Source organism: Episyrphus balteatus, chromosome 3 (genome assembly GCF_945859705.1).
Source record: "Episyrphus balteatus chromosome 3, idEpiBalt1.1, whole genome shotgun sequence".
Classification (NCBI taxonomy): Eukaryota; Metazoa; Arthropoda; class Insecta; order Diptera; family Syrphidae; genus Episyrphus; species Episyrphus balteatus.
The window spans coordinates 6,882,029-6,942,976 of record NC_079136.1 but is presented as its reverse complement, the minus strand read 5'-3'; the positions used below and the strand labels follow the sequence as shown (position 1 = coordinate 6,942,976).

Below are 60,948 nucleotides of genomic sequence, written 5' to 3'. Positions count from 1 at the left end.
TTATTTGTTTTATTTCAAACTTTCTTAAAAAAATATAAAGTTCATCGTAATTTTTCTCTACATCTCCGAGAAAAAAGTGAATGGATTGCTTTCCCCGGGTTGTTGCGTCGGTGTCCATATCCTCCACGTGCCCCAATCATCTTAGCCGCTGTGTTTTAGGCCATTTCCTTATTCTTTGTAAAATTTTCTCTCATATCCTCCACTGGGAGAAATATGGATGAATACTTGTTTTTATCATACTACCTCCTACTATTATCCTATTGTACTCTCGTATAGGAATGACGGTTTTCGTTTTTAATACTCACTCTTTCAAAAATTTTAACAAGAAGTTTTTGTTTAAAAAATAATATTCGATTCTTGTACTCGTTTTTGTTATTTGCTTTACAAACCAACTTTTTTGCGAAATGAACAAATATTCGAAGACACCAAAACCGCTCCGAAATGCTTTCATTGAGCTAAATTGATATAGTTTTCTATTGGATGCCCACAGGGGCATTTGTGGGCAGCCGGAGCAGTGCCCCGGGGCAACCAATGGATGGCAGAGCCCCACGTTATGTGAGGAAGAAATTAGTTAACATGAACAAAATAATTAAACAAAAGATCTAAGATCCTTTTTTTTAACTACTTCTGATACTTATCTAAAGGACATGAATATCAAGGAACCCAAGAAATAGAATTTTGCGTACTGCATTGTTGGCTTACCACCCAATGGTTGGGGCCCTTACCTTAATGGAGTACTGAAGAAATAAATGTTTTGGCCCCAAAAAAAACTTAAATACCAATTAATACTTCCATTTCAAAACCTCTACAAGATTGAACTGCGCCAGGTAACCTTTTCTAAACAGGTGATCCAAAAATTAAAAAAAAAAATGCGCAATTAATATTGTAGGTACCTCCTTTGAATTATTTTTTACTCCAATTAAAAAGTTCCACTTCCGACTTGCTTAAGTAAATGGAGAAATTTTGAAACAAACGTCCTTTTTCGATTTTAATTTTTGTCAGCAGATAGTTGTAGCTTTTCAAATCATAATTTTTGGCTTAAGTCCTTATTTTATAGCTTGAACGCTTTTTTAAATATGCAATGTTTTATTTAAACAAATAATTCAAAGCTACAACCACTGGCAAAAAAAAGGTTAAAGAAAGTCATTTAAACTTTTCAAAATGGACACAAGGAACCGTACAGTGGCGGTGTAGCGTTGTTTTTTGCGCCCCGGGCAGAACCAATTTTTGCTGCCCTTAATAATTTTTTTTTTCTGGTGCATTTAGATTTTTCACCACATTAAACAAAATAATAATATGAACAGCAGGCGCAAAATAAACCTTTTTATGAAATAATTATAACTAATAGATTAATGCTTTATTCATACATTCATTGACTAATCTGAATCTGAAAAAAAATCTGAATCTGAATCCTATGCTGATGGATCGAAAAATACACCTCTTTTCCAAAAACTAACCCGCAATGGCCGTATTCAATATTATCGATCATTTCCAGAAAGTCAAAGACACAATGCTAGTTAATGTTTATTTTTAACGATTTATTTTTTAAGATACTTTAAAAACAGGATTAAATTTCGTTTTGTAATTCAGTTTTTTTCTGGGCCGTATGATTTTTTAAATTCATTTTTTTGAATTTTGCCGCCCCCTTACAAAGTTCCGCCCGAGGTTTATGCCCCCCTTGCCCCCCCCCCCCACGCTACGCCACTGGAACCGGAAATGCACATATTAACCCTCTGTAGACACACGACACACCTCTTTTTTGTGACGTGATAGGCACACGGGTGAGAACTTTTTTCGGTCACAATATTTTAAAGAGAATCAAGTATGAAATTGATGTAGAATATTCCGAGGAATTCGAATATTAAATTCACAATTCCGAAAAAAAATATTTTCGCCCTTATAAAGAGACTTTTTTGTGACCATTTTTTTTTTGAAAAATCGTAATTTTTTTATTTTTGTCCTGCCAAATTCGCACCCGTGTGCTGACAGAGGGTTAAACTATACATTGAAATAAAAACGGACCGATAGGAGCTACAAAATGTTGAACACCGTAAACAAAAATAAAAACAATCTTACATTTTCTTAAATGAAAAATCGTCACAGCAGCTGAACGAGGCCCCTGGATGCCAAACAAAAGCCCAAATGCTTCGCAAACATCTAGAAAGCTTCTGAAACGGTTTAAAAAATAGCGAGACTCCCACAAGACAAAAACATTAGGCAACTGAGAACTGAGTTTTTTACTCAGAGTAAACCCCATTTCAATACAGCGTCCAAAATTTTTGACCCCCTTAATTTTAACTACTCATTGACTTAACTATTAGAACTTTTTGGCTTTAAGTTCCGACATTCTTTAAAAATTGATTAATTGCATAAAATTCCGTTAAATATTCCATCCGGTCAAAGTCGAACTAATGAAATTTCACTAGTTAGATATTTGTCGTGATCGTAAGTGCGTGCCCTCAAGACATGTACTCATCAATGTACGTCATAAGCCATAATTGGGTACTTTGCTTTCCAATTTTTCGTACATATATACGACACATACTTTAAGCGTTGCTAACTACGCAATGATTTGAACAATTTTTTTTTTCTAACTTATTTAATACCGGCCGGCTGTTAGCATTAGTTAAAGTTAATGATTACATGTTTTGCATAATAATAAAAATAATATTTCAAAACAAAACTACATTTAAGTATTTTTTTTTCTTAACAAAAAAAAAAAAAATATATTAAAGATCACGTTTACATATCATGCATTCTGCTAATGAATACAAATTAACGATGAAGCTTTGGAATAAACAAAAATGAAACGAAACGACTGAGTTGAGTATATTGTCTATTGGATTTTAGGATCTGGCACTGGCAGCTGTATGAGTACTTACCTCTTAAATAAATTTAGAACTAAAGATAGAACGTCATAAATGAGACAGAAACAATTAAGAAATGTCTAGGGCTTAATTGTTAGAACTTTGGATAGAGGAAGTTACTTTGTTAAGTAGATTTCCTTGCCTTATCTTGAAACCTACAACTTTGATGGCTTAATTAATTAACACCAAAGATAGCTTGTTTTTTTTTTTTTAAATATTATTTTTTTTATTTAGCAAACAGCATTTAGATATTAGTACATCCAGCCTTGTACCAATAAATTAATATTTATATAAAAAAAATCAATATATTCATCATTTTTTTTTTGTGTAACAAAACAAAACCATAAAATTGTAAATTTATTTTATCATGATAAAAAATATTTATCCTTCTGCTCAGTGTTTTTATCTTTGGTAAAGGTGCGTGCTTTTTTCTATAGATTTTTAGTTAGTAAGTTTATTTTGTGTATTTAGTTTGTGTATCTTGTTTAACTTTTAATCGAGGGTCATTTTGGTTGATAATTATTTTCGACTCATTTCAAATCCAAATATTCCATGTCCAGATTGATGATAGGATAGTTTTCAAGTTGATTATCTTCATTTGTACTGTCCATTGACTCAGCTTTAGGTTTCTGGTGTCGTTTTGGTTTTTGGGATTCTTCGGTATTTTTTTGAATATTTTTTTCTTCAGATTCTGATGGGGAATAGTGAAAAACTATACCTTTTCGAAAGGCATCTCGTAGCTTTCTTTTAAGTCTTTGCTCTGATTCATCGAATGTTTGTGAATTTTCTTGGGCATTTCTTCTTTTGAAGTCGTGTGAGTTTGAGGTTTCATCTAAGTTCATTCTTACGTTCTAAAAATACAAAAAAAATTGTATATTAAATTAGGTAAATTATTATAAATAAAAAAAGGAACTACGTAAATTTTTAACACAACCATTTTGAATTAAAACAAAATTTGATATTAATTCAAGTTTTTTATTTGAGATAAATTCAAGTTACAATAATTAATATCAAAGAAAAAAAAAAGGGATTATCTGAAAAATTAGTTTACGAACTATAATTTTACGTGATAGCGTCATATTTAGCTTTAAAAAAAACAAACTTTTTTCTTCCATTTCAATTTGGTCCATTTTTTTTATTTGATAACTTATAATAAATTGTATATCATTGAAAAGCTTATTATTTCACCTTTAAAAATATGCTTCAATCATATCTGTGCGACACCTACAAAAAAAGTTAAAATTTTTTTTTTAAATAACCATGTCAAAACTAAAACTGAGATTACGGTTCTTTCTGGTCCTGGTTCTTGATACCATAAGCTGTAAAGTAACTGGGTAAAACTCATTTGGTGTTGAGCTTGAGGTGGCTTGAACTTGATTTATTAGGTGACAGCAAGTTTCTTTTCGAGATTATATTTCTCAATCATCCTCTAATTTATTTTGTAAAGCGTTCAAATGAGTGTAAAGTGTAACTTGTCCACTTATATGAAGACACATTCATTAAAGTCTTTTTTGAATGTCATAATAATGCATAGAAATATGTTTTAATGCCAAGGAACCTCTCTATTTTGCATAAATCTAAAAATACAACCCAAAATTGCTTCAAGCTACCGATGCGGATACGTCATTTAAATAAACAAAAGAGTTAAGAAATTTGAAATTACTTTGAAATTGGAAACAAAATTTTCAACTATGAAAAGTTTTCGGTTAAAAAAAATGCTTAAAATCGATTTTTTTTTCGTTCGAAGAACATAATGCTACAGTTCAATAACCAAAATATAGGATTTAACGCCTCAAGGCCCTTGAAACAACTTCTATGTTCCATTTATTGAATATGGAGAAAGATAGATTTTATACCAAGAAGTATTTTATATATATAGGTTTCCGGTAAAAAATGGATAAGCCTGAAATGTCTGATAGCTACACTGTTCTAAAACCAAATAGAAAACGTTTCTATCGCAACAAGTTTAGTAAATATAAGCTTTTTTTCGTTCAGTGTATTTACATTTCATCATATAAATATGGGTAATTCCATAAAAAAGTGGACACAAATTTTGAACAAATTATGCAGTCTTTTTTACTTTTTAAAATAACAAATTACTACCTATACTTTAGGCAAGTTGCAAGAAAAGATTCTTTGTTGTATTCCCTTATGGAAAGAAATTAAATTCTTAAAGCATTTTTAAAGCATAAGCTTGCCAATTACAGAAGAATTTCACGTGAACATGAAGGAAAAACAAGTCCACAGAAAACAAGATGAATCTAATAGTGACGATGACAATATCCCATCGTGATTGCTAAAATAAATTAACATTTAAGCAAGCTTCGTTACACAATAGATATTCGATTAAAAAAAAAACTTGAGTGAAAATGCATCTTTTCTTTACTTTTGCAACCACAAAAAATCGCAGAAAATATGAGTTACCAAAATAATGTAACGTGAGTCACCTACCTAAATATTTTCAAATTTTGCCTCGAAATATTGAACAAATTGTTTGGTTTTGTCACTAATTTTAAAAGCTTGTAATTTTTATATATGGAATCTTCATTAAAAACAAATTACGATTCTAAATTTCACAGAAAAACTTCATAGTCTTATAATGTCCGATTAATGTAACGTGCAGAGATCAGAAATAAATCTCAACCTTTTGAAAGGTTCTTTAATAACCCTTATTTGTCGCCTTTTTCAATAAAGGTCATAAAAAAACCTTTATTTTTAAAAAAGAAAAATTTCGGTCAAGGTCTGAGAGAAACCTTTATTTTGTATTTTTTCTGTTTCGGTCAACCACTGAGATTTATCGCTGAGAGAAAAAAATAAATCTCATCTGCAAATGTATCAATTCCCATAGAGACATGGGAGTGGTGCCATATGAAAGCTTATATTCTCAGCTACCCGATAGTGGTATAATCCGGTTTCCCGATTTTTTTCAAAATTCCGAGAAAATCGCGTTTGAAAGTTGGGGTAAATTTTTTTTTCGAAAAATCCCCGAATCTTTGAACGCTCCTGGAAGCTAAACCGCTTGAGAGCAATTTTTTGGAGTGATGCCAAATGATAGCTTGTGTCATGGGCCTACGCTCTGCACATTGTCAGATTTTTAAAAAATCATCTTCCATGTTAAACCGCCACATCATGCCTATTTTTTCAGAATCGGATTTAACTTTTTTTTTACCTTAAAGTTCTCCCGGTTTGAGAACGCGTGCGCCTACAGGGATGGGAGTTGTACCCAAATGTAGGTTAGAGTCCCCGCTACCTTTTGGCATTAAAAATTTCATTTTTTTCAAAATTCCGAGGCGAAAACGCTTCTGGAACTTGAACGCTTTGGATTAGATAATAGAACATCGGTCTCCTGAAATATTCGAAATTGCATTGATTGTGCTTGTCGGCGACTCAAATAATAGTGGAAAACACATTTTCGTCTTTAGATTTTACTTTAAACAAAAAGAGATATAATTTTTGGTCCAAAGAACTTTGAAAGTCTATTTAGTTCATACATTATTTAATACATAAACTTAGAAAAACCATCCTTTTCATACTTATTTTTGCAATATAAAGACATTCTTGACATATTCGACATTTTATTTTGAATTGACCATTTTTGATTTATTTTCAGCGAAAACGGTTAAAGGTTGACCTTTTCCATTTATTTTTTTGTAAAAATCTCAACCATTGAGAGATATTTAAAAAAATAAATCTCAACCGATAACCATTATTTTTGATTTTTTAAAATAAATCTCAAACCTTAACCGAAACTATTTAAAGTAATTTAAAGTAATGTGGTAACTCTCAGAGAGAAACCTATTGAAAATAAAGGTTGACTGTTATTTCTGGTCTCTGGTAACGTGAGTTACCCACAAAGTTTTATTTTTTCATAGATTTGCTAAAATAAAAAAATAATTTTTCACATAATAATGAAAGGGGAACGGGTCGTTATTCTGCATTCCAAAATTCTGTATGACCAAAATTCTGTATTTGAATAAAAAATTCTGTATGAATATTATTCTGTATTCTATATTCCATTATTCTGCTTTTATATTATTCTGTATTTCAAAATTCTGTAAATCCAAAATTCTGTTTTCAAAATTCTGCACATCCATTATTCTGCTTTTTGGAATTCTGTATATTCCAAACATATACATTTTTATCTTGCTTGTTGAACAATTTATATTCAATTAACAAATTTAGTATAACAGTGTATAAGAGCCGTTTGCTATGTGACCTTATGTGACAGTCTACGCAGAGGAAAAATTAGGGAATATGAGTTTATGTTCTACTTAAATATTTCAGTTTTGTGTCAGCAAATGGCAATAAAAGACCTTACAAAAAAAGAGAAATAAACCCTTATACTCCAGTCAAAGCGTCGGAAAAAAGGGCCTCACCTTGCGATGAGAGGCACTGTCAGTTTTTATTTCATGGATCGATAGGGGTATATTTAAAAGGCTTAAACCCAATTTCTCACCACCTGATCATTCTTTTTAGCGGAGTTATTCACAAAAATGCATTTTTTGGGATATTTTACTTCTAAGCTAATATCTTTGCTCCAGATCATCGTAGACCAAAAAATAAACATACATTCTCTTTCTTATAATATTTTCTATCGTTGTATGTAATTTCATTGTATTTGAGTGAGTAACTATAAAATGGCAGCCATTTAAAGTCAAATTCCTGTTGTTAAAAAACACATTTTTGTCATTATTTCGAAAAAAGCTTATATCATGATTGACATTTTTCTAACTTATTTTGTAGCCCTGTTCATGTCCTGCATTTTACAGAAAAAATGAGCTCTTTATCACCAAAGATGGCCGAGCTATTGATAAATGAACGCATGCAAAACCGGTGCGAAAACACCCAAAAATATCGTTTTTTGGGAATAACTCGACTTCAGAATGTCCTACGGCAAAAAATAAAGCAATGAATTGTTCGTTACAACATTTTCTATCAATTTAGTGCACAATCTTTTTGTTGAAACAAATAAAAAATAAGTAATATTAAGTCAAAGTCGTTTTTTTGTTTAGCAAACTCTTGCCTTATTATTTTGCAAACGGTGCGAGTATTGGCTAAGAAAATAAAATATTATTGTAGTCCTTTAAATTATCTACAATTCAAAAAAAAATTTAGCTTTCTACGACCCACGGGAGCCGAGCTATTATAATTTTAAGAAAGCATTAATCCGTACGAAAATTCAAAAAAATTTCCCTTGTTTATGATTCGTATACTAGTTCTCAGTGAGAGGGGTTGTTTTCATTGTTTCTTGTTATAAGAGAATTTGTCTTATGTTTTTTCGTTGGTCATTTGGACCTTTTTTAAAAAATTAATTACTCGGCTCTCGTGGGTCGTAGAGAGCTAATTTTTTTTTTGAATTGTAGATAATTTAAAGGACTACAATAATATTTTATTTTCTTAGCCAATACTCGCACCGTTTGCAAAATAATAAGGCAAGAATTTGCTAAACAAAAAAACGACTTTGACTTAATATTACTTATTTTTTATTTGTTTCAACAAAAAGATTGTGCACTAAATTGATAGAAAATGTTGTAACGAACAATTCATTGCTTTATTTTTTGCCGTAGGACATTCTGAAGTCGAGTTATTCCCAAAAAACGATATTTTTGGGTGTTTTCGCACCGGTTTTGCATGCGTTCATTTATCAATAGCTCGGCCATCTTTGGTGATAAAGAGCTTATTTTTTCTGTAAAATGCAGGACATGAACAGGGCTACAAAATAAGTTAGAAAAATGTCAATCATGATATAAGCTTTTTTCGAAATAATGACAAAAATGTGTTTTTTAACAACAGGAATTTGACTTTAAATGGCTGCCATTTTATAGTTACTCACTCAAATACAATGAAATTACATACAACGATAGAAAATATTATAAGAAAGAGAATGTATGTTTATTTTTTGGTCTACGATAATCTGGAGCAAAGATATTAGCTTAGAAGTAAAATATCCCAAAAAATGCATTTTTGTGAATAACTCCGCTAAAAAGAATGATCAGGTGGTGAGAAATTGGGTTTAAGCCTTTTAAATATACCCCTATCGATCCATGAAATAAAAACAGACAGTGCCTCTCATCGCAAGGTCAAATGACGCTTTGACTGGAGTATTACCTTACAAAAAAAAAAAAAAAACAAATACAAAATAACAAAAAACAATTTGATGAAATATGTACATAATAGCCCCGTTCCACTGGAGGTGGTAGTTTACTCATGAGTAGATCTAGTACTAGAATTAACACATGATCTTCTACTCGAGGAGATAGGAATGTGTAGTTGTTGTACTAGATTTCTACTTATGAGTAAACTAACACCTCCAATGGAACAGGGATAATGAAGATTCTTGGCTAAATATTACTCGTATTTTGGTATTCAAGGTATGTCATTGCCATATGAAAATTAATTGGGGAGATACTTTACTTCAAAGTTTTTTCTGCAAAGAAAATACTAAAGATCTGTATTCCAAAATTCTGTAAATGATAAAAGAAAAAAAGCGCGCACTTTTTTCATTATCAAAACAATTTTTCTTTTATCATTTAAAGAATTTTGAAATCCAGAATTTTGTGTTTACAGAATTTTAGAATACAGAATTTTGAATTTACAGAATTTTAAAATACAGAATTTTGAATTTACAGAATTTTAAAATACAGAATTTTGGAATACAGAATTTTGAAATCCTAATTTTGGCATATACAGAATTTCGACCACAACCCTTATGAAAGTAATAGTTTTGCGACATCCATTTACAGTATTTTCGTATCAATTTATATTAAAATTGGAAATTTTTGGAAATTGGAAATTGCCCGTAGGTAAAAATCTACCAAAATGTTGAGTGTCGCTTGAACTTGATTAATTGATTTATATTAATTATATTCGGTTAACAATAAGACTTCAATGAAACACCATTGATTACACCGGCATCTGGCATACAAAAATGAAAAAAAGTTCTTTACTGGTTTGTGCGTTCTAGCTCTTATGGTAAATGTTGCTTACTACGTTTTTACAACATTCATAAAACCAAAGTTTTGATCTACTCGTAATTGTATTATAAATTTTATAAGAAATGTATACAAAAGTATTAAAACTTGTTTTTAAGATAAAGAAAACATTTCTATGTATTTAAATGGTTTTATTCTTCAAACGAAGAATGCATTAAGAAACTTTTGGATTTTGTTTAAACATTTTTTCGAGCCATTTCAATTCGTTAGGGTTAATTTTGAGAAAAATTTCTCCTCTGGGTAAACCCCAAAAACAAGAAAATCGCTTCGGTGTAGTTTGAAAAAACTCATAAATTTGAATTTTGGTCGTTTTGGAAATTTTATTTGCTATTTTGTAGTTTTTTAACGGTTCATAAAGATTTTTGCTATCAGATCGTATTTCCTTTTCAGAGACGTAGATTGAAAAATATGTACTAGACTTATTTGGCAAGGCTCATTTTAAATTTTTTCGGAATGTATGTGTGTTAAGAGTCCAAAGTTTTCTAAAAATCGACGCATATCCTTATAGATGGTATTAGATTCTCAAAATAGATTAGTCAGAAATTATAATTTAATTGACAGCTACGCTACCTGTGTGCTAAAATCGCATTCTACTGATCTGGATGTGTTTTTGGTTGAATTTGTTAAATACCAATTAAGTTCTACTTCAGAGTTCAGATTGGTCTTCAAATCTAGTAATTCTGATTTACAGCGAAGTTGTTTAAAGTTATGGACCAATTAACATGCATTTCTAGACTATAAATGTGAAAAATGTTCTCCAAGAGTATTTTTGACAAAAGTATTTTTGACAAAAGGATGTATTTGAATTAAACATCCCATTTTTAATCGTAATTGTTTCAAAATGTTGCCTTTTCAAAATGCATATCAAAATGCAGGGGCGTACCAAAGCCCAAAAAAGCAAAACAACAACTTCAGGCCAGGGGCCCCAAAAGCCTTTACTTCAGGGCGTCAAAAAAAAATTAAATTAAAAAAAAAAATGTGTTTTAAATTAAATTACTGTTGATGGATTACTAAATATTACTTTAGGAGCCCCAAAAAATATGACTTCGGGGCTCCAAAAATATTATATGAATAGTCCCAAAAAATGATTTTTCAGGAACCCCGTTAGTTGAGAGGCAATCAAATATTAATTTGGGGGTCCCAAAATCTATTACTAAGGAGCCCAAAATATTCATCAAATTTTCTGATGGCATGACAAATATTATTAGAGGATCCTCAAAAGCTATTACTTCAGTGGTTCAAAACAATCAAATGGAAAATTAAATATCAATTCAGGGGCCCCAACATTAATACATCAGTGCCCAAAATAATAACATTACGTTATTGGTGGCGTTCCGAAATCCGAATACTACTTCAGAAAAGAGGCCCCTATACCTATTAATTCTTGGCACCAAAAAAATTATATTATATTTTAGGGGCCTCCAAATTATATTTTATATTTTAGGCTCCAAAAATAGTTTTTCAGGGGCCCCAACAGAAATAAACTATGTTTCATGATGGAAAATCAAATGTGTACATATTACTTCAAAACAGAGGTCCCAACAACTATCAATTCTAAGCTAAAAAAAAAATTATTTTAGGGGTCTTTAAATATTTAATTTTGGGGGCCCCTAGTACAAGTATTTACTACTAGAAATTTTAAGTAAGTATATCAAAGTGCATTACGAACATATTATAACATTAAAATAAACCTAAAAATAAATAAGCCATACAAACAAAAAGTACGGCGTATACGTACTTTTTTTTATCTAAGGGGCCCCAAAATTTAGTCTTGCCCCGGGGCAACGGTGACTCAACGTACGCCACTGTCTCCGGGGCAAGACTACATTTTGGGACTCCTTTGATATTTAGGGGGCCCCTTTTATATAGAAAAGAGCAAATAAAAAAGTACGTATACGACCTACTTTTTTTTGGGCCCCTAATGTATCATTTGTTGGTCGTAAAGATTATTCAAGATTATTATTCAAGTAACATTTTTTGGGGCCCTAAGATAATTTTTTTTTTTTTTTTTTCAAAAAACCGATTTATTTGTTGGAGCCCCCTGACGAATTTTTTTTAGATGAAATATTATGTGGCTGGCTACAAATTAATTATGTATTACACTGAAGAATATAATTTGTCTAAGTTGCATTCTCTGCATTGTCTCCATTCGGGGCATTGGCGTGTCGGGGGGCCCCGGGGCATCACCCCGCTTGCCCCAATGGTGTGTACGCCCCTGTCAAAATGTATCGTAGATTCCCCACAATGGAATAATTCATAGCTAAATTCTCGATCGTCTAATGTAAAATTGTAATCAATGGGTACTTTTAAATGTCAAAATAATAACACAGCAATCTATAACTAATTTTAATTTATGAGCTGGGGCTGAGTAATTCAAAAACTATCACAAAACTTTTGTTTTATGAAATTAACATCGAAAATATTTTTCTTAATGTTTGAATTGATTTATAAAGATTTCTAATGATATAATTTTCTCATTGGTATAGTTTATTCAAACCTCATATATGTTTGGCATTCGATGTTCTCAAACCGCCAACATCTAAAGGGATTTGTTAGAATTATAATTTAAACTTTGTTTAAAAATTCCTACATTTACTAGAAGGATATCCGCTACAAACGTAGTGGCGGCTAAGTTTTATTATATCTATTATGAAAAAAAAACTAAACACAGTTTGAATACCCATTTTATTAATGAACCCAAATACAAACATGAATACATAACTCACCCTTTCCAACAACATATTAAGAAGTTCACTTGGGTCTATATCTCTTTTTGCCTCTGACGATTGTTGACTTTCGCTGTTACCATCTATTGAGCGATATATTTTCCCAATGGATCTTTTGCCATGTGCTATATATTAATTGGGAAAAAAAAAATAATTATCCCCACGGGGAAAGCAAAAAACTTTAATGATTATTATTACATACCTCCCCAGCATGAATGACCATATTCTAGGCAGGAACCTGTAAGAAAAAAAAAACAGGATGCAAATTGCAATTAATTACATTTTCTTAAGGCACTATTGGTATTGTTGTTGAAGAAAATATATCATGAGAGATGAACTTTAAGACTAAAGAAATAATAAATATTAATAAAACAACACAAGTCGAAAGGTGTTTTTATAAATCGGTTGCCCTTAGGAAAAAAAAAATAAATCATCGCGTTTTTTATAAATAAGTTATTATATTTAAAAGGGTTTAGGTAGGAGGACCAAAATTCTATGAATGAATATATATGACGTCACAGACGTTTTATAGTCCAAAGTTTTTCTTTAGAAATTGACTCGAGTCATGATGGTTTTTACTGGATTTTATGAAAAAAGTCTTAATGAAGAGTTTTTTTTTTTTATATGATTTTAATGCTCCTTGGAAACACACATTTTGTCGTCATCTTTTTTAGAAAAGAAGCTCTGGCAAAGGCTATAAGGAAGAGTAATGTTCTTGTGTCTTCTTAAGGTTTGTTGTGCACTCCATAAAGGTACACATATTATCCTAGTAGCCATCAAAGCAAATGTACATATAAGGAAGAAGCAAAATTATGATAAATTGTACTTTTAGGATAATCATCATGTGGGTAGTTTCACTTTTTGTTCACACATTTTTATACATTACCAAATGAGAACCAGGAATGAGTTAAAGATATCTATTTTTAAGGAGCTTGTTGATATGATTTTTTAAAATCTTTATTTCGAGAGAAAATGTGAACAAAAGAAATGTAATTTCGATTAAAGTTGTAATGTTAGGTATGTATGTGTTTTTGTGATTGGTTGTTGTCTATGTTTTGAAAGAAAAAGGGTAGAAAGGAAATTAAAGGACGAAATATAATTTTTTTATTTCTTATAACAATGAAATGCTTACACCTGATGCGATATCATATTATTAAGATAGATTCTTTCCTTTTAAAGGTTTGTATATATTTTTATACATATGTGTAAATGAATGAGTAGGCAATAAGTGAAAATTCTTTAATTTTTTTTTTTTTAAGGATTTCACAATTTCTCGAAATGATTGTTTGAATTTTGGCACGTTTTTGTGTGTGTGTTTTTTTAAAATTGTTATAGCTATGTGTCCAAAATATATATTTTTTGATAGCAAAGAGGGTTGTGTATTCAAGAATTTTCTTTTTAATTTATATTCGAATTTCGATGTTTATGTTTTGATTTTGTATGTTAATTCTGAACTGATGCTAAGTTTTGAGATCAATGATGTAATTGATGAAGCTTATTTAGGTAGTTGATGAATTTGTATTGAAACAGCCCTCAAGAGTACTTTTAAAGAAGCAAAAGAAATCGCTAAGCCATCAAAGGGAAAAACATGGTAATGCTGGAAATTCAACTGTACAATTTGGAATGCTTAAGATTGTGCGTCAAAAAAAAAAAAAAAAACAGTTCCCGACAAGCCAAGATGCTTTAGCACCATGCCCATTTTGCACAAAAATAAGCAAACAGTGGCATTTAAAAAATAATCTTAAGTGATGGCACGTCATCTTAGGGTGAATCTTATGGAACTGACATCCATGAAAATAGTTTTGCCCGAAAAAAAAACACACATAGCAACTTCCGAGGATGGTTTTATCTTTTATGAGAAATAAAATGCAAGACTGGTTCGTACGAACTTGCTCTTAGAGTTCAAGTTGTTGAAATTTTTAAGACTTTTTATATAGGAGTTTGGAAAATGTAGGAACTATACCTATAGGTACAAAAAAAAAAAAAAAAATAAAATAAAATAAAATTAGTTAAAAAAAAAAACAAAATCTGCAGTTTTGAGTGATATATTAAGATGCATTTTTAGAAAAAAAGTTTTCAAAATCGATAAAATCGTTTTTTAACTAATTTTTTATAAATAATTCTTTGGAAAAAAAGTTTTAAAATAAAATTGGTATGCCATTTTGTAGAAATCACTAATCAACATCTAAAACAAAATTTCAATGTCCCGTTTTTAAATATTTGATTTTTCAAAAAGAAAATTTGAAAATTTTTTAAATAGGTATCCTAAAATAATTTTCTTTTTGAAATTTTGTTTTTGCCTTATATTAAAATTATATAAATGCTTCTTCACAAAAAGTTTTGTTGAAATGGAATAAGCACTTTCGGAGATAATCGGATTTGAAAATAAATAAAATGCACGACTGGGTCGCACGAACTTGCTCTTAGAGTAAAAGTTGCTTAAATTTTTAAGACTTTTTATATAGAAATTTGGAAAAAAAAAAATTCGTTTTTTAAAAAAATTAAATAAAATCTGAAATCAAATTGCCCTCCAAAACAAGTATGCAGTTTTGATTGATATATTAACATGCATTTTTAGAAAAAAAATTTTCAAAATCGTTAGAGCCGTTTTTTAAAAAACTAATTTTTTATAAATAATTTTTTAGAAAAAAAGTTCTAAAATAAAATTGGTATGCGATTTTGTAGAAATCACTAATCAGCATCTAAAAACAAAATTTCAAAAAAATTCAATGTAACGTTTTCGAAAATTTGATTTTTCAAAAAAAAATTTTCAAAATTTTTTTAAAAATCCAAAAATTATTTTTTTCAAAATTTTATTTTTGGCTTATATTTAAATTATATAAATGCTTCTTCACAAAAAGTTTCGTTGAAATCAATTAAGTGGTTTCGGAGATAATCCGATTTGAAAAAAACGGTTCTATGGCAGGTACCGTTAATAATGATTTTCCAAAAAAAAATTTTTCATTAAAAGGTAGACCTTAGCTTAAAACTAACGTTTGAATTTTTTAAACAAAATCGTTGGAGCCGTTTTTGAGATATTTCAATTTTACTAAAATCGGTATATGACAAGTACCGTTGTTTTTGGTCCAAAAAAATTAATTCCAAAAACCCCTTTGGAGAGTCGCCAAATAACGCTACATACCAAGTTTGACATTAATCGGTCCATCCGTTAAGGCTGTAGGTCCTTATACAGACAGACAGACAGACAGACAGACTGACAGACTGACAGACTGACAGACTGACAGACTGACAGACTGACAGACTGACAGACTGACAGACTGACAGACTGACAGACTGACAGACTGACAGACTGACAGACTGACAGACTGACAGACTGACAGACTGACAGACTGACAGACTGACAGACTGACAGACTGACAGACTGACAGACTGACAGACTGACAGACTGACAGACTGACAGACTGACAGACTGACAGACTGACAGACTGACAGACTGACAGACTGACAGACTGACAGACTGACAGACTGACAGACTGACAGACTGACAGACTGACAGACTGACAGACTGACAGACTGACAGACTGACAGACTGACAGACTGACAGACTGACAGACTGACAGACTGACAGACTGACAGACTGACAGACTGACAGACTGACAGACTGACAGACTGACAGACTGACAGACTGACAGACTGACAGACTGACAGACTGACAGACTGACAGACTGACAGACTGACAGACTGACAGACTGACAGACTGACAGACTGACAGACTGACAGACTGACAGACTGACAGACTGACAGACTGACAGACTGACAGACTGACAGACTGACAGACTGACAGACTGACAGACTGACAGACTGACAGACTGACAGACTGACAGACTGACAGACTGACAGACTGACAGACTGACAGACTGACAGACTGACAGACTGACAGACTGACAGACTGACAGACTGACAGACTGACAGACTGACAGACTGACAGACTGACAGACTGACAGACTGACAGACTGACAGACTGACAGACTGACAGACTGACAGACTGACAGACTGACAGACTGACAGACTGACAGACTGACAGACTGACAGACTGACAGACTGACAGACTGACAGACTGACAGACTGACAGACTGACAGACTGACAGACTGACAGACTGACAGACTGACAGACTGACAGACTGACAGACTGACAGACTGACAGTAAAATGTAAATATCTTTCACCTAGGCAATCGGAGTAAAATAATGCAACTTAGTCACAAAGGCTGACATGACAGTTAAGAACATGATTAGGATATTGAATCAGGCATGATTTCAAATATTTTTGATGATTCACAAACTGTGAAACGATTATCGTTTTGTCGATTATCATTTTAAAAGTAAAGGAACATTTCTTTGATCCAATCCTCAGTTTACATTATGCAACAAGCAATTGTCAATTTATTTGAAAAAAAGTAGAAAAACAAAAAAAATAGAATTACATATAGCAACCAATATAAATGAATATTTTCCAAAAAGAAATAAATTTATAACTGTACTCAAAACAGACTGATACATCACATAATTATAATAATAACATGTAAAAGACTCAATAAATAATACGTTCACTTTATTCGAATTTTTCCATATAATCATCTGCGGCAAAATGCTATTTGTTATGTCATATACGATATACCAAACATACCTACTTATCATAATAATCAGATATCAAAGCAGCAACAAGTGAAATTCACCACCCCTGAGGCAGCTGGAGATTAGATAGATACCATTAGTTATATTTTTCCTCATGATTAAGCAAAGTCCTAAGCGCTAGCCAATAAAACACCCATTAATGATTTAGGGTCAATAAAAACCCTGTCCTTAACAAACACACATATTATTACATGTCATGCTGCTTGTTAACACATGCAGTGACATTTTCACTTGATTGACTTTTCAAATGATTTATTTAGTTATTTCCCTAAGGATTAACCATCCTTGGTAGTCGCGTTAAGATAAGATTTGAATTCGTAAAAGTTCCTTAAAAATTACATCGGTGGAATTTTTACTAAAGTTAATCTGTAATTTTTTTTAACCTTTTTTGTATAGTTAATATATAATTTGAACAAACAGATTTTTTAGAATTTTTGTTTGGATTTTTTTTGCAGTATTTCTATATAATTGCCGTCTGTTCTTGTAACTTCTCATACACAGAGTGTCTCAAAAGTAATGTTGCAACCAAAATATGCTGAAATTTGAAACTAAAATCTCTCAAAATTTGGTAACTTGAAATCATTACAAAAATCTTTAATATGTTCAATTTATTGGATTTTTTGTAAAATTTTAAAAAACCTTTGTTTTTTTTTTTTACAATTCTTTAATTTTAAACTTGCTTAATAGAAAAAATGTTTGTATAGCACCCTGATCAATCAGATTTTTTGACACTGGGTCACTATTTTCAATCTTATCTTATCGCCCTGTTTTGGACGTTTCGAAAAAAAAATTTGAGGTTTAAATGAGCAGAAAATTGTCGCCTTAAACCAATTTGAAACTTAAAAATCGTCCCCAGTAAAATTTGCGTTTTGTGACTTAGAACAATTTTGCTTTACGCCGACGATATATAGAATCTACTAGTAAACTAACATAAAAGTATGCTAGAGCAAGTACCTATAATCCAGTCGTGCATTTTATTTTTTGTTTCATATTATTTTAAAAGACCTATTATTTGGCGCCCTAAACTAGTATCCTTGTACTCCGACCGGTGCGGTGTTATCTAATGACTACTGGTCAAACTCCAATCGACTTAAGCGGGTGGGTGGATTTTGAAACCCCAAAGTTGCTTCTCATATGAAAATTTTTTTTCGAATCCGCGAAGCATTTACATTGCATGCACCTTCTATACGTGGTTGCACTTTAATTGAAAGTTCAAGTGATGAAATATCTCGTTTAGATTTGTTTTCTGTATTTTTTTGTGATGTCATCCAATTATTATGCATTTGAACAATTCACTTTCGAATGTAAAATGATGCATTTTTTAACCATGCAGATTTCTATTTAAGGGTATAAAAGCTTGTTGAAAAATAATTACATCTTTAAAATAAAAGGTCAATAGCTGAGTCATTCTTATATAGAAAAACATCACTTTTCGACACTTTATCTTTACTGTCAAATTAATCAAGAGGATTTTTTGTTTTTATATCTCATCATGTTTCTGTTATAATGTTAACATTATCTGGACATCTAAAGGACTATAACATATTATCAGTTAATTGGCATACAAAATGCCTTCAAATAGATATTGATACAAACAAGTAAAAATATATTTTGGTAGGACCTGTCGATAGGTTTTTTCTATATATAAAAAATCAAGCAAACAGTGTTGATTTATTGATATAGACATGGGTTTTTTTTCACTTATGCGGGTTATAATCTATATTTCTGGGAGATGGCTTAGTATACAGTCAGCTATTCGTACCAATTCGAATGTTAGTTCCGAGTAAAAAAAAAAATTGAAATTGAGGTTTGATCTCAAATAAAACTGTGCTGAATTAAATTGTTTGGTCTGCATGTAGGTATTTTTAATCAAAACCACATACAAAAAAGAAAGACTGCAAAAATAACAAAGCAAAAAAGGAAGTACGAATTTGAATGAAAGAATACATAAAAGGTGTTTTAAACTTTGCGAAGGATGAGAGATAACCTGTGAGATTAGAAAGTTCTTCTTTCAAATTAAATACTCTTTAAAGCAATACAATTTATGGAAATAATAGTTTTTGCTCTCAACAGAGCCTGATTACATATAGAAGGTGTTCTTTCCAAGCGTTCAGCAAAGATAGAACACGTAGGTTAACAATTTATTTTGTTATAAAGGGCAATCAGTACCATCAACATAGTTTTAGTGATTTTGGTAGGTATTTTAGTATGAATTCTATAAAGTGCCACATAGTAAATTAAAACTTCTCAGAAACAGAAACTCTCTAAATGGAGGACTGACATAAATTTAGTATTTAGAGTTAATAATAGGTTTTCGTTTTTGGGCTTCTTCAATTTATTCATTTTGAAATGAATGTGATCCGGAGCATTATGAACATTTTTATATATTTTGTTTAGTAATAGTAAAAACTTTAAACTGAATAACATTGAAGGTCAGATGAAGAATTCCTAGAATGACACATTAGAGATTAAATAGAGCTTAAATATTAATTCTAATTGTTGCTACGAGTTTCCTCATTACCGTTGCCTTATTTTGTTTCATAAGTTCTTAATTCAGAAATAATTTTTTTTAATTTACCTACTGACAATTCCAAATAAATTCATACCTTGGAATGACTGCAAACTTTATTAATTACTAATATTTAACATAATTCATAATAAGAGAGGGCAATAAAAGTTTTAAAATATTTTCGTTAACTAGCTAGGATTTTTTTAAAGTAAAAAAATACGCGATTTTCTCAATATTTCGTGATTTTATATCTGAGCCATAAAATTTCATAGCCTTTAAGCTTATTAAATCTCCATTCATTGCTTTTAAATAAACGTCAGGTTCTTGTTTTTACAGCGTGTCACTTTTGTATGGCCGAAAAAAAAACTACTATAATTTTACAAAAATATGTACAAAAACTTAAGGAAAACATAAAAATTAAAAAAAAAAAAAAATTATTTGAAAAATTTTTAAATATGAGAAATATGGGTAAAATTGAAACAGTGAGTGTGAAAGAGTCAGTCGTAGCCCGTCGCACTTATTCGCAGACAGATTCAATTGTTTCAGAAACTACACATGCTAGAGAAAATTTATGTATATGAACATAGCCGTATTTAGGGGGGGGGGGGGGGTTTTGGGGGTTTAACCCCCCCCCGAATTTTTTTTTTCAGAAAATCTAAAGACATAGTATAAAAAAATACCTATAAGTCTAATATTTGCAGTACTAAGTGGTTTGTTTTTGTATTTTAGTAATTTAATTACCTATCTGAAAATCTCGGGTTGGGGTCAAAATTCTGCCGGAGTCAAAATCCTGCTTTCAAAATCCTGCTTTCAAAATTCTGCTTTACAAAATTCTGCTTTCAAAATTCTGCTTTTCAAAATTCTGTTTTTCAAAATTCTGCAAAAAATTAAAAAAAGGTTTGGAAAATGTTAAAAAGCGCGCGCTTTTTAACATTTTCCAAACCGTTCTTTAATTTTTTGCAGACTTCTGTAAAATCATCTTCTTGAAAAACTATCTGCTTATTTGATAACTTACCTACATAATTTGTTATTCTTTGAATGTATATTAATTTTCTTTTTATAAATAAATAAATTTGAAAAAATTAAGAACAAGTTTTTAATACTAAACATTTCCGAAAATAATTCAAAATTTTTTAAAAGGAATATTTTGTATCAAACAACCGATGGGTTCCAATAAGTTATAGATTTTATTTGAAAAATATTTGCGACACTCAAATAAAAAAATTTGGGAAAGTACCAATGTTGAATTACATTAATGAGGTGTATTTTTCTTTATAAAAAAAACAGAATTGGCAGAATTTTTTGTTCAAGAATAATGCTGGCAGAATTTTGAAAAGCAGAATTTTGAAAAACAGAATTTTCGTTAAAAAAGCAGAATTTGAAAAGCAGAATTTTGAAAGCAGGATTTTGACCCGATCCCGAAAATCTCCCTTAAAGTCTCTACCAATTTCGTATCGTTTAAGAAGCTGTCGATGAAGTTTTTATAAGGAAAAACAACAATTTTGTGGTCCATTACAACGTTTGGTAAGGGATTTTCAAAAAACTAGTTTTTACCTCTTTGATCATTTCCTAAAGCACTATGTAAACACCTTAAAATGTTTTTTTAAGAACCCTTTAAATAACACAAGTATTTATCTACAAGGTTTTTGATGTCGAGGCTAAACTATACTTTTTCAAAGGGTTGCTGAACTCGAATCCGAAGATAAAAATATTCGATCACATCTCGTTTTTGAAATATTACCGTTAAATCTATTTAAGTCTTTCCGACATCTTAACCTTTTATTTCAGAGAGTACCTATGTAAAATTTTTGTTATATTTTTAGCTTTCTATTTATCAAATTGTTTCAAATTAGAAAATTAGCTCATGCCAAACAACTTGGATTATTTAAAATTTTTAATTTTAAGTATTCCCGATTTAATTTAGAACTAAATTGATATAATAGAATATTTCAATTTTTTGCTACAAAATTTTAGTGGGAGAAAAATTTCATTTTTCAATGTTTTTATATATAAAATTGTGCGAAATAATTTTTTGTATAAAGCCTAATAATGGTTCAAATTTATTTCTTCAAAAATATTTTCTTGCTCGCTAACGCTCGCAATTTATATCAAACATCTTATCACTCCTTGTACCAATTTAAACTAGAAATGCCGCCGAATATTCGGCCATTTTATATTCGGTACATTCTTAAATTCTTCTACGGTAAGCAGAGCTATTTTAAACTTTTAACTATGAATTTCTCTCCTATTCTCCTATCTAAAGGATATTGACAAGTTTTTCGCTCTGACACAGTTCTAATGAACATTTGCTTTAGCGGAATTAAGAATCGACTGCAGTTACATATAAGGCGTGTTTTTTCTTCAACTCAGTAGCTACTCATTTTTTTATTTTATTCGAAAAACAATAAAAACAAATACTTACTTGTGTAATTTTTATTATTGTTTTGCGAATAAAATCAAAAATGAGTAGCAACTGAGTAATAGAAAAAACACGCCTATAGTTGATAAAAAAGTTTTGTGAATCTTAAAAAAAAATTTTTTTCAGTCTGAGGTAACCCCCCCCGAAATGAAATCCTAGCTACGGCTATGTATATGAATCATGTATTTATATTGATGACAACATAGTTAAAAGTTTCGTTAAAGTGAGAAGAAAAACAAAAGTATGGAATTTGAACCTGTCCTTCTCTAGTCTGTTTTTTATTGAAAATTTTAAATAAAATAGAATTGTAAACTCTTTAAATATAGTACATACCTTCAACTTTAAGTTCCATAACAACAAAAAAACTTTAAAAATAATTTTAACCGAAAAATACATTTAAAAGTTTAAGTTGATTCGGGACCAAAAATAAAGCTTGAAACCAGACTTTTTTCGACAACTTTTTATGGTCGATATGAAAAGTTCCGTTATTTTCTCAAAATTTCTGTTACGCCATCTTAAAGAATAGGCTATTTATAACATATATAACGAAAAATGACGTCATTATATTGACATCGATATTTCGGCCTATGGCCTACTACGGAACCACTGTGCGATATTGGAGAAGCCCAAAAAAGTGGGTTTCGTCATGACGTCCGTCGGTGCGTCCTTGCGTCCATCTGTACAAGTAGCTACAGCCTAAACGAGTGGACGGATTTTCTTGAAATTTGGTATGGATGTTTTTTTCGTAATTTCCAAGGTTGGTTTTTTTTTGTTTTTTAATATCTCGCTTAGAACGTATACCTCCCATACAAAATTTTCGAGTTATTGCAATTTTCTCGAAAACGGCTCTAACGATTTCGATTAAATTTAGCACACGTAATGCTGTATAAAGTTCTAACATAACTGCGTTTTTAGTTTTTCTCAAAAAATACGGATAGTGGAAATATGGTCTCTATATTTTTTTAAATCGCGGATGTCGGCTCTTCCCGTACATCATTATGGAGTTATTGCAATTTTCTCAAAAATGGCTCTAAGGATTTTGCATACGTAATACTCAAAGTAATTGCAGTAAAACTGCGTTTTTAGTTTTTCTCAAAAAAGTCAAGTCAAATAAAAAAACATTTTATTTAACTAACATTTGGCCTCCATGCCGGCTCTTCCCCTACATCAACCAAATTTCTTAAAAATGTATATAGAGGCAGCTCTAATAACCTACAAGTAAGCTAACATAAAAGTGCTTTAAACTGCAAGAGCAAGTACGTGCGGCCCCAGTCGTGCATTTTATTTTAAATGCATGTCACTATATAATTCTGCAATTCTTTTTTTATTCTGAACTCATGAGTTATAGAGGGTTAAAAGCTATTTACATTTGAAAATTGCATAGCTGAGCACTTTGACACACCCTATTACACAAAGTGAATTCATTCCATTTTGTACATGTTGTTTAGAAATTTATTGTAATAAAAACTACTATTTTTCGACATGAAGGGTCCACAATTTTGAATTAAAAAAGCAAAAAATAACTCAAAAAAGTTCAAATTTCCACATGAGTTGAAATCGTTGAAATTTTTTTTCTTAGTCAATTTTTGTTTTGAGAATAAAATCAAAAAAAGAGTATCTACTGAGTTGTAAAAGAAAAGATGTCCAAAAATGTTTTTTTTTTCCGTTTCCAAAAAAGTGAAGAAAATTCTTTTGTAACAATACTTGCTTTTTTATGCAGCTTCTTTCATATACATATATTTCTTGTGATAATAAACTTTCAGTTTTCCGATCGAAAAAAATTTAATTTTACAAAATTTTTATCAGAATTTCTTGCGAAATCGGAAACATTTTTTTTTTTTTGTTTAAATCAGCCATTTTGTTTTTTTGCTTGAGGTTCATGGGAAGTAAAATATTTTCTAATCTGATAAACTTGAGCATTGATTTCAAGCAATGTGGAAATTGCGGGCCGCTTACCCAAGAGTGGGGGGACTTGTTAATTCTTTATTCGTCAAGTTATTAGGAATAGCTCTCTGAATTTTCAGCTTGTAGTTGAAAAATTTTAGGTATTTATTATTATATTCATGAACAAATCCTAAGAATATTGGAACATTGCATTCATATGTAAAAAAAAAGTTGTAAATTGGGAATAGAAAATTCTGGCAAGAAATCTTTATACAATAAAACAATTATACTGCCTTAAGACCCTTACAGCTAGAATCTATGGGTAGCGAGCACCCCAGACATAGTATGAAAATTTTTTAGGTAGGTAAGTGTTCAGGTGTTATCAATAAAAAAAGTTGATCAATTCAGGGTTAATCCAAATCCAATACGGCATCACTTTATTGTTATCTTATTTGAGTCTGAATGTTTAAAAAATAATAGAAGAATTGTTAATGTTTCATAAATTAATAATTTATCAACAAGTTCAGCTACGTAAAAACAGAATATAAAGAGGTTTTTTTTAGAAAAAATTTGTTTTGGTTTTTTTTTGTTAATTTCTCGAAAACGACAACATATTTTTGAATCTGGTTTTCTGTTTTTGTTTAAAAATAAATAAAAGCATCAAATTTTAAAATTAAATTAAATTAGTACTTAATTACATGAAATTTTGAAAAAAAAATAATTTTTTTCCAATTTTTTTTCTCAAAATTTTGATTTTAAAAATTAATTTTTCAAAAACTGTGAAATAAAATGGCTTTGTTTGAAAATTTTGTAAAAGACTAATGTTTTGGCTATACAAAAAAGTATAGCACGTTATTGTAAGTATAACCGTTGATTTTTAATAATTTTTTTTTCCTAATTAAGTCAATTTTTGTTTTTAAACTGCCCCTCCCCGCTAAACGAAGGGGTATAGACCCCCCCCTCCCATACGATTTTTTTCTTGTCTCGACCTAACCTACACGCTCTAGCTTTTTGGCACATTACTCCTGAATCACCCTGTATATTTCGATCTACCATTAAAAAATTTTAAGTTATCTGAACTTAAAACGACTATTTCGTCCCTTATGATATGATTGGTCCCGAAAAAAACCGTAACTGTACGCTTTTGAATTCAATCGATTCCAGTTTTATTTATAACTTTCTAGAATAAATGGGTCTTCTTTTTTTTTGAAAATTTTTTGAACAAGTTAGTGAATTTTTTGAAATTGCTTTTAGCCACTCATATTATAGAAATTTGACCATTCACAGGTTCTTCTTATTTTTTACCGACGCGAAAATAATTTTTTTCTTATTTTGCTTTTAAAAATAAATTTTTAACTTTTTTGTATAGCAAAAGACTAAAATTGCTGTAAAATTATTTTTACAACACTAAAATGTCACTTATTTTGGGTTTGATGCACGAAAATTTAAAACACACTGAACAAAAAATTTTATTTTGGTTCAGCTTGTTTTGATTAAATATTTTTTTGCAACGTTCATAAGGTCTGTTTTTTCTATAAGTTTTTCATATGTAATTGGTTTCATCCCGAAAAAAATATATAATATGTAGTTTTTTTTTTCTCCATGAATTTTTTTACCTTTAACGAATCCGGTAGGTGCCAATAGCAAAACAACTCCCAGATAAATTATTTTATTACACATTTTTGTGAATTAAATTGTTATTTCACTATATTTTTGTTTTTAATAATAAAATTAATTAATTAAAATCCACGATCGAGTTTATCCACACTTCACTTCTTCGCTATATCAACAGGTCCTCTAGTATTTTATCCTTTACAACAACCACCTTCAAGCACTGTACTTTTGTTCCTTTTACTTGTTGAATGAATCACGTTTAACTGTTAACTGGTTATCCTCGGCAATTCACCGGATGTCTTATATAGCCATGAATATGTATCATGGCCAACTTCAACCCGAAATAAGGTGAAAAATGTTTAACGCGAACGACGAAGAATCATCTACCAATGGAAACCCCAAACTCTAACTCCTACGACAAACTGATAACATTGTTGTTGTTTTGTGTTTGTGTGTGTGTGGGGGGTCACATGTAAAAATGCGGGGTGTCTTTGTAATTGTATGTGTGTAGATGGATTTTTGCTCTCTCTAACATTTTAACTGGTTAACTTTTAACACCATCGCACCGCATGACCTAGGTTCATCTTCTTGTAACATTTTTTTTTTGTTTGTCTACTCGGGTATATTCATGTGTGTTTGATGTATTTGTATCTATTCGTATGAGATTTTTTTTGTATCCATGCAGGAGTAATAGAAGATTTTTTTAATCCCATAGGGTCTATTATAGTAGTTTTGAGATGAAAATGAATGTTTCTTTTTTTTTTTTGTATTTGCTTTCACAGCAACAGCTGATTTCTTTCCGGACACGGTGACGTATGAGTAACTAGAATAAATCTACCTGTGAGAAATAATTTATAGTTTTATGATCTAGGATAAGATATAAATGTTTTTTTTTTTGGAGTAATCAATGTGTTTTTTTTCCACATATTAGGTATTTCCGTGGTAAATTTTGAATTTTATGAAAGTAAAATGGCGTCAAATGAGACCATTTACCCACATGATTTTACTACGTTGTTTAATCAGGCGTCGTCGCTAAGGACTCTAATGATATCCACTTGACAGTGTTTTATTAAAGCATGAGGTAAAACTGATGACAATTATTTTGTACTGAGAATTTTTTTTTTATTTATTACCTGAATGTAATAAAGTTTTATAGTGTCTTTCCTATATGAGCTTGCAATTAAATGATGTTATCGTGACTTAATGAAATTTGAAGTGACTAGTACTTTTTTAATGGAAATGACATGAATAAACTTACATATTTCAATAAAACTATTTTACAAAATAAATAATTCTTTGAAGACGTATTGAACTTCAATATTTTAATATTCTTCTACACAAAAATCCATTTTCACAAAGAGAAAAAAAGTTTTTATAAAATTACTATGCAATTGTGATCAAGCAAATGGACATGAACTTGTTTCAATGAATTGACTTATAATTCTTAGGATTTCCATTCTCCCACTTCAAATACAGAGAAGTAATACAATTTTTTTTGATCCATTAGACCTTTTTCAGTTTCCTCAATTCGTTAGTGACTCATAAACCAATGGCCTTTTGTATCTACTATAGAATAATTATTGAAAACTGGACCAAATACGCGCAATTTATCTGAGTCATTACAAAGATGTCAATATTTTAAACATAATTTTATGTTTTTCATAAATACCTTTATTTCCATTATTTAAGTTTCACATTTGACAAAATTTTAATTTTGGAAAAGACAAAAGCAAAAATGGTGATTTTTTTGTTCACTGAGGCGTATACGTATTTATTTTGTAAGTAACCAATTTGTGAGTAAGCAGTTTTTGCTCCTGCTAGCTCCGAGATGAATTTTTCTTCTACGATATCCGATGTTAAGCTATGACTTCTAACTTGTTTGCTTAACCGCAATAGTAAATTCAAAAACCCATAATTTGAGTGCATATTTAGAGAGATGAACATATTAAGGACATTATGTATATCAATTCCAAACACCAAAATTTTGAAAATAAGAAAATTTGTAGGCAATTTTTTACATACCATATCGTGTCAACTTTTTCATAGTTTTCAATTCAAACAAGAAATTAAACAGAAAAATTTACAAACGTAGTTTCTTAAACGGCTTTAATCTTAAGTTCAATTAAATAATCACATTGTCAAAATTAAGGTCTTCAGCCATACGTAAAAAGACAGGGCGATAAGTTTTTTTTTTTGGATTTAGAGAGTGAAGAAGTGTCAATTCATCGTACACATTATTTGGAAAACTCGCATTTTTTAACCTTCCGAAGTTTAAGCTTTTAAAAAAAAAATAAAAAAAATATCATTTCTTTAGATGTTAAAAACTCTTTTTTTTTTACTTTGCACATTTTGATTTTAGTAGACAATCTTAGTGATATGTAACCACTGCAAAAAAATGTAAGATAGTATATTTGGAGGTTTCACAGCTGAAAAAGACCAAGTCATTGGCGAATCATTGGCTTTTTTGGACCAATTGCAGATTTTACTGTCTCTTCGAAAAAAACACCCTTTCACAAAAAATTTTTTTTTATGAAAACTCTTTATTCTTGCTTTCTATCCCAAAATCAATGTTTTTGCCAAATTTCATTAGAGTGACCCATCATTTTTGTTTTCACTTAAAAATAACACCCTTTTAACCATGATATTTTTATAGACACTTTAGATTCTTTTTTCTTATCTTAAAAGTAACATAATTGCTAAATTTCAATAGAGTACCATGAAACATTTTTACCAATTTTTATTCGTGTAGCAATTTTTCCTAGTTTTTGTGGTACTAATTCCGAATTTCATCATTTCTTTAAAAAAAAAAACACCCTTTTACTCGAGATTATTTTGTAAACTTTATAGATTCTTAATTCTTATACCAACCAAAACATTTACACCAAGTTTTAAAAATTAATAAAATTTAAGTCAGCTGTTATGATACCTTCCTCACACACAACTTAACCCATCAAAAAAACACCCTTTCACCAAAAATAATTTTAAGAACTTTATGAATCCTTTGTGCCTGCTTTATCTAAAACCTTCATCCCGAATTTTATCAGTGTAGCATGTTTTTCACATGGGTTTCGGTTATATTTTACTTGTTGAAGTCAAAAAACAAGCACCCTTGTTTTTAATCGACAATAACTTTACTTAGAGCAATCGTAATGACTTTATTTTTATGTCATTAGATTCATCATCAAAAAATACATTGAAAACATGTGTGATATGATGATATTCGACAAACAATTTTCAGTATATTTTTGACCTTCACCCCCTCTCTCTTTTGTCCGCGAAAAAAAACTCCCTTCCACCCAACTTTTTTTATAGACTATTTTTCTACTTGGTTCTTATCCCAAAAGCAAACTTTTTTTAAATGCCTATTTTACCTGTACTAATAGTTAGCACATCTTACTTTACACTCGCCTATTACTACTCGGAATAAACGAAAAAGTCCTTTTTCAAAGTTTTTTTTTTTATTAGAACCTCAGTTAATCACATCACAGGATATTAATGGATCATACTAACATAATGTGACCATTGCACTCGGTATTGTTGTTGCATCTTTAAGATCTTCACGTGATGAGAGAAGAAGGTATTTACATTTTATTTTCAACGAGAATGTATGAATATTATGTCTGTATATTGTTTGGCTAGTAAGTATTTTTCTAAAGACTACTCACAATAATTAGCTGCGGCTTTTTGTTATTAGGTAATTATGACTTGGAAAGATTTATTTTTAAAGGTAATTTGAAGAATTACTTTAGAATAAATTAAAAGAATAAAAATAAATGTGTTTGTTCTTCCATTTATTTATACCAATTTAATGCAATAGTTACTGGGGCTGATATAATGTATAAGATGCTTTGTGATTTTGTATTTTTTCTTTGAAATGTGCTTTCTTTTCTTACATTCAAAGGACCTTATAAATACCTGAGCACTTAAATTTGTGTATTACACTGGTCTGCAAGGAAATCCTCCTTTAAATAAAACTATATTTTTCCAAAGGATTTTTGTATGCTGATTCCGAATCCAAAGTCAGAATTGACCTAGCACGTCACGTTTTTTAGATATTCCCGTTAGAAAATCTCAACAACCCATTTTTTTTGCTGTTTTCGAAGAAATATTTTGGCATAATGTAATCTTTTTCAATTAAAATTAATACGGTTCATGAAAGAACTTATTATTTTCTCTCAAATTCAGTTTCTATCTTCTCAATATCTCTTTTCCTCTCCGAGATATCTTAATTTAAGTCCATAAAGAAACTGATCTCTAAAAATGAATATATCTTTCTCCTTAGAACAAAAGTATACTTTTCTAATGGACTTTAGTGTGCTGATTTTGAATACGAACTCAAAACATTTCGGTCAGCTCTGGTTTTTGAGATATAGTAGTTTTTTTTGAGATTTTCAAAAAAAAAAAAACTTGATTTTGTGATACTTTAATGCGAAAATCTTAAAATCCTGACGTGATAGAATTTTTTTGACTTCGTATTCTAACTCAGCACATCAAAAACTATGAAATGTATACTTTTTCTTCTAGGAGAAACAAATCTGAAGCTTTACAAGGCAGTTTATCGAATGGTTTATTACAAATAAGATATTTCTAAATAGAAAAATAGTATATAAAATTAGAAAACACGTACAAATTTTGTTTAATGTATTTTATTATGGTTTTGTTTACATATTTGACTTTTTAAATACAATGGGCTGGGCATTGATATTTTATATTTTCCTTAATTAAGGTGCTTTTGTTCTTGAAGGATTTACTAACAATTGAAGGATTTCGAAATGTCTGCTGGAAGAAGAATAAGTCCTCCAAATTTGAGCTCAATGCGACCAGTGGCGTATTGAGGGGGGGGGGGCTCAGGGGGCTCAAGCCCCCCCAAGCCTCGAAAATCATGTTACTATTTAGCTGATTTCATCATAATCTACATGATTAACTGAAACTTCTTCGTAAATCGTAGAGATTTAGAAGCAGCTCAAATGATCAAGCCCCCTCCAAATTCTAAAATAGTTGTTTGTGTTTGTTTGAGTAAGTGCCTTAGTTGACGTTGAGGTTTGAGATTTTCAGGATATTAGTCCAATTCAGAATTCTTCAAATAATTTGTTTGGTATTCTGACGTCGAATTACATCACCGTTAAATTTTGCAAAGCTTCTTATGCAATCACGTCGTATTTTATTGTCTTGAGTATATTACTTTTTTTCAAAAATAATATTTTTCTCAAAGATATTGGAAATAAAAATTTTTTATATCTCAATATCTTAGTGGTCAACATAACTAATGGTTTATTTAAGCAAATTCCAGTTTGTGCTTCTGATTTGTATTAAAAAGGGAACATATTATTAAAAAATATATATTTCGGGTTAAACATCAAAAGAATTTCATTGAAAATTAGTTTTTGAGACTTTTACGTTCTGCATTTCACTTTTTGAGCATTCGCTTGCGTTGCCGATAGTGAAATTAGGTGTTCTACATTTCTTCGCTCATTTAGATTTTCTGCTCGTGAACTTGGTACCTTTTTCAATGAATCTCCAATTTTTGGACAAAATATTATTAAAACTTATATTTTTATTGTTTTGTAATGTTTATTTTTTGTTGATTTAATACAAAATACATAAAACACATGAAATATCATAATTCATCCCTTTTTTGGATAGATAGGTACACTGGGAATGGCGAACTGCATCTGTGTTTGCAGGCTCATTCGCTTTACACTTTACCAAACTCATTATTCTTTTAAAATTTTCAATAATATGACCCAAGTTCTGCATTTCACTTATTTAATTTGTCTTGCAAAATGTATCTTCTTATTTTTTCTTTTAAATTCTGCTATTTTTTTCATAAAAATTGTCAGTTTAATTGCATCCATTGCAGCAGTAATTTCACTTAAGAAACAATATAAAAATGGATGATCCTTCAGTTTTGAAAGTTCGAAGCAATTTCGAAGTTTTCGAAATCGATCGAAATGTAGAACATTATATTTCATGTCACGTGAAATTGAAAAGTGATTTTAGTTCACTTTTGGTCAAATTGCGGAACATGGGCGTTTAAATCGAACATTGTGGTGAGTAGAAAAACTAGACGTGATAGGAATAAATCTGTAAACAGTTTTAATTCAGCACAAATGGCAAAGTCCTCAATTCCAAAACGAAAAAAAGTGTTTTTTTAAGGATGACTCAAAACCTTGCTGTTTGTGTTATATGTTTGGGATAGAAAAACTTGGAAAAATAGCTACATTGAATGTGAAAGGAGGAGACAGTAGTACGAAGTTGTCGTTGTACTTTCAGTACCGCAGCACAGCGCTTTTCTCTCGATCAAAGATGAATAAAAAAAGAGACAAATTTGACGTACATTTACCTTATCAAAAATATTTGAAAAATTTTCCAGCCCCCCCCCCCAAATTTTTTTCTGGATACGCCACTGAATGCGACAAATAGTTTTAATTTTATACAAGTTCAAATGAATCTAAAAGGGTGATTTTTTAGAAACTGACCACATTTTGCAAAAATCATTTTTACAAAAATGGTAGGTATCTGATAGAATTTTTCTGAAACCAGATTTAGATTCAGGAAAGTCTAATCTTTCATAATATCAAAAAATTATTGGAAGGAGAAAAAAAAAGTTAAATTTTGCAGACCAGTGTTATCAGTTCTACTTCAACAATCATAAAAACTTTCATCTTTTTAGAGATTTGAAAAGTAAAAGTTATGGAACATGCCTAATCGTTTATTGGCTTCCTTTTTTCTTTTTTTTTAATTAAAAACAACGAATCATTTATAATTTTTTTCAAATATTGAAATCGAATGATGAGTATTACATTAATGTCCGCTTTGGCCTCTTCTTTGAAAGAAATAATAACATCTCCAATAAAAGCATTTTTGACAGATTCTATTTAGTAAATTAAGATAAGCTTTAAGCGTAAGCTTTAACAGAGTAAAAATTTCTGTTAATTTGAAAAGCTATAGTAAACTTTCTTACCATAAAATTATGGAAACACAGAAAAGGTTAAAATGAGCTTTCATGGAAATTATTCAATTCGCAAACCGAACAGTTTGAGAAGTATAATTAAAGCTTACGGGTATATGTATAATTCAAATAAACTCAACTGAAAATAGTTTAAACTAAGGGAACAGTTTTAAGTCTTTAGAAATACGGTTGGATATTTGAGAATAAATTTATTATTATTCTCAAATATTGAATTCTAAGACACCTTTTCATGAACTAAATTTCAAAATGGACAAAAATGAGATGGGCTTTTTAATGTGTTTTAATGTCATTGGATATGACTATGACGGCTCCTCCTTTGAAAAGGAGAGTTATTTTTTGTACCTATATTAAAATATTTGAGTTCGATAGTAGTTAATTTGTCTAAGGATAAGCCCTTTGATTAGCTAGGTTAATAGAATAAGTTGATAAAATAAATTAAAAAGAAATCAATCTCATGACGCCAAATGTCATTTGTTAACTGCCTCAAAAATGTTCCAAAAATGCAGATAATGTCATTTTGAGTAACCATGTCATTAAAAGTCACATAGCCATAACAAGAGCCTTCAAGAGTGTTACCTCATGCGTAAATAATTCAAACCTCTGTCCAAAAAATTTCGAATGCTTTTTTATTTTGTAACAATTTTTGTTCACTCCTCACACCCACATTTTTCTATAACTTTTGCTTTACTTTTTTTCAATAATATCGAAATAATAATATGACAACACTTACCTGGAAGAACAGAAATAATACTCAAGGAAACCTCAGTGAACAGTGAAACTATGCCACAATTCCCAAACGGACTTCAGAATCGATTTAAGGTATTTCTGGTCTACTGCATATCAAAATTGAATTCGCCCTTTTGAAATGAAGGATTTTTGTATTGAAAAATCTTTACAGTTGCGGTTGACTTAACCGATTCCATGCTTGGATAGGATCGAGAGCCTCTTTTTTGTTTTATCATTTGACACCTTTAAAATATATAGAAAAAAAATTACATATGGTGGTTTTCCTTTTTCTGTCTAACTCCATGCCATTGGGACTCCAAATCGAATTCTTTGATGCTTTTCACAAATTAAAAACAATAAAACATCTACAGCGACAATATGACTTCAATTCAAGTTAGCATTTTAGAAAATAAGAAACGACAGTGACAGTCGAGCTAACGAACAAAATAAAATAAAATGCACGACTGGGGTCGCACGTACTTGCTCTTATACTTATAGTAACTCTAATGTTAAAGCTTTTTATTCAAAAAACTTAGGAAAAATTTGATATTTTCAAGAAATTTCATAGGTAATGTAAAAATATAAAATCTGTTTTTATAATTAATTAAACACCGTTTTAAATGATGTTTTAAAATAAAAAACAATTGTGCCATTTTATTACTTGTATAAATAGGTATTTTTAGAAAAAAATTTTCGAAAATCGTAGGAGCCGTTTTTTTTTTTTTTTAATTTTTATATAAAACATTTCTAACATTTTTCAAAAAAATAGTTGGTATGCCATTTCGAAGAAATAATTAATTTACACATAAGAACTAAATTTCAAAATATTTCATTAATCGGTTTTCGAAAAATTGATTTTCAGAAAAAAAAAATTTGAAATATTTTTTAAAAATCCAAAAATGCGTTTTTTGAACATTTTCTAAAATTTTTAATTTTACCTTTATTTAAACACTTTTGTATAAAAATTTTCATTAAAATCGGGTTAATATTGTACGAGATATTCAGAAACGAAAAAAACCGTTCTATGACAGGTACCGTTAATAACGGTACAAAAACTAGTTTTTTTATTTTAAAAGTTGGCTTTTATGTGTAATACTACAAACAAAAATTTTAATCAAAATCGTTAGAGCCGTTTTTGAAAAAAAAAACTTTTGTATTTCCGTTATATGGCAGGTACCGTTAGTTTTGGTCATAAAAAAAAATTTCAATTTCCCCTCTAGGGAATCACCAAAACCTTCTAACTACCAAGTTTGAAGAAAATCACTTCACTTATTTAGGCTGCAGCTCCAGATAGAGACAGACAGACAGACAGAATTGCCGGACCCACTTTTTTGGCATTCTCCATCATCGTAATGTCATGTAAAATTGTTATCTCGAGTTCGATTTTTTTTACGAATCCTAAACTTACCCTATAGTACCTATATCGCAAGTAAAAAATTAAGGCAAAATATTGTGTTACCCGCGATAATACTTTTACCAGCTATAACCCACTCTTCCAAAAGAACTTAAATTTATACTTAGGTTTTTTTGGATTTTCAATTTTGAAATTTGGTGGGATTTTTTTTGTAACTTTTGGGACTTGAATTATGTTTGAAACAGATAATATTTTATTGTATTGCGTTTTGCGTTTTAGAAAAAGGGAAGATCAACCTATTTCAGTTGTTTGATTTAAAAAAATTCAGAATTGATGCAGAAGTGGGGTAAGACTTTACTTAAATAATTTGTTTTGGTTTAAATGTCTAGTTCTTTGTTTTTCTAAACGATTTTTGGTTTGGCTAAAGAAATATAAAACTTCAACTTGAAACAACTTTTGGAATATTATTGTTCGAAAAAGTGGGGCCTACGGAAATGTTTGAAAATTTTAAAAACATCACGATGTACTTTGATAGTGAATTTTTTAGTTGATTCTCACACTGTAAAACACTGAAACTTACTTACAGTATCTAAATTTGGTTAAATATTCGATATAAAAAAAAAATGGAAAATAAAAATTTGAAAAGTAGTTTTTTTGAGTTTTTAAAAATACAAATTTGAAGACCTCAATTTCTTGGAACAATGTTTAGAACACTTTTAAAAAGTTGAAAAAAATAAAAAAGCTAGAGAAATTGAAAAAAGAGGTGCTAGAATTTTTTTTGTTTTGGCCACTAACTTTTGAAATATTGAACTTAGAGGTTCAAAAATTTGAAACATTGTTAGGAACAACTTTAAGAACCCGGAACAACATTAAAAAATAAAAATTTCGAAAAAAGGTAGGCTAGGTAAAAAAATTTTGTTTGGCTGTAAAACATCCATTTTTGAAAATTTTTCAAACTAAATTTGTAACATTCCGGACCAAATCGGGAACAACCTGGAAAAACTTTCAAAAATAACAATTTTAAAAATAAGGCGGTCCCAACTTCACACACTCTTCCGTGGTGTCCTTATTGAAACCCAATAAACAAACATTTTTTTTCAAGTAATGTTATCATTAATCATTTAAGTGATTTTCTTTTTACTATGTGATTGATTTTAATATTTTGTTTTACTTTAAAACACCTCATTAAAATAAACATTATTTGTTTTTGCAATCAACAATATATTCCAATATTCATACAAAAATATTTTCTTCTTTAAACAAACTCTCAAAGTTCATTAAAAAAAAATATTTTGATTTTTTGACACATCATGCACATGCACATATAGCAACCAAAACAAAACAAACAGAACCCGCTATCCATATTTAATACGCACTCAAAGCTTATATGATGGCTGTTGAGAGAGAAACACAACATGAAATATAAATTTTTTTAATAATTAATAAGCATCATAGCTTTGTACATATTTTTTTTAATTAACTTATGATTAATATCATCCACACATTCACACAAATAAACACATACCGATACACAAACAGAGATAGCTTCAAGCTATTTACCATAATTCATGAACCACAATTAAAATTTTTAAGTGTGTTTGGGAAAATTGAAAAAAAAAATAATAAAAATTCGATAAATATCATTTGTGTCAGTGGGCATTTCATCGTGTGGATCAAGGTGAAAAGAAGTCATCTTTTCCTCGATATATTTATTGCAGAAAAATATTTGAACAAAAAGAAAAACATGGAAATATTCAAACCGAAACGATAAATCACCCAAGGACATTCCAACCGCATCCAAATAGGTACAAGCTGTTTTTGTGTCATTCCAAAAATCTCCCTACTCTTCCTGTCCCAGAACCAACCAACAAACATAGCAAACGGAAACACAAATAAAGGCAAAAAACAGGCCACACCGGACATAACCATCAGACTTATCTGTGTTCAAATAAACATAATGCCTTCAGTTTTGTCCCCCAGAAATTTTTCTTCTTTTCGTCCTTAAAAAACTCAAGTACCTACAAAAAAAAAACAATTTTCATTTGTAAAATAGATATACAATCCAAACGAATCCCAATGACTCTACGTTTCTGTGTAAAGGAGGACTAAAAGCTGTATCCTTTCAAGGAACAAAAAAAAAAAAATACTAAAGAAGACAAAAGTGAAACAAACAGCACAGTGCGGGAAATAAATGAATACATAAATTGGAAGCCATCCAGATGCAATCTGCAATCAATTTCATTCACCGTTTTGTTTTGCTACTGCTCTGCTTCTGATGGTACTCCTATTAGAGTTCAGCAGTTAAAGAGTCTGCATACGGCATCCGGTTTCCGCAGAGTTGCATACCAAAAAATGTTATCTCTGCACAATTACTTTCTCGCAACAGGAGCAAGCTATACCTACCATTTCCGGTCTCCCCAGCTAATCGCCTGAAAATATGAGCTCAACATTTAAAAGTGCCTTAAGATATGACACAGTCAGAGAGAGCGCATGTATGCGGATTTAGAAAGATATCCTTGTTATAACCATCTACAATAGAAAGTAGGTATTATTTGTTGGTTGGTATTCGGTATAAGAAGGAGGAGGAAATCCTTTAAGAAGCTAACTTTTCCACTTGACCACGATTGAGGATAGTGCAAGTTTTTTCTACTTTCTTCAGAGTCAGAGGCAATGCCATCTATTAATGAAGTTTAAGTGTCTTAACCCGATGACGAAAACAACGACGAAGAAGAAGAAAAAAGGATATAAAGGAAAAAGGACTCTATGATTGTACGACTAAGTTTATAGGTATAATGCGACAAAGTACCTAGAATTCAACATACCTACATTTTTATATATAAAAATGAAAGAAAACTATTAAGCAAATGGTTTGGGGGCGGATGCATGGCCGGATAAAGCCATTTCGAAGGCCTTTGGGCCATTAAAAGAGTTTCCTCCCACTTTTTTGTCTGTCTTGTCTTTCTTTTGTACGAATTATGAAAAAAGTTTTATTTCTCATGAAGAAAATATAACAAATTATTGTGCAAGAAATTCAAGACCACAAAAGTATTATGCATTTTTGAAGAAATTAAAACAAAATTACTGTCAAAATTTTAAAACTATTCAAAACTGCAGTTATTCAAGTAAAAAGAAGAATTAAACAAAGTGTAGATAGAAAAGATAGGCGGAATACCAATTTGTCAGTTAGAAAAAAGGGAAAGAAAGCACGATTAAGGTTTGTTGTAAGATTTACACTAAGTAAATTGTACATGACAAAATTCCTTAAATTAAGGTTTGAAAAAAGTCCTATAGCCAAGGAAATAGTTTTTGTTTTTACGGTGACTGTTCAAAGAAAAATATTTATAACCATTTTTATCAAAAAACAAAACCGACTTCCATGATTCAAAACGGTTTATGGTTTTTCTAATAGTTCCTATGGCTTAAACTGAACGAAATTGAAATGGGACCACATTGCAGCCACCAGCTTTCCAATACAAAAAGAATTATCAAAATTGATTCACTCAGACAAAAACTAAAGATGAGGCTTTGTTCCTGAAGGCCTCAGCATTAATAATCCGTTTTTACCAAAATCGGATTAGCTTCCTTTTTCGAGATACCCCCCGTAAACATGTTTTTTCGAGAAAAATTCATATCATCGCAAGGCTCCAGTACGATAACTTAGGCGCCGAGACTTGAAACCGGTTTTTAGTAGAGGTATTCAATACAATCATTTTTGGTTTCGGGAGGGAGGGTCTATGTCCCCCCCTTTAGGCGGGAGGGGCAGTTTTCTAAAAAATCAAACAAAAAATTATTAAAAAACAATGGCAACACTTACAGTTATGAATGATACCTTTTTCAAAAGCTAGAATTGTACACTTAATTATAGTTTTTAAACCAAGTTATTTTAAACAGTTATTTTCGAAATAATCGATTCCAAAGTCAACAATTGTGAAAAAGAAGTTTAAAAAAATACATTGAATACTATTTTTGTCAAGACTTTGGGTTTCATTACGGGATAAATTGATAAAGTAAACTACCTCAATAAATTCCTTATCAAACACTGAAAACCATATGTTTCTATGCCTTCTAGTTTTTGAGAAAATTGAAAAATAGGAAAACTACTTTCTTTATCTTATTTTTATTTTCTTGGCTATTTTGCTTTGCCATTATCAAAAATTAAAAAGTACTGTGCTTAATCTACTTCGATTCCATGAATTTGTTTTATTTCCATTTAAAATTGGATCTTAAAAATAAAATTTCTTAGTACCTACCAGTGTGGTACCAGAACGCTCATTAGTGAGCCTGATAAAGAAAGTAGTTTTCCTATTTTTCAATTTTCTCAAAAACTAGAAGGCATAGAAACATATGGTTTTCAGTGTTTGATAAGGAATTTATTGAGGTAGTTTACTTTATCAATTTATCCCGTAATGAAACCCAAAGTCTTGACAAAAATAGTATTCAATGTATTTTTTTAAACTTCTTTTTCACAATTGTTGACTTTGGAATCGATTATTTCGAAAATAACTGTTTAAAATAACTTGGTTTAAAAACTATAATTAAGTGTACAATTCTAGCTTTTGAAAAAGGTATCATTCATAACTGTAAGTGTTGCCATTGTTTTTTAATAATTTTTTGTTTGATTTTTTAGAAAACTGCCCCTCCCGCCTAAAGGGGGGGACATAGACCCTCCCTCCCAAAACCAAAAATGATTGTATTGAATACCTCTACTAAAAACCGGTTTCAAGTCTCGGCGCCTAAGTTATCGTACTGGAGCCTTGCGATGATATGAATTTTTCTCGAAAAAACATGTTTACGGGGGGTATCTCGAAAAAGGAAGCTAATCCGATTTTGGTAAAAACGGATTATTAATGCTGAGGCCTTCAGGAACAAAGCCTCATCTTTAGTTTTTGTCGTCATTTTAGGTCAACCTTAAACTTGTTCAGGCTCACTGTGCTTTTTGGAAGTCGGTAAAAAGGGAGCTGGGCTAGATCACCTTCCAGTGCAATCTTTTGCATGCAAAATATTAGTCGCATCCGGTGGCTGCTACATATTTCGAATAAAAAAGAAATAATTAAAAATAGAAATATTTATATTTATTTCTCTTTTTGTCAGGGATACTTTTATCAGGTTGATTAACTTTAATAAAACAAAAGATGCATCACGTTAAATTACTTGAGTTTTATATAATTAAATTAAATATTAAACGCATTTTTAATTTTTTTTTATGATTTGAATATTCCAAATTTTGTGGGGTTTTTCAAGTGACTGTTTTTCCCCTTAAAAGTGGTAGAAAACAAATTTTAAAGCTCGAATCGTCTGGATTTGAGAAATTACAAAGAAAATTTGTTTTAAGCCTATTGAATACTGAATTTTTTTTTTCGATATTTATCCGCTTTTTTTTTGGTATTAGAACTTGAAAAAATTTTTCCAACTTAACCACTACCTATGTCTATTATTAGGAAAACTTGTTCATTTAGCTTCAATTTTCTTTTTTTTAAAGTTCGATACGAACATTTCCACGCTGAAATATCTATATATCTATACTTTGAGTGGAAAAGGATCTTTTTGTCTTTAAATATCAATAACTTTGCAAGCGCTGACTGTACAAGAAAATTACGGAGTGTTTTGAAATCTTGAATAAATTTCCTACCAAAAATTAAGCATTATTTTTTTTTTTTTGCAAAAATTTGAAAAATCAAGAATAATTTTAAGACAATATTTATACAGCTTAATATGCCCACAAAAATTCTACAAAGTTTCGATTCAATCCATCAAGCCGTTTTCTTGTTTGATAATAAATCTTTATAGCCCAGTCATTTTAGTCATTTTTAAGCCCAATCTGCGGAAAAATTCCTACTGGGCTGAATTTTGGTATACAGCTTAATGACGGCTTTGTTATGAAGATGTGAAAAATCGACATTGATATCGTGTCCGCGTTAAGAGTAATAGGGGTCAAAAGGTCACAAAAACTGGTTTTTCATGATTTTCAGCAAAACGGTAAGTCTTATCAAAAAATTTTCAATGCAAGAATTGTAGACCAGATTATTATATATAAAAAGTGTCATGACACTTTTTTTCCTAAGACCTACCGTTTCTTAGGTATAACGATTCAAAAAGTTGAAGTTTAGTTGTAATCGTCATAATCCTATTCCTGAAAAAAAAAACTTCTAACTGAAAAGTTCCTGAAATTTCATTATTTTTTTAGCTTGAATTTCGTTCCTCAACTGTTAAGAATATAAGGAAACCAAAAAAAAAATGGAAATTTTCGCCATTTTTCCGATTGGGGCCCTTCTCCCGAAACCATTTCCCTGGGAATTTTTGTTTAGAATATGTCTGAAAATATACAGGGTGTGCAATAGAGAATGAACAACCCTAAAACGGCTTATAGCTACACTTATGATTGTTCTAAAAACAGATAGAAAAAAGTTCTATCGCAACCAGTTCATAAAATATGGACTTTTTTTTCGTTCAGTGTATTTTAAATTTTATCATCTTATGTTTTCGTTCACTACAACCACGAATGAATGAATTTTATTTATTTCTTTTTTTTATAATTTTCTACAATAATTGGATGAGTACATAAACGCTTTAGAAACTGCAAAGCTATTGCACATTTTCGTAAAAAAAATTTTGAAATCTGTTTTTTGATGCAAAATGTAAAAAAAGTATTTTATGAAAAAATTTAAACACCAGTGGTATAAAATAAATCTATAGAAACCTAGGTGGCCAACTTTCTTAAAAATATTCTGGTATAAGGAGAATATTTTTAAGAAAGATGGCCACCTAGGTTTCTATAGATTTATTTTATACCACTGGTGTTTAAATTTTTTCATAAAATACTTTTTTTACATTTTGCATCAAAAAACAGATTTCAAAATTTTTTTTACGAAAATGTGCAATAGCTTTGCAGTTTCTAAGGCGTTTATGTACTCATCCAATTATTGTAGAAAATTATAAAAAAAAGAAATAAATAAAATTCATTCATTCGTGGTTGTAGTGAACGAAAACATAAGATGATAAAATTTAAAATACACTGAACGAAAAAAAAGTCCATATTTTATGAACTGGTTGCGATAGAACTTTTTTCTATCTGTTTTTAGAACAATCATAAGTGTAGCTATAAGCCGTTTTAGGGTTGTTCATTCTCTATTGCACACCCTGTATATTTTCAGACATATTCTAAACAAAAATTCCCAGGGAAATGGTTTCGGGAGAAGGGCCCCAATCGGAAAAATGGCGAAAATTTCCATTTTTTTTTTGGTTTCCTTATATTCTTAACAGTTGAGGAACGAAATTCAAGCTAAAAAAATAATGAAATTTCAGGAACTTTTCAGTTAGAAGTTTTTTTTTTCAGGAATAGGATTATGACGATTACAACTAAACTTCAACTTTTTGAATCGTTATACCTAAGAAACGGTGGGTCTTAGGAAAAAAAGTGTCATGACACTTTTTATATATAATAATCTGGTCTACAATTCTTGCATTGAAAATTTTTTGATAAGACTTACCGTTTTGCTGAAAATCATGAAAAACCAGTTTTTGTGACCTTTTGACCCCTATTACTCTTAACGCGGACACGATATCAATGTCGATTTTTCACATCTTCATAACAAAGCCGTCATTAAGCTGTATACTAAAATTCAGCCCAGTAGGAATTTTTCCGCAGATAAAACCTAAAATTACTGGACTATTAATAAAGAAACACCTTTTTCAATTTTTGTATTTATTTCTAATGATAAAAATGTTTGAATATATTAGTTTTTAGACAAAAAACAATATAATTGAGCTGAACACGGAGCTTGAAAAAATAATTGCTCATTGTAATTTCTCAAAACTACAAAGTTCCAGATAAAACATTTTTTTTTTTAAATTTCAGTGCGATATCTTGAAAACCCCCACAAATTTGGAATATTTTTTTTTAAACCCGTAATTTTTTCCAATAGTTTAGATGATCTTGCGGACATTGTTGTGGTTTTGGAAATAGTCGCTCTGAGTCAGAGTAGAGCTATGTGGCCAACAGACCACATGCACACATGTCTTCTTGGGCATCCGGTGGTTTTACTTTAAATATAAATATAAATATAATTTCAGGTTAGTATGACCTTATTCTAAATAGTGAGCATCAAACACTATAAGTTCCGGATATCTTGTTTCCATTCCTTGTTCGATAAATTTTTGACTTGATTTTGGTACCTATAGATTTTGATCTTTTGTTTCTGCACTCAGCTCGATTGTAAAATATCATTTACAAAAGAAAAGGCATTTGAAATTTAAAAAAATATTTATTGGGAGTAAAATTATTTCGCATTAAAAAAAAAATGTTATTGCAAATAAAAAAAAAAACTGCTTTGAAAAATAAAATGCACGACTGGGTTGAACGTACTTGCTCTTGCAGTTCAAAGCACTTTTATTTATTTTATTAAAATTTATATTACAAAAACTGTCCCTATATCAATTTTAAACAAATTCGGTTGATGATGGATGGATTTTTTTTATGTAAGCTATAATTTTTTTTATTTTTTTTGTTTTTTGAGAAAAAATAAGAACGCAGTTTTATTTCAATTTCTTTGATTATTATCTACGAATTTAAGTGTAAACAAAATTATTACAGCCGTTTTCGAAAATATTGCAATTACATTTTTCAATGCAAACTAATTTTATTTGCAATGAATACTTTTTCAATTTCAAATGCATTTTTTTAGTGATACTTTTTTAGTTTATTTCGAATAACACATTTCTTAATGAAAAAAAATGTTTAGTTTACATTAAGGGGTTTTTTGGGTGGAATTGTAAGAAATTTGGTATAACAACCATTTTTAAACCACCAGCCAAAGATCAACATTCTTAAGTAGGTATTCAAACAGACACAATTCCCTTTCGAAATTCTAGAGTGTATTCGGTTCTTTGCAGCTGTGGTCAGAGAAACGACAAACGAAAACAGTGACCAAAACCAGATTAAGAGCCCCCTCACACTAAAAACTTTCAATAGGTCAACAAATAAGTCGGTCTCTTAACCAGTATGAAAATGTATGAAAGTGTGCACACTAAGACGATTGTATCGGCCGATAAAAAAGTTTTTTTTTTTTTTTTTTTTTTTTTTTGACAGGAGGAAATCTTCAAAAGACACTTGGCAGTATTCGACACCAAGTAGTGTGGGACTCTTAACCACTAAAACCACCTCTTTATCAGGACCAATCTTGAGAGATCGACATCAGATTTTTCTTTCTTAACTTTGTAAAATCACTTTGGGGGAAGTTTAAACTTTTAATACTTTCCCATGTTTTTTTAGACCACAAGCTCATGAGGCTTGGTTCTTCTTAATCTCCGAACATGGTTTCTGGTATTCAAGACGGACACCATTTCAGAATTGGTATGACTTTGCAGTCTCTGATTATGGGATACAGCGTATTTTTTAACAACTTCTGTAACCGTTTCTATTTGTAAGTCACGATGTAGATCGCTATTTCTTATGTACCAAGGTGCATTAACTATTCCACGAAGGACTTTGTTTTGGAATTTTTGGATGATTTCGGTATTTGTTTTCTTTGTACAGCCCCATAATTGGATACCATAGGTCCAAACAGGCTTTAGTACTTGATTATACAGCATTATTTTGTTTTGGGTTGATAAATCAGAGTTGTTACCAAGTAACCAGTACATTTTTCTATATTTCAAGTTTAGTTCTTCTCTTTTCTTTTTGATGTGCTCTTTCCACTTTAGCTTTGCATCCAAAGTCATTCCAAGGTATTTGGCCGTATTGGCGTAAGGTACAGCTTGATTATTAATGAATATTGGAATATTGTTTATCTTTTTATTTGTAAAGTTTATATGTGAAGATTTTGTTTCATTGAGTTTGAAACGCCATTTTTCGGTTCAATCTCTGACCAAAATTGCGGTATCATCTGCAAAAGTAGCCATTATGGTGTGATTCCCAACTGGGATATCCCTTGTGTATAGTAAATACAGGGTAGGACCTAGGACACTTCCTTGTGGTACACCGGCTTCTATTTTCTTCAAATCCGAATATTCTTGATCGTACCTTACTCTAAACAATCGGTCTGAGATGTACGATTTTAATATTTCATAGTACTGTCTGGGAAGATCCCTTTGCAGTTTGTACTCAAGTCCCTCATGCCAAACCTTGTCAAAGGCTTGAGCAACATCTAAGAAAATAGCTGAACATACTTGTTTTTCTTCTAATGCTTTTTCTATTACATCCGTTATTCTATGAACTTGGTCTATCGTGGAATGTTTATTTCTAAAGCCAAACTGATGATTTGGAATTAACCTTCTTTCTTCTAAAATTTTGCTAAGTCTCTTCAGAAGCAGTTTTTCAAAAACTTTTGCCATAATTGGTATAAGCGATATTGGTCTGTAAGACGTCACTTCTGTAGGTGACTTATCTTGCTTGGGTATGACAATAAAGGGCCCAACCCATAGAATCCGTTGCGTCCGTTGCGTGAAAGTTTTAAAATAAAATACACACGTTCTTATGGAAAGCGACCCATAAGCGACGGATCGGACGGAGACGGACTTCCCATAAGAACGTGTGTATTTTATCGAGCTGTCAGTCAAAAACTTCGACGCAACGGACGCAACGGATTCTATGGGTTGGGCCCTTAACTTCAGCAATTTTCCAATGGTGTGGTACATACCGTTGCTTAAGGCATGCATTTATTATATATTGGAGTTTTATGAAGGCTTTCAAAGGCATTTCTTTCATAACCTGGGCAGTAATTAGATCGTAACCTGGTGATTTTTTATTTGATAGTTGATGTAAACACATACTTTTTATTTCTTTTAATCTTACAATTGGTATTTCACTTTCATCTATCTTATCAACAAACTGTAAGATATTTTCAGCCGCGTTTGTTGGGTATGGCTTAAAAACATTCGCAAGGTGCTCCGCGAAAAGGTTAGCTTTTTCTTTTGGGTTACCGATCCATTTCCCATCTTGAGATTTCAAAAGGGGGAGTTTAGTAACTGCGGTCTTTTCAGGCGTTTGGCTGCTTTCCATAGCGAAAAATCGGTTGAAGCATCAGTCGATAAAAAAGTTGTAAAATATTTTGTATAACTAGCCGACTTTTTTAGTCGTTTATAACCTATTTTTTGTATAAGAAATCCAGCCCTCTTTCAATGGTCTTTGTATGTACATAGGTAAAGCTAAACATTCTTGATAGCGGAAAGTCAGCATTTTTTTTTCGAAATTGAATGGATAACTTCATTTCACCTTGCTGTGCCACCATTCAAAAGGAAAACACGAATTTCATTGTCATTATCAGTTGATGGATACATCTACATTCGTTTTAGCTGAAGATATCTTCCTTGGCGGACAGTCGAGTGTCGTCACCGTTGTCGGTCGTTTGGATTTGGATTGCAGTCACAATTTAGTACAAGCGAGGCCGTAATTAATTTGGCATTCGTCCAAATTCCTTTTTTTCAGTATTTTATTTCAACTCGGAATTTTTGTCTGTTTATGGCCAAGTCGTTTTCTAGGTGTGTCATGTCACCTGTCTTTCATCTCGACTGCAATTCATTTCACCTGTCATGTCATTATATAGTTGTTATATTTATTTTTTTTTTTTTCACTCAACAAGGACTCTAAAGAAGTGAAGTCGAAGAAATATAGCTCTTTTAAGGATATTTTTTGTGTATGCGTCTTCAGACTAATCAGACCTTTATTTCGGTTTACGGTCCAGTTAAACAGGATTATGTACATATTAAATTGACATCCTTTCTTTTTTCAGAATTTTAATGTTTTCTTATTTATTCAAAAGCATAAAGAAGAATGAAAAGGAATTTCTTTAAAAATTACATTGTGGTTTTGTTCTTTTAAAAAATTGAAAAAAAAGTGAAAGAATTATTTTGAAAATAAAATACTGCTCCCATGTGTGTGTTGTTACACAAAATTGTCACGACACAATACACCATGACAGCAATAAATAACTCCACGTTTTATTAAAACGAAAAAGCAAATAAAGTGAAAATAAAACGACAGCATTTTTCGTAGGTCGTTGTCGAAATTTTAAAATACATCAATTTATTTCATACCCTCTCTCGCTTTGCTTTAACACACACTTGTGACTGCGAGTAAGGCTTGTAAGTGTTATATATGACTCTGATTTCTCAACAATTGATTTGCCATCAAGATAAAAAGGGTGAGCTGAGCTGTATTACTTTTGCCAGTTTTTGTGTTCAGTTTGTCGCAGTCAGAATCGGAGTATGTCAAGTTTCTTTTTTGTAGAATATTTAAGCAAGATATACTGATACACCTACTGACACACATACATACACACACAAAAAAACAATTCAATATAAATAAATTGACTCAGTAATACCACTGTTTATGTTAGGATACGATTTTTAAAGGAATCACAATTTAATATGTGGTTTCAAAGTGGGTTTTGTTTGTTTTTTTTTCACAAAAAAAAAAAAAAAATCCTGGAAAACACTGAAGAATTTAATATTGAAGAATGTACGCACCACCTTTTTATCGGCTGGCTTCAAAGTGACTTATGAAATGTCAATATCCTTTTGAAAATTACATATCTTGATTCCTATTGTGTGGAGAAAAAAGCTATTAAAAGATAACAAAAAATTTATTCTTAAATTTTAAAGATTTTATATTTCGAAGAAAATTGATATGAAACGAAAGTTAAAGAAGTTCAATAGGCCTAACAATGGTTCATCCGCCTAGTAAAGAATAAGTAAGTAAGTAATTCATTTATTGGTTTGTTTCTTTAAATACTATTTACAAATTTTACAATGAATTTTAAAGCTTTGGCTTTGCCGTCAGCTCGGTTGGCAAATTTAAATGATAATTAAAAAAACATACATTTACATTATCAAAAAAGAAAAAAAGGCAAAAAGTATATAAAAATGACTATAAATATTCAGTTACAAGTAGCATCCTATATTTTAAAATGTCTTTCAGAAAAAGATAGAGTTTCTTCCATGTACACATAGAATTATTTAGCAGAGAGATTGTTTCTTGAAGTGTAAAAGTTCTCTTTCCAAAGAACGAAATTCGTTGTTGTGCAAATATTGGACAAATACTTATAAGGTGGAAGCAGTCTTCTTTCGATTTAAGATTACACAGAGAACAAAATTGGTTGAAGCTGTTATTATATGGCGTTCCATTAAGTCCAAGAACTTCGCACCTCGTCTTAAATATTAAAGATATTTCTTTGTAAGTGAGTGCATCATTGAAATAATTTGCTTCCAAAAGGTTCAGCTTTAATTGAGAGTAAATGACTCTACTCTCCGACATCTGAGCTTCTTCAATAAATGCATCTTGCACAGAACTTTCGTGGGCTTGAATTATTTTGTAAAGTTTTTCCTTTGATTGCATCAAATTACTATGATCAAGAGTTATTGCTTCTCCAAAAGCATTTCCCAGCTCATTTTACTTCGCCAACCACCAATCCGCATTTCTTAATTCGTACAGTGCCATTTGTTTTGTCAGTCGATTGTCCGGTTGAGATGGAATCTTTAAAATGTAATCTGCATGCAGCTTGAGTGTGTAGGTGTATATTTTAGGAAGACCTGTTTCAAGATATAGGGCATAGTTCGGGGATTTCATCGGAAGACTGAACGAACAGTTTCTTCAAAAAGTTTCTATGAAACTTTTCTACTTCATCAAACTCATTTATACCCCAAACTTGAGCAGCGTAGCAGAGAGAAGATTTCACAACAGCGTCAAAGATCTTATATTTTACTGACAGAACAATACGTTGATTCGAAAATACATTTTTCCACGACATATTCAGCAAGCTTTGCGATGAGGCAGCTTTTAGGGTTGTGTGTTCATTGCAGTTCATTGTTTGATTAAGATGCACTCCAAGGTATTTATACTGGTTTACTACCTCTAATACGTTTCCATTGTATGTCCATGCGTTTGTACTCTGTTTGCGTGAAGTTCTCGAAAACACCATAACTTTGGACTTGTCTGTGTTAATTTCAAGTCCCCATATAACGCAGTACGAGGATAGTCGGTTTATCATGAGTTGCAAATTATCTGGAGTTTCTGAGAGAATCACCAAATCGTCGGCGTACAAGAGAACGTTAATTGTCATACCAGCTATCCGAACACCTCCAGGTAGATAAGTTTCAATATCATTGATGAAAAGTGCAAACACCCTTGTTTTACTCCGGTTTCCGTTTCAAACCAGTCAGAATAAGTTTCCCCATCCCATACAGCTGCTTTTGATTGTGCATACATCTCCTTAATAACGTGAATGAACTTCGTTGACATACCCAACTGGGAAAGTTTGTAGAAGAGTGCATTACGATTGACAAGATCGAAGGCAGACTTGAAGTCGACAAAGAAAGCATTTATGTCTTTTTGTTCCTAGCTTGGAATGCTTTAATAAATTGATGTTAGAGTAAAGATATGATCAGTTGTTGAGGAATTCTTTCTAAAACCAGCTTGAAATTTTGAAATTATGTCGTTGGCTTCAACCGACTTTTCAAGTCTGTTGGCAAGCACACCACAAAACAGTTTGGCAATGACGTTCATAAAAGAGATTCCTCGATAATTTCCAACATTGTTTGTGTCACCTTTTTTATGAATCGGAAATATTACCGCTGTTTTGAATGATGTTGGGACTTCCTGCTTGTTAAAAACGTCATTAAAGAGTGATTTGAGTTTGATAATAAGTGTTTCTGTACCGTTCTTGAAGAACTCATAAGCAATACCGTCTTCTCCAGGAGCTTTATCATTTTTGGCTTTCAGAATTACAGCTTGTAAAGAATATAATAATATTAAAATAAATTGGCTTTTGACTCGTAAGTATTATAGTCATTTACAAAGAAGTCAAGGTCTCTTGTAAAGTACGATAATCTAGTTTTTAGATAATAGATTTCATGTTGATTGACTACAAATTAATAATATCTTTATTAAATCTTAAACTTCTTTTTTTTGAAAATTGTCCTTAATGATGTAAACATCATGATGCTTTTTAACATGTTAAAAATTACCGATTTTTGAAAAGGAACATTGATGTTCACATATCCAATAGGTTCATTGTACAAAACGATCGAAGAAAAATTGCTTATTGTTAGATCCAGATTTATCCTTGATATTATTACACACTTAAATTTGTTTATGTTCAAAATAAACCAATCTACAATTTTTTTTCTTTACCATTATAGGTATTTCAAAGATCTTGGTTAGGAAAGGTAATACTGGCAACACTAACAGCTGCGTGCTCAAGAGGGCAGCTCAGGTACATTTGAACATCATCTGCATACATTTCGATGGGGCAGTTTTCAATGATAGAAGTCCATTCACATAAATAGAACAAATTTGACTAGTGACACTACTTAATGAGAAATTAAAAGTTAGCAAAAGCTACCTACCTACCCAAATAAATGTAATTGATTGTTGACTGTATCAAAAGCATTTGAAAAAAAAGCTTCAATTTACAATTTGTTTTGAATAAGATCATATAATGACTATTAAGGAATAAATTTACTTTATAGTGTACATTTGATTTGACCATAATCGATTTCCTTTATATAACTTTATTTCGAAGTAAACAATACAATATGCGCCTTAACTCATCTACTCTGTAGCGTGCACAAGATGGTACAGGGATAAAATTTGTCATAAGCGTTTTATTTGCTATGAGATCCAAGAACCAAAAGATTGCACCCAAATATTTTGGGTGAAAGGGTGTTTTTTTTTTAGAGAGAAAGAACAACAAGTACCAAAACACCTTGAAAAAATAATGGATCCTTTAAAAAAATTAATTAAAATATTTTTAATTTGTTTTCAGCACGGTAAAACTGATTTATTGTTTGACTTTGCATTAGAATTTCTTTGCAATTATTGAAATTCATTAAAATGTTTATAAAAGAACAATGCTTTGTCAGAAATCTATACATAGCATACATCACGGTGTAACACTCAAAATATACGCGAGCGGAGACCTATCACGTTTTGTAGAGCTAGTCGCACTTATTACGAAACGGTATTTAAATAGTCCTTAACACTCCCAAAATCTGGAGTTAGGGGCAAAAAACGTTTTTTTTTACCTTCACCCATTGAACAAAAATCGTCAAATTTGTACCCATTTTCGATTTTTTTTAACAGTTTCTGATAGGAGATAAATATACCTTTTCAACAATATATAAAACATGTAACTCGGTTAAGCCACCTAGAATTTAGAAGCTATCAAAGTTCAAAAATTCCATTTTTTTCGTCATTTACCCAACTTCGACATCAAATTAAAGTATTTTTTTTTTCACAACTACATGCTGTTTTAAAAATATATTCTAAAATAATATTTATTTCCATATCAAACGAGGTATTTTTTTATGAAAATCAGTTTAAAATTGGCTTAGAAAAAAAAAATTTACTATTTTAACCCAGATACAGAAATTCGAACTTTTAGGCATAGAACAAAAATGTTGTTTTGGCACGTAGTAGGATAACTTGCGCCCCAGGATTTGATAACGGGTTTTTGTAGAGGAGTTCAATACAAACACTTTTTTCTTTATGAGGGGGGTCTATCTCCCCCCGTTTAGTTGGGATGGGCAGTTTTCTAAAAAAAAATTATCAAAGTAAAAAAAAAATTAATAAAAAACAACGGCAACACTTACAGTAATAAGTGATACCATTTCCGAAAGGCAAAAGTGTACATTTAATTATAATTTTGAAATCAATATATTATAACTATAATTATAGTTTTTGAAATAATCGATTTACTATCACTTTCGTGATAAAATCATTTTCATAGTAAAAATTCGCAAAAACACTTAAAAACCAATTTTAAACATTAATTTAGTAAAAATTAAAAATTAATTGAAATTTATGAAATTATTAAAAAAAAACCCTTCAACAGTTTTTAAATTTTATTTACACAAATTCAACTTAATAAAAAAATGGAAATGTGTTTTTTTTTTTAGTTATAAAATGCATTAAAGAAGTTGTTTTTTCTTTGAAAAACTTCTTTTATTCATTTTTTTTTTCACATAAATTTAATTATTTTTTTATAAAAATCTAGCAAAGTTTTATATAAAAAATATTAAAAATTTATATAAATTGAACCATTAATGTATCGACTTTATTTTATCAAACCAAAACTGGAGCGATTAAACTTCCCTATTTATTTGGGTTTAAGCAATTTGTTAGATCCAAATCAGGGTAACCCTACAAATTTTTTTAACTTAAAAACTCAAAATAGGAATCGACACAACTCGAAAATAAGATCGTTCTATCGAAAATCCATTTGAAACAAGATATGATCCTGGATTCACTCAGGAACAATTTTAAGGACAACAATAACATAAATTTAGGGACTGCAAGGCAGTTTTCATTTGTTTAGAATGGGATAAAAGTGGAAAGTTAAGGTATAGTGTTGTTTTTTTGTTTTTTTTTTTTTGCTAAAGTTTATATTTTTTGGGGTGTTGTTTTTGTATATTTAAATTTTTTTTTGTCTGAAGAATATTTATATTATCGCGAAAAAATGCTTATATTTCATGGAAAACCAAAGCAGATTTTACAAAAACTTTATATATTTTGATGGTTTATTATTTAGAGAATCATTGTCAAAATTAAACAAATTCAATGGAGTTTTAATTAAAATTTTTATCGGAATATTTCACCAGAAAAAATAAAAATTCAATTTTTGAAATTATGAATGACTTGATTTAATATTTGCTTTACAATTATAATCATTATCTTCTGTAAATACGAATATAAAACAAAAATATAAAAATAATATTCTGATAATCCTCAAAACATATTTTGGTCACGAATTGTGAATTCAATTTTAATTATCATCATTTCTACCACCTAGAAGCCAAATACAATGCACACATAATAGAGTCCTACAACCCTACATAGCAACTCAAACTCACACACAAAAATATCCTTTTGTTTTAGCAAAATATAAATGATTTTAAAATCCAATCATCGATGCGTTTAAAGATAAAATGTTCCAACATTGTGATCAAGAACAATGCAGAGGAAGTTAGGGGAGGAGGTAGCCCATTCATCCCCTAAACCAGCATAGCAATTTATTTTCCAACTATATCCGATTAGGCCCCCAAAAGTATACTATATTGTTTATACTGGCTCTGGCCGCTGAATACAGAGCCTACGGGCTTCAAATTGAAATGTTTCAATCAATTATGAAAGTCATAGAATTTCGCACACTCCAACTCCTGGGACAACGACAACGAAAACGACTATGCATAATTAATTCCATTCACCTTCTCTCTGTGTCTGATTGTTTGTATCGTGTTTTCGATTCCGATTTGTATTTGAAATGGAATTTTAGTTTTACCATGGGGGCCCGAAAAATTTTGTTCGGTCATTAATTTGAAAAATATTCTGTTTATTTAAAATGCTGGTGCTCTGAAATGTTTGGATATCCGCCAGGGAACTCTCTTTTATATGCCCCGACCTCACCTCTGTTCCACCAATTGACCGACGACAATCGATTGAATCACATCATAATCATATTTTCTATCGACATCGAGGCTAATTAAAACGTAACACCCGCCATCATTTTGTGAAGTTTTGATATTAATAGAGCCATTTTATGTTTTTGAACATTGACATTTATGTGAGGGGGGGGGGGGGTGTGGAAAATTTACCTGTAAATGCTCTGCGGAAGCTCCTAATTGTGTTGGGAAATTTCAAAATATTTATGCGTTGAAGCTGGCAATGGCAATGGATTTGAAATAGGGGGAATGGTGAAATAATATTCTGCAGTTATTGATAACGAAAATAATAAACCAAACAAACTGAAAATAATATTTATCAGCATTTACACAGGGGAGAGGTGATTATGTAAACATAAATGAAAGCCCACAGGTATTGGTAAACATTCGAACATGATTTGAATAGAATTTAATTTGTTTCACCATAAACTAATTAGATATATAACTTTTTGGAAGGTTATATCAACCAACGTAAGTCACTTTATTAATTGTGGTTCCTCTGTTAAAGGTCGGGTTGGTTGTGAAAGTATTCACTCAACGAAAATAGATTACGACGTCTTTCGATATGCTTTTTGTTTTTTGTCATGCCGCAAAATTAGATTTGAACATTGATCAAATGGATACAGTCTCTGCCTTTCTCCAATGTGTCCCGCAATTCTGTCTGTCTGTCCGTCCGTATCTATCTTGATGTACAGCCTTAACTACTGAAACGATTTTTTTTTTCAAACTTGGTAGATATAGGAAAATCGAAAAGCTTTTTTTTCTCAACTACGGCACTTACGATTTTAATTTTAAAAAAAATAGAAAACATATTTTTTCGACTGTTATTAACCGTTATTAACGGGTCATGCCATAGAACCTGACTTTTTTTTTCAACGACAATTTTTGTACAAACACGTTTCAGTAGCCCTAATTTAATTTTTTTTTTTAAATATTTCATAATTTCTTTTTGAAAAATGTTTTTTTCAAAACGGATTAATAAATTTACTTGAAATTTTGTTTAAACATGTGAAAAAATATTTCCACTAAAGTGGCAAACCAAATTTTACATAGAAAATATTTCGAAATTTTTTATATACCTACTAAAAATTATTTTTTTAAAACACAGCTCCAACTATTTAATAAGAAATTCCAAAAATTCTATGTTTTAGAAAAAATCAATACTTATGTAATTTAGAGATTAAAACGTTAAAAAGGTTTTTTTTTCAAGTTTTAAAATAAGCTTTTAATACTTTTTTTTTACATTCCATACAATTAATGAATAGATTAAATTAAAATTATTCCTTTATGAAGTTGATAAGAGCCTTAACATTCTAGGCAACCTTAGCTTTAGGATCAACAACGTGTGGCCAAGTCGTACATTTTATTTGCTTGGGATGCATATTCAACGATATCCTTCCAAAAGTATTGTTCAATTTCATTTGGAACAAAACGATGATTTTAATATATGTAATTCTGTAAGCTCACCCATGAATATGTAGTAATTAAAAGGTTACCAAACTATCGTGCCCACAAAATGGAAGAAGAGAAAATTGAAATGATGCAGATTCCATTTTTACAAGCAGTTGGAAGTATTTCCAAAGTTTCCAGACCTGATGTTAGTTTTGCTGTAAACAGTGTTTCGGGATTTAATAACTATTACGGAAAAGCTTATTGCATAGCTGTCAAACTAATTTTCCGATATTTGAAGAGAACGTCCGCTGCCAAATTAGAATTCTCAAAGAAGAAACATGCAGAATGGTGATGATAAAAGGTTGTTAACCCTAGTTTACAAATTGGGGTTCGTGCGAACCCCAACGCATGTTTAAATGGTTATAACTTTTTTCTAAATCGTTTTTTCGACTTGGGATGAAAACTCAGTGAACGAAATTCATTTTTGTTTACGTTTTTTGTCTTTTTTCCATAAAAGCGGTTTTATATAATTTTCTGGAATTTTTTTCTGAAAAAAAGTCACAAACCAAACTTGGGGTTCATGCGAACCCCAAGACTTTATTTTGAACAATTTTTATTAGGTATATTTTGGCAAAAATGTACCTGTTATATATACGTGTTATCATAAAAAGACACCGCAACTGTCACCTTAATCAATAAAAGAAAGAGACAATGCATCAAATTGTTGTTAATGAACAATTAGAGGTGCATAAAAGCTTTGGGGTTCGCGCGAACTCCCAAGTTTGGTTATTGCATTATTTTGCGTGCGGTAAACTAGGGTTAATTGCTTACATATCTATAAATCTTGTGGAAGCTTTATGGCTTAAGGGACTGGAAACCGAGCTAATTTTGTGTTCTACCAAGTGAACAAACATTTTATGTGACAAAAAAGGTGCAGTTAGTTTTGCGTTTACAACTGCATACCATTCTCGAACCAAGCATATTGATGTGAAACACCATTTCGTTCGCGATAAAATTGAAGAATGTTTGATTAGTTCAAAATTTATTAAGATATCACAAATGAATGCAGACTTTTTCATTAGTACCTATCTATAGTATATAGTTTCCGAAAGCATAATATTTGTGCAAAAGCAAACTTTATTAAATGTTACATTCAACGGGAGTTTTTAAATTTAAATGTAAAAACTAAAAAACCTTGTTAAAATTGTTAGCTTTGTGAGTTTGATATAAATTTTTTTGATAAAAAAACAAACTTTAAGCATATTTTTAACTATATTGAATGAAATAAAATATTTTATGCGCTATAAAATTTAATTATTAATTCAATTTCTATTTTGTATCTTGAAGTATTCTAATAATATTTAAATGCTAATAACACAGGTCGACAAAAATAAAAATATTTTTTTGTGCTTGGGTTTAATTTGCACTTTTAGGGTTCATGGTAAACCAAAACAATAGATAATCACTCTTTCCCCTCCTAAGATTTGCTTTTGTATTGTTGGGAGCAAAAATACAATTTTCATACCCTGTGAGCCTAACTCGAGACTTATGAGCTATAGTGCAGGAACCGTGCATTGTACAAAAAAACTGTTAAGGTATAAAATGTAGATAATTAGAAGTTCTACATTTTTGCCAAAGCACTTTATTTTACTTAAATTATAACAAAAAAGTTAATAATGAATGAATGAATAACAAGGGTTTTTTGCTCCGAAAAACCCTGTTTTGTTGAGTTAAAACTGTAATATTTTTTTATCTAACTTCAACTTTGGAAACTTTTATACTTTTTTGAAACTGCAATACCGGGACAAGTTTTAAAAATAATAAACCAAAGTCACACAATACAAATTATTTTGGTCTTGTGGCTCTGAAATAAAAGTAAGAAATTGAGTTTTTATGAAATTCGGAACTGTTCATTAATTTGCAAAAAAATGGATTATGAAATAAAAAATATTTTTATTAGTTAATTGTTACGCAATGTTACAGTGAAAGAATTGTAAAAAACAAAAGCAGAAAAAAAAAAAACAGAAGCAAAATACTGTTGTAAAGTAGGGTTTTTTCGAAATTTCACAAGAACTGTAAGTATTTGGGATGAACAAGTTACCAAATTCTGAGAGATCTTAAGTTAGCCTATCAGCACATTTAGTTTAATCCATTTCTTTTTAGACACCCTGTATATGCAACAAAATAATAAAAAAAAACTATGCAAAAAAAAATTAATTTAACTTTTCAATAAATAAAGAATTTCAATATGAACTAGTTTGGCTACAGTTTGGATACAGTTATTTGTGTAAGAAGTTATTTTTGTATAATAAAAATACCATCAGAGTGAATTACTTTTACCATAAATATTGAAAATAGATGGTATCAAATAATGCCTCAAGCTCCCATTTGACAAAAATTCGAAAAAAAACGAAAATTTCGGTTTAATTTTTCTTTTTTCTTCTTAAATTTCCTTTTTCTTATTTTTCTGAATATGAATATGAAAACAGCATTAAAATGAAGAAAACAAAACAAAAATCAGCCAAAACGGGTAAGACGTTCTCGAGTTTTTGCCAAAATAACTCACGACAATTTTTGTAAAAGACAGATTTACTTGAAAACTGGAAATTGCTCTGCTGACTTCAAAAGCAAATTAAAAAAAAAAAAATATATATCAAGGGGCACGGTAGTGCCCAGCCAAGTTCTTTAGCAACTTTGGCACTACACCCTTATTTACAGGAAACAACTCAGGCCATTTTCAGCCCCCCTCTAACTTCCACACCAAAGATGCTAGAAATTTCAAACTCACTACATTTATTGAGCTTGTCAAAACCAAGCTCCTCACAAAATTTCAGCTTTTTACGATGAGTAGTTTCTGAGATATAGGGCTTCAAAAATCTCAAAAACCGTAACTGACTGACTGACTCACTCACTCACTCACTCACTGACAGATCATCAAAATTATGGAGAACTTCTCGTTAACGTAGAATCTTGAAATTTTACACGGTGATAGGACTTGTGGTGTATACAAAGGGAAAAATCGAAAATTTGAGATTTTCAATTCAGGGGGCGTGGCATCCGCCCATTTCAGCTGAATTTTCATCAAATATTATAGAGCACTTCTGACTATCGTAGAATCTTGAAATTTGGTAGAATAGTAGAGCTGGTAGTTTATACAAAGGAAAAAAATTAAAATTTGAGAATTTTAGCCAGGGGGCGTGGCAACTGCCCATTTTCACTGAATTTTCATCAAATATAGAGATTTTCAATTCTACATCCATACCTTGCAAAAAGTAGTGAAATCACAACAAAAACATTACTGTTAAAAAAGGAGCCAAGTTTTCCTATGTTTAAGTTATGCTGGCACAAAAAGTACTGAGATGTAAAAGTGTACCAAGTTCTAAAGTTTGGGTTCAAATTCGTATCAATAAAATTTTGATTGTTCTCTTGGCAATTTTTCTTTTAATTACCGATTTTTAAAGTTATTTCAAAAATTGCCAAGTAAACAATCAAAATTTTATTGATACGAATTTGAACCCAAACTTTAGAACTTGGTACACTTTTACATCTCAGTACTTTTTGTGCCAGCATAACTTAAACATAGGAGAACTTGGCTCCTTTTTTAACAGTAATGTTTTTGTTGTGATATATATTTTCCAGATGAGTATCAATATATCTATCGTAATTTCATAGTCACAACCCCAGCACAAATTTCGTGTTGACCTGTGTAATTTATTCATATTCTCTCCCCACGCTCGCCAACTTGAAATAAATTACTTTTATTATAATTTTCGAGGTGACATTTTTAATTCTGTTGTGAATTAATTTAAAAAACCCTCAAGCTTTTCTTTCATTTGTCCCTAAGATATAAAATGTAATTTTTTAAAACTGCTTTTGAATTGAGAATAAAGAAAAGGAACTCACTCAATTGATCGGAAATTTAATATAGCGGAGAGGTGCGGACAGTGAGACAGTGTAAACAGTGAGATAATCCATTTTTCTCTTTTTCTGAAAATAAGCACAGTAACGCTAGTTTGGGTCAAAACGTTTATTTCCCCATCTGCGTCTTTTGATTTTGTCCCGACTAAATTAAAGCTGTTCATTTTTCTACACCGTAAAATATCACAAAAAATCAGGTGAAAGTACTTTTTGGAGTGTTATAAAAAGAGTGTATAACACAAAAAAAAAAAAACCTGGTTAGAAGAAATTTGTTTATATACATATGTATATGTATTATATTAATTATTCCTTATTTCGTGACCTTTTTGAAAGTAAAGTAAATTTTACTGTTTCGTGGGCTATAGGTCTTGCTTGTATTTATTGTATAATCTAATGGTTAAAGTTCGTACCAGTTAACCATTAGAAAATACAAGCAAGAGACCTGTAGCCCACGAAACAGTAAAATTTACTTATGTATTATATTTATATGTTCTTTCATAAAAAAATATCATGTAATTAGAATTCCTTCTCGTTTTTTGTAATTTTATATCTTTCCGAAAAATGACAAAAAGCAAACAGTGAGACATAGATTTAAAAAAAAAATCTATTATTTTAGCATGACTTCAATATGACTTCGTAGTGTTTTTTCTTTCGTTTTTTTTTTGGCTTTTTGTTATTTTTTTTTTTTTGAAAAAATGGGTAAAAGTAACATAAATTAATTATATTTTGTTCTATTTTAATAAAGAAAGGTCACGAAATAAGGAAGAATTCATAAATTAATTAATTATATACTTGTCAATTACATAATTATTTGAAGTTTTCGTTAATTTTTTTTTTCACCTAAGAATGTCTCACTGATCGCACCCCTTGCAAACAGTGAGACGTTTTGACTTTTTCTACATTTTAGTCCAATGTGATGCTCTCATTCATTCCTTAACTACAACTTTTTTTGCAACATTAAGATAAAACATGTCTTAAACTGACTTCAAAGTTTGGTTACGCTATCTTGAAAACATTCTAAGATATACTTATTTAAAAAAAGGGTGTCTCACTGTCCGCACCTCTCCCCTACCATCTTTTTCTTTGAATTCATTCAAAAAAAAAACGATACAATTTTTTAAATTCAGCTTTTTTTTATCAAGCAAAATCTCAACAGAAGAATTGCAGATAGATATTTGTATAAACATAGTCACAAATATTGTCACCTATTTGCTATTTCAAACAAAGAGCTAACTGCAATCTAGAATTTCAGCATATATAACATTATATTTTTACACTTCCTAAACTAACTACGGACAAAAATCTTATTTCAAAATTCACTACTGCAATAATATTTTAATGCACGTGCCAAATCATAACTATCAAAGTCCATCATCACTACCACATAACAATTTGTATTGTTTAGTCATTTCGATTGAATTCCCCAAAAAGGGGGTCAATTTAAGATGAAAATAAAAAGAATGTATCTTTATTTGAATGTAGAAATAGTTTTCCTTATACCTATACAAATAAAAGGAAAATGATTCACTTTTCTCAATTGGGAAGTATACTCTATAAATTCATATTCATATTCAACTCCAACAATTGTACGCAATAATTCAAAAAAACGAATAATACTGTCTAGATTGAAAGAAAGGTTACAATGTCATTTTTTCTTATAAAAGACTTAAAGCCCCTAAAATATTTTGGGTGTGAGTAATAACAATTCTTGCAAGAAGTAGTCAAGGGCTAAAAAACTGACCAATTCTTCAAACCAAATTGAAAAAAATTGATCCCTTTTTTTAAATTAAGTGTAAATTGTCTTTCGATATCGACTGTAAATATATTTTGGCCACAATTTGTTGTCATTTTGTACAATAATAAAGAATAAACTAGAGAGACAATGCATATAAATTGAACCGAAGACAACATTGGGACTTTGGCAAATATTTGTTTGAATTGATCCTTGGGGGGAAAATATGCACCAGCAAACCGGAACGGGAAGAATTATTCTATCTTTGCAATCATTTATAACGACAAACTTACCAATGAAGTTTTGGTGTCAAAAGGCAAATAAAACGACTTGGTTTCTCCAATATCATAAAAACAAATAAAAATAGAACAAGCTTATACATTCGATTCCCATTAAAATGACCAAGACCATCAACCATCAAAACTATAACCAGGACCCAACACCTGCCCAAGGATTCTCATCTCGTACTAGAGAATTGTCGTATTCGTATCTCATCGCACCACATCGCACGAAGAAGAAAGAGAGAAAGAAAATAAATAAATTTATAATTAATTCATTGATGAAGGACGAGTGATGAAACCAGCAGCATTATAGAGACCAAGACCAAAGTGAGACAAGTTTTCAAGAGGGTGGTGATGGAAAGAAGGAGCATCATCATCATCAGGGATGCCGGAATCCTTGCCAAAGATTATTATCTAATGAGAGCAATGAGACTCTGACAAGCATTTATTCCTGGCATCCATTTCAAAGGATATC

The 60,948-nt window shown here is 30.5% G+C and overlaps 1 protein-coding gene across 1 annotated transcript; it reads right to left on the bottom strand.

Moving 5' to 3' along the window:
* Nucleotides 1-3,115: 3,115 nt before the first annotated feature.
* On the bottom strand, nucleotides 3,116-25,950 carry LOC129916384 (uncharacterized). The gene is made up of 4 exons (XM_055996286.1): nucleotides 25,668-25,950; nucleotides 12,788-12,823; nucleotides 12,586-12,710; nucleotides 3,116-3,718 (listed from the first exon to the last, which is right to left on the bottom strand). Exons 1-4 carry the CDS (start codon nucleotides 25,729-25,731, stop codon nucleotides 3,398-3,400), a joined length of 546 nt encoding a protein of 181 aa, XP_055852261.1. The 5' UTR covers nucleotides 25,732-25,950; the 3' UTR covers nucleotides 3,116-3,397.
* Nucleotides 25,951-60,948: the final 34,998 nt, after the last annotated feature.

Coding starts and splice junctions, on each gene's coding strand:
- LOC129916384 (XM_055996286.1), bottom strand. CDS start 25,731: ATGTGTAATAAAATAATTTATCTGGGAGTTGTTTTGCTATTGGCACCT. Junction 12,824..25,667: donor ACCTACCGGATTCGTTAAAG/GTAAAAAAATTC, acceptor TTTTTCTTACAG/GTTCCTGCCTAGAATATGGT. Junction 12,711..12,787: donor TGGTCATTCATGCTGGGGAG/GTATGTAATAAT, acceptor ATTAATATATAG/CACATGGCAAAAGATCCATT.